Raw genomic sequence first — 72089 nt, 5'->3', positions numbered from 1 at the left:
CCCTTCTGTATATTATATATTATTAATAACACTGTAACACATCTGAAAAAAAACTAAACAAAAGTCTTATAACAACGCAGATGAATTCATCATTGCCTTATATTACTGTCATATCCCAGAAGCTATTTTGTCCACCCATATTATCCCATCATTGTGTCCTCAAGGTTTTTCTTGGCAGGCAGTTTGGCGCTCCAGTGAAGAGCTAAAGGCTTTAGTGCTGTTGCTCTGCACCTGTGTCCCTCTCCAAAGTGACCTCACCTCTAAGCATGTAATTTCCCAGGTTGCAGTCTTTCTTTAGATGTATTTCAGGCCTCTTACGTCATGGCCATTGAACCCCTTGCCACTCAAGAACAACACATTTTGATTATCAGAAGGCAATAAGTGCTTTTTCAATGTCAGAGGTCAGAGGTTAAGCCTTTAAGGGTCACCAGGGTCAAGATACTTGTGTGGACAAAACACATGTGATGTATTCCATCATTTCCCCTTCGAGGTTGTTATCTACAGTCATCGGAAGGTAAAGTCTAGAGGTCATCGCTGAAAAAAAGCTTTTCAGTTCATGAGTTCAATATATTGTGTTCTTCATGTGCAAACCTTTTAAGGCTTAACCTTGTCCTCGAAAAAGAAAAGCGTGCTGCCTTAACGGTTATATTAACAAATGAGAATGCTCGCCAAGTATTATACATCAGATTCACAGTGGGTTGCTTGGTTGAATTTGTTTCAAAATACATGAGGTTTAGTCTGCTCAGTATGTTCTTTGGCTTTGCTAAGTAACATTTTACATAAACATGAACGTTTATTTTTAAGTCTATACGCATCTATAACATCTTCAATGTTTTCAGTATGTTCAGCAAAAGGAAAGTGAGCAATATGTTATATTGCTTTGAGTCCAAAATCTACTTCTGCCTTCCATCTTTGAAGGCCAAAACAATGAATTACATGGCATGTTACTCTAGATGAAGTTTATTTGAAACTCTACAGCCAGAGCTTTCATCTGTTTTGATGTTTGTTAACGTTTGTATCAGTTTAGATTGAGCTGTTTTTCTTTCTGGTTTTCAGGCTTCTGCAGATCTGGCTTCACCGGCAGACATCAGTTCACACGTTGATCCAGTACTGAAGTCTTCTAGCCATAGTAGAGATCTTCTACCTCAATTTTAAGAAGTGACATATATGTAAACTATGTAGTAGGCATCATAATGGACATGTTTTGCTTCATTATAGTTTTTAATAAATGAAATGACTGAAAGTTTGATTGTAGCACTTTAGTTACGTTTGGTTTGGTTATACACCATGTTCGGGTCACCGACATAGGAGGCGGGCGCACTAACAAGGAGGCTAAAGACTGCAGCCTCTACCATCAGTTGTTAATGTGCCTCTTGAGATCAGGGGAGTGAGGTTTTATCAGCACAGCACCTACCAGCTTGCCTCCGTTATACTCACCACCATAAACCTCACTCCTGCCTGGGTCACGGCACCAATGTCACAAACCGTGATCCTACTACTCACACCCACTCCGAGCGGGAAACGAACCTGGGTCACTGATAAAGGAGGCGGGTGCACTAACAATGGGGCCTCTAGAGCCCCTTTCACATTGCACGTCGGACCCGCAATATTCCCGTAACATTGCCTGGTCGCCTTCTGTGTGAAAGCAACCACGTCCCGGAATTGATTACCGAATTGAACCCGGGTCGGGCACCTAGTAACATTGCGGTAATCGATCAGGAACGAGCGCTGTGTGAACAAAAGCCAGATCTAATTCCGTATCGAAGTGACGACGCGCGCTATCGCGCGACTCTTTTACCGGCTGTTTTGAAGGAAGATCAACATTCGCGATGAAAACATATGTGCAAACTGTAATGAAGCAGAGATCAGTTAGTTCCTCACTTTCCGCGCTGACGCCGAGATCGTTTGCTTGCTTCAGTTAAAGTATAACGTGTCAAGCGTTGTCGACTCGTACATTACACGTCACGCGCTGATGTCACGTGTCGTTACGGGATCTTCTAGGGTTGTGTGTGAAAGCACGCACATATACCGGGTCATCACTGGCAGTGTGAAAGTGCAAAAACTAGCGACCAGGGAACAATTACAGGAACACTTTACCCCTGTATTTGCCGGAATGGCAGTGTGAAAGGGGCTTAGCATCCACAGGCTCTAGCGTCAGTCGCTAATGCACCTCTTGAGATCTTGTGAAGAGTTATGTGCACAGCACCTACCAGCTGGCCTCCGTTACACTTACACATGTAGCTCACTGTATTGGTGATGTTTTATATGTTTTTTCTTTATGGATAGTCATCGGTTTGGTAGTTGTATACACAGTGAGTAGCTGCTGGTATTTGTTTGTGAATGTAGATGAGGGAGGTGGGCATGTCGTAGTGGGTTGTAAAGAGGTCTGATCTAGGTGGTCATCATCCTTGGCCAACTGGTTTTGATAGTAATTGTGGTCGATGCTGTGGCAGCGGGGAGGCTCAGGAAACGTGCAGAGATGCCCCCCGTATCATTATTACTGCTTTACTGAAACTATGAGCACCACCACACTTTATAGTACACTTATTACAAAGACAATCCACTCAAGAGCAACCTGAGGTTAAGTACTTTACGCACAATGTAGCTTACAGGGATCAAACTAGCAACCTAACACACCTCTTACTAAGTGGAAAAATGCGTGTGCCATACAAGCACCAGAGAGTGATGTTATTGGAGCATGTGCACTATATTGTTTGACCATACTACTGATAGGTTGAAGTTTATTTAATTTATTTGTTGTTTTAAGCAATTATTTATGCATTTATTTCATTAGTTTATTTAAATTAAACATTTATTTGTGCATTTGTTTATGCATTCATTTAAAAATTGTGTTTGTTTATTCACTTATTGTGTAGGGTCATGTGGCCTAGTGGTTAGAGGGTTCGAGTCCTAACCCTTGGGTTGTGGGTTTGAGTCTTGGCCTGACAATACCATGACTTAGGTGCCCTTTAGCAAGGCACCGAACCCCCAACTGCTCCCCGGGCGCCGCAGCATAAATGGCTGCCCACTGCTCTGGGTGTGTGTTCACGTTTTATGTGTGTGTGTGTTCACGGGTTGTGTGTGCACTTTGGATGGGTTAAATGCAGAGCATGAATTCTGAGTATGGGTCACCATACTTGGCTGTATGTCACTTTCACTTATTTATTTTATGTATATATTTGTGCATTTGTCTATTTATGCTTCTTTTATACTTCTTTTTAAATTTCAATTTATTTGTAATTGTTTTCTTGTGATAGTGATCAGGCCCCTTTTAACCTCTCTGTCTTTCGGATATTTTCTATATAGCCATTTCTTATCACTTTAATCAGACATCAGGTACACTACATGCCACTTTATATTCCCTACACAAGCAGCACATGCAAAATGACACAAGTGTGCACAGCTCACATTCCCTAATGCACATAGATTTATAAACAAGCATTCACATCATACTAGCACCTCTAGACCTCATTAATATTTATAAAAAAAAGATTGAATTACCCATTATAGCACCAGGTTGCCCTTGGTGAAGTGAAACTGAAATGGCTCTTCTTACTTGCAGCCAATCAAAGACTGCGCCTGACAAGTGACCTTGTTTCTGAGCAGCTGATTGGCCATGTCAGAACTGTCAATCTTTTCAAGACCCTGACAGGATAAACAGAGCAGAGATATGCACATAGTCACAAACAAAAGGGATGCGGGAGGAATTCAAGAGAATGGAAACAGAGAGAGAAGGTGCTTAAGCATTCAATCAGGGTCGCATTAATTAATTTTTTATTTATTTTTGTTATTTATTTACCGATTCTTTATTTCTTTATATATATATATATATATATATATATATATATATATATATATATAAACCTCAAAATGTAAAAACAGCAAATAGTAATTGTATGCTAAACTAGATAATATTACAATAAAGAAATGAGTCTGTCTAGCATAATTAGTAATTTGTGGCCTCTGCTTTTGTCCTCAAGTGTAAATGTATCTTTATCCCATAAGGATCATTTTACAGAACTTGATGGCGATGGATATCCAGTGCCCTCCACTGATACTGGCACCCTTGGTAAATATGAGCAAAGGTGGCTGTGAAAATAAATCTGCATCATTTATCCTTTTGATCTTTCATTTTTTTTTAAATCACAAAACTCTAACCTATCATTGAAGTAAAACAATGCAAAGCGGGGGGAAATCTCATTATGAAATAAATGCTTTTCTCTAGTTCACATTGTGACACATAAATAGATTACTTGTATACTCAAATGCTTTGTATGTATGCTAATACTTGTATGTTATAACACCCTGCAGCATTTGTTGACATTTCTGTGGCATCTTTGTGTCTTCATGTATCCTTAATTCACTTGTTTGTCACATTTGTCTTTGTGTCTTTGTATTTCTTTTGCAGTGTATGTATGTTTAGCAGTGGACAGGAAGTAAAGCACAGTACGTCTGCACTCTTTTCTCAGGCCTCGCTCTATACTTGTATAGGAGCTATAGTTTATTCCGGTTCATACCCATCACACAGGAAGCAGAGCACATGGAAGCAGGAAGTGCTTCCAGCTAAAAGTGTCACAGCATGAGTCAACCACAAACACGCACACACACACTCGCACACGCACACGCACACACACACACAACATTAATTAATTTTATAGGGATCATTATTTGTTTCATTTAGTTCAATAATTTTAAGTTTTTTCTTTTAATTCAGTAAGTTACATTTATTTTGTTTTTATATGGTGAGCTTTTCTGTTTTGGATTATTTTACTGAAAACTATTTACTTGAGAGAGAAAAAAAGATGAATTACAAAAGCTGTTTATTCGATCCTCGGGTATTTGTAATGTCGTATGGGACCTCTGTGTCTCAGGCTCAGATTAAACATTGACTCTTTCACGTCCTCCTCGCACCCGCTGACCTCTGCTGATGTCATCTCAACCCCTTACCTTACCCCCGTTTTCCTCTTTTCTAATTTTAGATGCAAGACAATACTTGCATTTCAGTCTAAGAGCACTTAATAAATTATTCCCCCTTTTTGTTCTCTTTTCAGTCTCCGGCCTTTTCTTTTCTTTTCTTTTCCCAGTCTTGAATATTGCTTTTGAGACTTCAGGTATTTTAAAAGGCTTTATGGGAAATATATGTGCAGATGTTCAGGAGCAACAGAGTGGACGGTCCATAAAGGAACTGCCATTTCAGTCACTCATTGTGAGCGGCGAAACACGTCAATACCAGAACTGAAAAGGCCTGCCTACTTAATCCCAGAGCTTTCATGAAAAATTCTCATAAATTACAGGCTGCCACTAGCATTAAGGAAAGTAATTTTCCCCTGTTTTTTTATTCTTCTCCTTTTCTCTTTTCCTGACACACATAAAAAAGTCCTGTGACCTCTCCCGCAAAATAACTGGCAGACAACGAAAAGATGTTATTCTTCTTTCATTGCGCAAAATAAAAGAACACCTAACCTTTATTTAACTTGTTATTTATGCGGCCTTTGGATGAATGTGTTGTGTTAACCATCAGTTTTAATTTAGTTTTTTAACATAACATAATTCCAAAATGATTTCTGTCTTCGCTGATTTATATTTATGTACTTGGTACATGTCTTCATACTGATGTAAATTAAAAAAAAAAAAAAAGATTGCAAATTGCATAATATTTTCTTAATTTCCAGATCCCTGATTTACATTATTTTATATTTCACATCCATTTTACATTCATCACACATTTTCGAAGTTGTAAATAAAACATAGATTATTGTACATGATACGATGATACTGTTTCAGTTTTTCTACTTCAAATTTTAACCTTTAATTCAATGTGATACTTGACATTTCTTTGTAATTGTTTCTGAAATCTATTAGCAATTTCTGCAAACAATATAAAGCAATTTATATTCTCCGCTCCAGTTGTACAGTATATTTCCATATACTGGAAATATACTGTACAACTGTATATTGTATATTGTTCTGGCCTTGGAATTCATAATCAGAGTGACAGTGCTGCTGTTTTGGTTCTCACGTGCGAGAAGAGCTTGGATGAATGGGGGTGGGAGGTAAGCGATGACAGAGGACCGATGGGTTGGTGAACATAAGAACAGAGATGAAGGAGATTTGCAGTGCATTGCAAAACAGCAAAGAGCAGCGGCAGTGACACAGGGGTTATAAATAGATCTCCATATATAGAGCCAGAGGCTACCTGGCTGGCAGGGGGCGAGCGATCGCTACCGTAATCACACATGATTTATACCTGGTCCGGTGAGCTGCTGAGGTTCTGCACCTGACTTCTGCCACACCTGGTGTCAATTATGTGATTAAAGATCAGACGGTGGCTGTGTTTACATGGTGGTAATATGACCACAGACAATATTCTGGTTATGAAAATTGGTGTAATAAGGCATGGGGAACATTTTTTGGAATTGTGTCATTTTATTTAAGACATTTAGACACTTTAAATGGGCTATAACTCTCTATTTAGTTTGTGAGCGACTGGCAGCATATGCTAGTCAAAACACTTCACGGCACGTGCTTTACATTCCTCATATACAGTCATTAATCAGACCAAAGCATGAGCCAAAATGGGAAATCTGAATGAAACAGTTGTGTAAACAATTCACAACCTGTGTAAACAGCTTATTCAGTGTATCGTCATATTCACAGTAAACACAGAATACGCAAACAGCGAGTTGTGAGTCTAAACGGAGACATTTATTAGAAAATAGTGCCGCTGAACCTGTGAAACATTTTTATAATAATACTAACAATAATAATAATTTGACTTGTCAAAATTTATATTAAGGCAATTTTCCAACAGACTAACGGCTGTAGTTAAACCAAAAGGCTCACACACACTCCTGTATATACATATGATGTAAATGCTGCAGGTCTCAGTATAATGACCCCTTGTGTATACACATCTGGACGTACATACACACACTTAGCTTCCTCTGTACATACTAATATTCAGGCTCCCCTGCTTGTGCTGCAAAAACAAGCAGCTCCCGTCAGAGGCCTGGAATAATGGTTCCATTTTTCTCTCTTACTCTCCCTCTGACACAGGCCATTCTTTACATCCTATGAATACTGCATAAAGCTAGCCACGCGCCTACTAGTCCTCCGGGGCCTTCCCCAGACACAGGCGGGCAGGCCAAGGCCCGCTCAAAGAGCTCACTCGCCTTTATTCTTGTGTAAAGCGTTCACACACAGCCTACGGACTGCTCAGAGTCTAAACCGGCAGAGCTGAGTTCACAACATACAGCAGGACAGGTTTGGCCAATTCTGTGTAGGTTTGTCTGAAGGCCACACATACATATTTATGCCTCCACAGTGCACATGAATGAAAACGGACTTATATATATTGAAGCTACTAAACTGCTTACATTATCATCTAAATCTTCTGCATGAAAACACTGCATATGGTCAATTGAAATCCACAGAAAAATAGTACAACACTGTCGCTGGGGCCGTGCTCTGAGGTAAAAAAGCTAAAAGGTATATCCTTGTAGAATATTTGCACCTAAATAGTACATATCAGTATCATGAAGATACGTGTTCGTACTTTAATGCAAATTACAGACATCCCACCTCTCCTGGAAGGTCAGAGATTCTCCTGAACATTGAAAGCGGCTGATGGTACCATCTCCTGGAAATGGGTGGGATGTCTGAAAATATTACTTAAAATGTAGATATTAGTACCCTTGGAATATACAGTAAAAGGTAAATATGACTTTTTATCTCACAGTTTGGGCTTTATTTCTTGGAATTCTGAGGGACAAAGAAAAAATCATAAATGTGAGATATAAACATGCAAGAATCCCCCCCCCCCCCCCCACACCTAACCAGATTTGTGATATATGAACACAGAATTCTGACTTGTTTTCTTTCTGTCCTAGTTTATAATCTTGCTTCCAGATCCAGATTTTTTTTTCTCGGATTGTAAAGAAAACATAAATGTGAGAAACTCATCTTTACATCATAATTCTGTTTTTTGTTTATAAAAAAAAAAGATAATCGTACTAATTTTTTTTTTTTTTAATCTCACTATTGCCACTTTGTTTCTCACATTTCTGAGAAGAAAAAAAGTCACAATTGCGAGGTATGAACTGAGAATTCTGCCCTGTTTCTTGGAATTCTGAGTTTGCATTTTCTGGTTCTGTTTTTTGTTTCTGACATGGAATAAATAATAAAAAAAAAAAACGAAAAAAAAAAAAATATATATATACGTATCAAAAGTGATTTTTTTTTTTCAACTGGTGCAACATTCTTGTAAAATTTAGTTCTCACCAGATAAACTACATTTGTGTAAAGAGTCGCAGTTTGCAGTCCATGCTTTGAATGAGCAGGTCTTTTTTGATTCAGAGAGGTCTGGTAGCACTTTGACATGAAACCCATTTTAATTCAGAATTCACAAAGTGATAAATACCTTAGTCTGTATCACTATGCATCTTGCTTCAGTTTGCTTTTATTTCTGTTTCACTCTTAAATAAAACAAAATATTGATTGAAGCGTTTCAATGGTTCTTTTCAGCAACTAACAAGAAAAGCCTGCTGAATATGGTTTTTCACTTCACTATTACTGAGACTTCAATAATGTATTTGGACACTTTTATAATGAATGTCTCAATTTCATTAACTAACTTCACTTTTCTGAAACATTTTTCTGACTTTTCACTCATGGTGTAGAGGAAATACTGTAATGAAGTCACTTAGGACACAGGTGTCTGAATACATTTTATCTGCATTTTGAGCAGTCTATCTATTGTTTTAAAATTTCAAACCTAGCATTAATTCCCCAAATATTTTAGGAGCCACTGTATATAGTTCTTTGGAGAACAACATTGATAATAATAATAAATGTTTTAAAATATTGCAGTTTTTACTGTATTTTTGAACAGTAGTATTTATGTATCAACACAATGTCATTGCAATTTCTAACATCTATATATAAATGAAATATATGAATATATATATATATATATATATATATATATATATATATATATATATATATATATATATATAATATATATGATTTTTTTTTTTTTTACTAATAGATATGAATTCAAACAATGTTATTCAGATCTGCTTACACTTACACTTATTTTTAGGATAACCATCATGCTTACTCTTTTGCTAAAAATTGGAAGTTTTTGTTCACACTGTGCAAATTCATATAATATTGCCACCTCTTAAAATAGTTAAATTTCCCTGTCAGGATATATATAATATATTCCCATATATATATATATATATATATATATATATATATATATATATATATATATATATATATACAGTGTGTGTGTGTGTGTGTGTGTGTGTCTGTGTGCATGTGTGTGTCTGTGTGTGTGTGTCTGTGTATTAAAATATACACTCATTACTTATTCATATATACCTTCCCATGTGTTTTTTTCCCTTCTGAACTGAAACTCTTAAGTAGGGATGAAAAAAAAAACCTTGGACTCTATAAGCAAAAGCTACAGCCTCCCACATCAAGGTAAACATTGAACTATTGTAAGAACTCCTGCTGAGTGAATGATTGGAAACATGAACCGCAGCTACATTACAAGGTAAATCATATTGTAAACTATATACACACATGCATGTATTTCTTTGCGATTCTTTCATGTCATCTGTATTTATTTTGACTGTTTGAACAGACAGCATTTGTTTCCAGATAGAGAGAGGCAGAGAGCACCCAGATGTAGCACGTCAGTGAGGAGCAGATTTGATTGTGTCTGATGGCCCTGAGGTTGTGAGATGCTTCAGTATAGAGAGGCGTGTGTCACAGATACATGAGGTCATCAATTTAACAGACAGACTTTATTTTGTCTGTTCCTTTTTCTTCCCTCTCTCAGTTTTTGCCCACGCACATAAACACACGACACAAACACCTCATCAGTGCTTTCTTTCTCTTTCCTTTATTTGACTGTGCATGTGGATAGCTATGTGTTCATTCCATTTACTGTAAATAATGAACAGACTTCTCAGATTCAATCATGGTGTTAGCAACGCCACTGTCATGGGTTCGTTATTTTAAATTGTAATAGTATTTCCAAATATAACTATTTTTGATGTATTATTGATTAAATAAATTCAGCCTTTTATAAGAGATTTGAACACAAGTGAACATTTTACAAACTTAAACTTTAGAACAGTATTTAATTTTTAGATTTAGCGATATATATATATATATATATATATATATATATATATATAAATTGCAATATATTATTATTTTACTAATAAGTAATTTAATATAAGTCAGTATTTTAAATTTTACTCTTTTTAATTTAATTGTTATGCTCCATGGGACTTAAACCTGCATTAAAAAACAAAAGGCAATAATTTCAGCTTTATTTCTTATAATTGTGACTTTCATATCTTATTATATTAAACTATAAATTTATAGTTACCTGTTTAATTTTTCACTCCTAAAGGTGAAACAAGTTTCAGTTCTTTTCCATTAACTTACTCATTTTTCTTTTTGTGATCACTTTATTGTTTTTATCTCATAAAATGTTAATTCATTTTCACCTTCCATCTATAGTCTTTTGTAATATTCATTTAATAGTGCTATAGTGACATCAGCCTTCAGGAAGTGACATCATTTTGGTTCAAAAACCACACAAATATAAGTGTTTGCGATGAATGGGATGTTTTCTTTGTTGTTGTTTTTTTTTTGGTATTTGATATTTTGTATGTTGATATATATATATGTGGATATAATATATATATAAATTAAGGATATCAAAATCAAGTTGACATCTTTATGTAAGCTAATGTCAGTCCCTCATTTATCATTGCCTAACTTTAGCACTTTATTTCAGTCCTCGTAGACATTTATTCATTTTCTTGCTATTGTGTAAGTAATAAATTTATAAAAAAACTAAACAAAAAAAAGTCCCTTAAGTCTGAATACTCTTATTAGAAACACATACTTAAAATACAAACATATTCAGTTTTTACACTTCAAAAGATGCATAGCAAAGTGCATAGCAGGAATGACCCAGGAATGCTTTTTTGAAAGTGGTACAAACAGCCTTCTAGCTGCAAAAGATGACAGACAGAGTGAGAAAGAGAAAGAGAGATGAATTGGAAGCAGGCAGAGAGGGGCGGGGAACAGCTCTTTCATTTTCTGCAGTGGGGACTTGACTAAAACATGGTAAATCACGGCCACGGGACAGAAACTAGGAATGCCATCGACAGGATATAAAACACTGCATATACTCGGATGGCTCTCACTCATTCCTCACACGCACACACAATCACGCTGTCTGTGCTCCACATAATGAAGAGACCATCTACCATCTCCTCTCGAGATGGAATAGAGAGTTAAATGGAAGTGGGCAGAGAGGAAGGATGGGGGAAGGGAAGAAGAGATGGAGACAGATGGAGCGATTGGTAAATGGACTCATACACGAAGCAGAGGTAGGGTGAGTATCCCACGGAGGAAGTAGTTCTGTTCTGCATTCTACAACCCAATAAACTCTGAAACATTCAGGTAATGGAAACAATGTTACGATTAAATCCACATTGAGTGTGAACAACCAAACTAAACAAAAATATTTTAGATTTTGTAATGACAACAGTATTTAAATGCAGGAGTGAATTATATTATCATTCTGTGCGGAATGACCATACATTTTTGGCGTCTCACAACTATAGACAAGACACATGGATGTTAAAGGGATACTCCATCCCAAAATGAAAAGTTTGTCATTGATCACTTACCCACATAGCGTTCCAAACCGTAAAAGCTTTGTTCGTCTTCAGAACACATTTTAAGATATTTTGGATGAAAACCAGGAGGCTTATGACTGTCCCATTGACTGCCTAGTAAATTACACTGTAAAGGCCCAGAAAAGTATGAAAAGTATCGTCAGAATAGTCCATCTGCCATCAGTGGTTCAACCATAATGCTATGAAGTGATAAGAATACTTTCTGTACACCAAGAAAACAAAAATAATGACTTTATTCAACAATTGGTCTCTCCACATCACCGTAGAGCCATTTAGAAGATTATCCACTGAACGCAAAGTGCGTACGCTATTCTGTGTCAGCCACGACACAAGGATACATTTTCTATGAGTATTTACTCTTTAATCGAAAACAGCGCATCCGTGCAGAACATGTTCCGAAGACGAACAAAGCTTTATGGGTTTGGAACGACATGGGGGTAAGTGATTAATGACAAAACTTTCATTTTGGAGTGGAGTATCCCTTTAACAGTTTAATCTATTTGGAAAAAATTTCAAATAAATATTATATATATAAAATACATACATATACACACATAAACATACATATATATATATATATATATATATATATATATATATATATATATATATATATATATATATATTTGCATAATAAATGTTTTTACTGTTATTTTTGATTAATTTAATGATTCCATTCGGAATAAATTAAATTGCTTTAAAAGTAATTTAATTTTGAATGGTATTATTTTAAATATAAATTATTTTGCAATAAAGTAATATATTTTTTTATTGTGCATTGCAATTTTCTACTAATAATTGTAAAGTCAATTTTATATTGTGCAGTTTCTGATTTGATTATGACCTGCTTTATGAGACAAGTATACATCAGTCACTTATAATTTTATATTTTGTTTCAAATCAGAGATCACACATGTTTTTTATGCACAAATGAGTTTTAGTTTATGGATTATGGTTGGGTCATGGTTTGGTATAGTGTGAAAAATAGTGTGGTAACAGTTAAAATGACTTATTAGCAGCAGTTTCATTCAATAATAGGAAGTTGTGGCCTAATGGTCGAAGGGTTGTGAGTTTGAGTCTCGGGCCGGACGGAATTGTGGGTGGGGTGAGTGCATGTACAGTGCTCTCTCCACCTTCAATACCACGACTTAGGTGCCCTTGAGCAAGGCATCGAACCCCGCCGCAGCATAAATGGCTGCCCACTGCTCCAGGTGTGTGTTCACAGTGTGTGTGTGTGTTGGTGTTCACTGCTGTGTGTGTGTACTTTGGATGGGTTAAATGCAGAGCACGAATTCTGAGTATGGGTCACCATACTTGGCTGAATGTCACGTCACTTCACTTCACTTCACTTCTAATTTTAAATGTAAAATGAGAAAAAAGGTACAAAACTGTCACTGTGGTGATGCTCATACTTATATGCACACTTTATGTACTTTAGGTGTATTTTCATGCTAAACATATAGTTTCAAAAAAATTAGTTGGATGTATGAGATATTTGAAAAGTATTTCCGTGCCAAATGTTTAGACCACAAAATCAGCAGTCTCCAAAGAAGTGTGTTTTTAGCTGTGAGGGAAAGCTAACCTAAGTCAATAAAGTTTTTGTTGCTGTTTTATGTCGATGTCACCTCTTTGCTCTTTAGCTCCACTCACGGCATGTCTCCAGGAGCTCGACTGTTTTCGGAGAGAAGTGGTACAGCTGTGTCTGTCTTTTATAAATCTGATAAAACTAAAGACTCTTCGGAGATATGAAGATCGCAATACTAGGTACTCAAGATTAACATGAGATCGGCAGAGACCGTGTGTGTTATGTCCCATTTAAGGTACTAATACATACCATATATAAATGTCAAATATATAAATACGGTACTAAGATTTACCTTTTAGTTTTTGTACCTTAGAGTACTGTCCCAGTGACAGCTTTGTACCTTGTTTTCAGTGAGTATAGTCATTATTTATATTGAAATTAATAATAGAAATGGTAATGTAAAATGTTTTTTTCTTGCTTGAATAAAATCTGTTCATTTCAATGTTTCCACACAAAGCACATTGTTTTACGTTACATGACACAACATTCATAATTTAGGGGATTCTGTCCAGTTATCACTGCCAAACCTTGGCAACGCAGTGTGCATTTGGCCAAATACTTCTAACATGCATCCAAACAACCAAGAGCTCTGAGCTTTCAAGAAATTAAACAGTGCGGTTTGTTTGCTTTCATTCCAAATGAGTCTGAAATTTCATTAGAACCGAGAGCCTGAGAATATCATGCCTCTCAATAGGCTTAACGACACTCATGATTTCTCTTTTCCTGTTGAATATGGAGAGACTTTAAAAATGTAATCAATACATTCTTAATCAAATTGGTTTTCATATTTGTTCCTTTCAAAATATAATGTGCAATAATGGAGTGCATAGGCCTGCAGTCAGATTTCTTCGATTATTGGGGACAAAGAAGACGTAAGCCTTGTGTTTCATTGCAGGTCTGTTGAGTGATCGAGCGGGATGAGAATGAATGTTTGACAAAGAGTGAAATAAAGAAACTACAGAGACAAACATCACCTGCCACACACATACAAATGCACACAATTCTCAAAGCAAACCACCATCAACGACCTCAGCAGGGTGGAAAGAAATGAAATTGTGATATCGTTTGAGACGAGTGCAAGCACTAATGCACAGACTTCATGGTCCAGATATATCACACACTTCTTAAAGCTAAACAATATATACATATATTCATGATTCACATGCATTATTCACATGAGAGACCGTTTCATGTGGTATATGTGAAGCCATAAAGTCTAAACGCATTATTGCAGCGTATATATGACCATCATGTAGTAAAAGCGCAATTGGTTCACCGCTGACTAAAATGAATGTTTACACCCAGATGCCAGCATGATTATACATAAGCTTTTATCCAAATTTGTCAAGAACACTTATATTTCATGCCAAAATAAAAAAAAAGTTATTTTGCATAAAGAAAATTGTATAAAATTAAAAGTCTATTTTAAGACTACTAAGATATTTAATATTCTTCTTCTTCCTCTTCTTCTTTTAATTATATATTAATGTATTAGCTACTTGTCATTATATTACAAATAATATTTATTTTTACAATTTATAAATATAATTTAATATAAATATATGACACACACACACACGTTTGTTTTTGTGAAAAGTGGGGACATCCCATAGGCGTAATGGTTTTTATACTGTACAAACTGTATATTCTATCGCCCTTCACCAACCCTACACCTAACTCTAACCCTCACAGGAAACTTTGTGCATTTTTACTTTCTCAAAAAAAAACTCATTCACAGAGTGCTGTATCCAAGCATGTTAACAGAAAGTTGAGTGGAACAAAAAAGTGTGGAAGAAAAAGATGCACAACCAACCGAGAGAACCGCAGCCTTATGAGGATTGTCAAGAAAAATCGATTCAAGAATTTGAGTGAACTTCACAAGGAATGGACTGAGGCAGTGGTCAAGGCATAGAGACATGTCAAGGAATTTGGCTACAGTTGTCATATTCCTCTTGTTAAGCCACTCCTGTACCACAGACAACGTAAGAGGAGTCTTACCTGGGCTAAGGTGAAGAAGAACTGGACTGTTGCCCATTGGTCCAAAGTCGTCTTTTCAGATGAGAGCAAGTTTTGTATTTCATTTGGAAACCAAGGTCCTAGAGTCTGAAGGAAGGGTGAAGAAGATCATAGCCCAGGTTGCTTGAAGTCCAGTGTTAAATTTCCACAGTCTGTGATGATTTGGGATGCAATGTCATCTGCTGGTGTTGGTCCATTGTGTTTTTTGAAAACCAAAGTCACTGCACCAATTTACCAAGAAATTTTGGAGCACTTCATGCTTCCTTCTGCTGACCAGCTTTTTGAAGATGCTGATTTCATTTTCCAGCAGGATTTGGCACCTGCCCACAGTGCCAAAAGCACTAAAGGTTGGTTAAATGACCATGGTGTTGGTGTGCTTGACTGGCCAGCAAACTCACCAGACCTGAACCCCAGAGAGCATCTATGAGGTATTGTCAAGAGGAAAATGAGAAACCAGAGACCAAACAATGAAGATGAGCTGAAGGCCACTGTCAAAGAAACCTGGGCTTCTAACCACCTCAGCAGTGCCACAAACTGATCACCTCCATGCCACGCTGAATTGAGACAGTAATTAAAGCAAAAGGAGCCCCTACCAAGTATTGAGAGCATGTACAGTAAATTAACATACTTTCCAGAAGGAAATTTCATTTCATTTAAAATGTTTTTTATTATTGGTTTTATGAAGTTTTCTAATTTGTTGAGAGTGAACTGGTGGGTTTTGTTAAATGTGAGCCACATCACAATTAAAAGTACTAAAGACCTTAACTATTTCAGTATATGTGCAATTAATTTATTTAATAAACGAGTTTCACAATTTGAGTTGAATTACTAAAATACTTTTTTTCTCGACATTCTAATTTATTGAGAAGCACCTGTATATGTACCATGCTATTTTCATAACAATTAAACAAAGTATTGTAATACAAAGATAAAAAAGTGTCATTACATTTATTATTTTTTAAATATTATATATATAAAATCTATAACATTTTTATTACACTCTCTCTCTCTCTCTCACACACACACACACACATATATATATATATGTAAAATTTGAAGTCTTATGCAGCCCAAACTTCCTCTTGCTACGCTGCCATGTGACCCTCACAAACACATTGAGCAGTCGTTGTTTCACACTGCAGTTGCTGTCCCATCTCTACAATAAAGTTTTCTGTTCTTCCTTCTTTTATTGTCACACTTTCAGAGCTGGAGGGAGACAGAGGGAAGAGTGATTAATCCATCCCTGTTTTTTAGTTTTAGTGGAGGAAAGAGAAGGGATTGAGAGTTCAGTCTCTCTGAAGAGAATCAAATTCATTCTGGATTCTGAATTCTCAAACAGACACTTTACAAGTAAGAGGTGAGGAGAGGGTCAACACGAACTTTCTTATTTTTTATAGATACATTATATCTATCTATCTATCTATCTATCTATCTATCTATCTATCTATCTATCTATCTATCTATCCTTCTGTCATTTGATTGTGTGTATTGGATGAGGTGTTCTGGTCGAATGGCAGTTGCACCTTAGCTGTCTCTCAGCAGATGATTTAGCTGTCTCTATGAGATGTGCTGTTAAAGAACAACAGACCTTTCTAAACCCTGTCAAAACATGACAAGAGACCGTTCCACATTTTGTAGAAGCAGCATTGTGGCGCAGTGAGTTCTCACCCGGATCAGTGCTCCAGTTCTCCATGACTTCCGAAAGGTTATACGTGTAGCGCACACGCTTGGACCCACAGGCGCAGAGCTGTCAAAGTGACAATAAACAAAACAATGGGTTAAACGTTACAAATGCAAGCTGATATGTTACAGATGCACTCTACTGCTCAAAAGTTTTGAAAGAAGTCTTATGTTCACCAAGGCTGCATTTATGTGATCAAAATACAGTAAAAACAGTAAAACGTTAGTAAGACATTAAAAATGTCAAGGTGTGAATTTGGGCCGTAAAATTGGACGGATATCAGACGGGTTCAGCATCTGGTTGCTTAGAATGGTCAGTCAGCCTCTGCTACTTTGTTTCTCTATCGACAGCCGTTCAAGATTAGATGCGTTTTCTGAAGAAGTAGTTTTTTTGCAAGCCACATAAACATTGCAAATATTTTGCTATGTTAAAGTAGATGTTTGCACGGCTGTTTTTGAAGGTTTTTAAAAATGTTACATATATTTTTCGCTTTAGGCAGGCTTCGACGTCACATCTTATGATAGTCACTATTGACACTATTTGTGTGCATTCTGACATCAGTCAATCGGTATCATCATGATGTCATTTTTGAGGTGATTGACTTAACAAAAAATTTTGCATGACCAAAGATGCACGGTTGTGTATTTTAATGGCCATAGTGATGAATAGGAATGTTCTTCGACCACTCTTTTCCCAGGAATTACAGACCTACTTGTTTAAAATTATTTATAAAATAAATTATTTTAATATTAATCCAGTATGTCTTGCAATGCAATATTATCTGAAATCCAATTATATTTTTCTCTTCTACTCTAAATCCCTCTAGTCTTGATTTCCTAATCCAAAGGGTGACAATATATGCAATCAACATAAATCTGTGTGTGTGCTTCTATCTATCTGAGAGCCCTTTGTGCCCCTGCTGCCAGATTTGGGTTAAGTGAAAATCACCCACCACTCGTCACAGAATCTATCCCAACCTCCCGGTTAATATGGCTTTTATTCCAGTTCCATTTTCATAGAGTCATTTTGCCCCTCTTTTATAGAAGGTCATAAAATATATAGTGAATTTTTTAAGCATTCTGCATAACATTTACATTTTCTATTGTATAGATGTGATCGGGGGAAGAAGACTGAATAAAACATTCATGTCAGAGGCCATTCCTTCAGTGACATTTGAAGCTGTATCCATCATCGCTCGCTCTCTCTCTCGCAAGCACAGGCAGGGGGACAAATGATGGTGTGGTGTTTAACGGCGGCCTCTGTGAAGAAAATTCCTCCTCTGCCTTCACATTATTGCCTGATGGCTAGTCGATGAAAACACATTTTCCAGAGATAAGAGAAAAGTCAAATAGATATGTCGCTCCGTTGTGTGTGGTTTGAGTGTATTTGTGTGTGTGGGTTTCAGTAAATTGAAACATGTCAGTGAAAAATCCACTTTTCAACGATTCACCTTCTTGCTTGCAACACGTAACCAATGCACAGCAGATACAGTCCATTGCTGCCATTGCAAAAAGCAAGGATTTCAGTGGTAAAAATGTACACCTTTCAATTAGCCCATGCAGTCATGAATTTTACAGCTTAGTAGAAGTCACAACGTTTATGATCCATATATTGTATAAGGCATTCAGATCTGAATTTAACATCTGCCACAATACTTGACATGAATACTGATTTGATTGGCTTGAGTAAGCACTGTACTGGGGCAGGGCAAATCATTTTCATAGGCTGAATGGGAAAAGCATAAAATCAATAAATGTCATGCTAATTGCAACAAATGTTCAATTATAAGGTTTATATATTTACAAAACACTGCACTGAAATGCTAATTGCATCAAAGCATAAATAATAATGCCATTAAATCCATTCCTTGTCATGCTAATTGCAACAAATGCCAACTGTAAGTTTAAACATTTAAAACACTATAAAACGCCTAAAAAGTAAAGCATCACGAATGCCATTTTTCAAAATAGTCCCATATATAAAGACAAAATAAGTCACATAAAAATGGGCCAATGATTTTAAATTTTATGTTCCTTTCTCTTTAAAAAAAACCTCTTTGATTAAAATAATGTAATTAGAAGCTATATGTCATATGTACAGTATACTGTAAGAATGCATTATTCATAAATACATATATATGTATATTATAACATTACACTTGTGTTTATTTGGTTATCAATTTCTGAATCGGCACAACTGCATATAAAATTACAATTAACAGCTGTTTATGTTCTTTAGAGCTCTACACTAATTTGTTTCTCTCTCTTACACACACATCTATACACACTATGGTTCAGATGAGTTTTAGTAGGAAGAGTTGCTTTTTATTATTATATTTGTTGTATATTTTTTTATTTTGACACCCGCATGTGAAACACAGCAAGTCTGAACTGAACCTATCGCACATACATTTTGAAACATTTAACTGGAATGTCAAAATGCATTTCTTATAACGGCATCATACAACATTAAATCAGCAATAGTTGAATACAATAACAACAGCATTTGATTTTGTTGTATATTTTCTGTTTGATTTTACCATGAAACACAGTAGCTGGGAGTCCTGATATTGTAATAGCTCTTGTTTTTGGTCACATATTTTAACATAAAATGATAGAAGAAACCTGACTTAACACACAAAGACCAGTGTGGAAATTTCAGCTTTGAGATTCACCAAAAAGTGGTCCATTTTACCTGCTTTTAACCTATGAAATGAACGCAGAACCTTTCCACTCAGTCCTACATGGAAAAACTTTGTACATCATTGTGTCTCCTTGAAAATGTAAGCTAAAGATGCACTTCCTCAAGGTACTTAAGGTCCTCTCAGGTTTGATTAAATCAATGCTATAAAATGTAAACCCCAAAAACAAAGGACAATGCAGAGAGCCTCAGAAGAGAGTCTCTCCTCTCCACGTGTGAACGCATATCATGGCAGACTCTTCTGATAGAGGGGAGGAGTAACCACACACACACACTCTCGCTCCGCCATGCTAGTACGGAGGCTATGCTCTCGTCGCTGCTCTCTGACCCCAGTGGCAGTACTTTCTTCCTCTGCCGCGGTCTAGACTCGCTCCCCCTCACCGCCAGTCAGAGCGAGGCTCGCCGCCTGCCTGCGCCGCTTCTCCCGCGTCTCGCCGCCAGCTCGCCGGAGGGTCTCCCAGGGTCGAGGGTCCTGCCCCTGCCCGGCTCCGAGTGCCACCTCCTCGGCTACCGACATCTGCATTCCCCGGCGTGTATGGAGCAACATCTTTAAAGGTGGGCGAGAGAGAAAGAGGGTCGTTCAGCCTCTTCTGCTGTGTTATGCAGCCTGGAAATGTACGCTTAGACAGGGAGCGAGAGAAAAAAAAAACACACAAAAGGGTTAGAGGTGGCTTGTCATTGAGCGGCGGTGTCAGCGCGGCCACTCACCCGGGGAACGATCACCCTTCGCGGCGGGCGCGTTGGACACACTTACGCGCGACTTTACGTGTTTTTAACCCGAAATCTCGGGGATATTTTAGTCGGGGGTGATGTAGGTTCAAGTTGATCTCTTTTGCGTTCTCTGAAGAGTGGAGTCCGCACTTGAAACATGATTTGCAGCCTTTATTTTGATCGTTCCCTCGCATTGTTCAGCCGGAAGCAGTCGAGTTGAGCGCAAATAAACATCACGCGGTTATATATTTAACGCAATGGCAGGTTTTGGTTTTAACCCAGCTAAGCTAGTGGTTGCTAGCTAGAAAAGGTGAGGAAAGCGATTTTTTTTTGCAGAATACGCGCAGTAATAAAGATGAATATTGTTTTATGCAATAAAGTGAATTTTCAAAAAAACTTTGATTTACAAACTAGCACTTCACCTGTAGCGTTATTCGTAATTTACTGGAAAAGTTTAAAATCAAAAGATAACTTAATGACAAATACGTGTAGCCTATTTCGTTTTTAAAAACTGTAGTGAGTTTACACCATATACGCATGACACTTTTAGATTAAATGAAAATGATTTTAGTTATAATTATGGTTGTTATTTCTGTCATTTGTAATACCATACTTTTGCAAAATTGCATGGTATGAAGTAAAGCTACAAAAATATTGAACAGGAGCTATTAAAAAAAACAAGACTCATAAATAATTCATCATTTTAAAAAAACAACAACAACAACATTTAATTGATTGACAGAATACTACTGACTAATGCTTGCATGTCTAACACTACAGAACAAAATTCAACAACTCAGAATTAATTTGCATCACATTTTAAATGCCTTCAGCCTCATATAAAGTAAACTTGTGTTGAAAATTTGGATTTTTACACACTACTACAGTAGATAACATGGAGAGAGCAGTGCCACACTTCACTTATTCTTTTTTTAGGATGTGCGATAATGAGTTGCCTCATTAAATGATATCTAAAATCTAGTAGTGTGATTAACTTTGTGTGCTGCATTCATGTAAACAGTAAATAGTGGTCAATGTGATTGTTTTCCCATATAATTATTATTTTGTTTTATTGCTTGTATTATATTTATATATCTTTCAAAGAGTAAAGTGTAAACTGATGGCAACATGCGATACAATATTTACACTAAATATGTTATAACATCTTTTAAAGTAAGTGGGTGAAAGTTGTTTTGAGAGGGTTTGGATGAAGTAGTTAAGTGTTCGGTCATTAGGCCTTTTTGAATCATGTTTATTTTTGTCAACACTCTTGCTTAGATTTTGTTTTCAGCTTTCTAAATCAGATTAAGGTTTGGATCATGGTACTGTTATATTGTTCAGTCTTTGATCTGTCATTATTTTTGGTTAAATTATTAGATGTTTGCCAGAATTTTTTTTTATATTTAAGCAGATGTATTTGAGAAAATAAAATTGATATGCACTGTAAAAAATGTAACTTAAGTTTGAATCTAAATTAACAGTTGTTGTTTTTTTCTCTTCAACTCAAAAATATACTTCAATATGACTAAATACACCTTTAAAAAACATGCAAAAGTCATTTTGGGTAGTAATGGGTAGAAGGGTAAAGACTTTCTACAAAGAACATATATTATGCATAAGATATATTTTTTAGCAATACAACTTTAGTTATTTAGCCATTTCCATGTTTTACCATCTATTTTATTATTATTATTATTATTCTGTATTACTCTTACGGTCATTTTATGCAATTGATTTCACATCATAATCTTTCTTCACAGATAGTATCTCATCCTCCATCACGGCACTGTCAGGGGTTCTTTTCTGTGTTTAAGTGGAGGTTCTGAAGGATGCTGACTACGTGGGTCGCTCCAGGGTCCTGGTGAAGTGTCTCATGTGTCACGTGGACAAAGAATGGCCCACAGAATGCCGTCACAAGGCAAAGTGACCATCTCGGTGGACGAGTACAGCTCCAACCCCACGCAGGCCTTCACCCACTACAACATTAACCAGAGCCGCTTTCAACCGCCACACGTGCATATGTGAGTAACAAGGGACAATGCACAGAAATACAGTTCAGGTTCGGTTTAGTTTTTAGCTGTTCTGTTTTGTGCGCTCTTTGAAATTAAGAAATGCATCAATTCATACGTTTTTTTTTCCTGGTCTGTCAGGCTCGCAGTATCTCAAAGCCTTATATGTCTAACATGGTGTTTGTTCCTAAATAAGCAAACTTTGTAATAGCTTTGGACTGCATCCTAAACAAGATACCTTTAATAGCATAATGATCTATGCAGGTCAGACAGAAATAGATAGTTACTATCACGTTTTTCAAGCATTTGGTTTTTATATCAACCTCAGCTGTGGCACAATATTACATATTTCAGGTGAAACATACACCAGCCTTTTTGTCAAATAAATTTTCATGCACTGCATTATGTGCAATTCAAAACCGGATCGTTCACTCTACGTGGAGTGGTTTGTGGTTTGGAGGAAAAAAGTCTTTGCAGCAGACATGCTGTTTTTGAGCATTATTCATTTTTGGTCTTCCAGACTGTTCAATATGATGAAAAAATTGCTATTGTAGCATGCCGGTGTCATTACGAAAGCTTTTACATCATTCCAATTCTTATAGGCCGTTTTTTTTAGGCTGATAATTTTTTGCACAAAAGTATAAACTGATCCGTCTTTTGAACTGTAATATGAGGAAGATTAAAAAGGCTGCATCATTATATTAAAAGTCATTGGTGTGTGCATCGTCGCGAGGCCTCTGATTCCTCTCTAGTTACAGCCCTGCTTCATCCACTGCTTTCTCCCTAATCACCTCCTTGCTTATAGAGCAGTGTGTTCTGGGAAAGCAAAGGCTTGTTTAGATTGGGGAAATAATGATTGTGTTTACCAGAGGCTAGCGTTGCTGGACATAAACACACACAACTCGACATTCGCGTGAAGAAACGGGGGACCTTTATTTTTGGTTTTGGTTTCTTGTCAGCATGCACTGGGATTTGCTTTACTTCAAAGCTGCATCTGTCTGATCTGGTCCTAAGTAAGCCTGAACAAAAATGAAATAAAATACAAAATAAATAAAATAATGAAAAATACAAATAAAAAGACAGCAGCTGTGGTTGCCTGAACTTTACTGTAAAAGTTAATGTGGTGGCAGTATTCGCTGATTGAAATACAATTTGCGGTAAACGTATATTTCATTAAGTGAAATAATGTTAATATATACCAAATTTCTAAAATCTGTTTTTACCTTTATAATAAAGTGACAACCACCTTCAAAGATTTAACGTAAAACCCTTATGCACATGACTAATAAGGAAAAACAAAGAAAACATAATTTAATTGAAAACCCATCAAACGTGAGTGTGTGCATATGTTATTTTTACTGTAAATTTTAAGATGACTTGTTCTTTTGCTCTTTTAAAAATGGTACATTTAACAGTATTTTACAGTAAATTACATGAAATCACATTAGAGCTATTCCGATATTTCACAATACTGTAAGGGAACTTTTTATCGTTAAAATTATGATCATTTTGTTAATCCTAAAGGTTACATTTTTAGATTACCTGGAAAAATGTTTTTTTTTTTTTTTTTTTTTTACACACTGAACTGACATGCAAACCCTTTTTATATCAGTTACATATTTCTTTGTGTACGGATACAACAAGAAAAATATGTAGGATAGGATTTGTTTTTATCCACTGGGAGTTGGTCTTTGTGGCAGTTCCATACAAGAGTTTACAGTAACTTTTATAAGACTAGCTCCTGTAGTTGGTTGTTGTCAGCTAAAAAGGAAAGGTTTTTTAGAGAAAGATTATAAATATTTATTTTGCTTTGGAATCATGTGTATAGGCTAGATGAATTGTGCACCACACCAGGAACAAATCGGCTCAGTTTGGATTCCAACTTGACCTCATGCGTTCTTCATGTAGGTGGTTTAGCAGGGAATTTCGTTACACTACACAGTAGAGACGGTGTGTGTTCAGACGATCATGGCCATGACCCAGTTATGCACATGGCCCCTGTGCATCGACAGCAATTATCCTCGTTAAAGCTCACCGACATGACCTCAGGAGTCAGAGGAAGACTTAGGAAGAAAGGTTTTTCTCTTTAAGAACTAGCACATTTGTCAGTTTTGGTTCCCTCCACTTTTTTAGGCACCTATTTTATTTTATTTTTTTTCTGCTCTTGTTTGCATGAAGCAAATTCATAGCAACAGAAAGCATATGCTCCTCTTGTGCTAATCAGGTCATGTCAACTATTGAAGCTTGTGTGATATTTGGGAAGCTGATTTGTGGAACGGAAATGCTGAGCACATTGTTTAACAATATCTGAAGCTGATGTGATTTCTGTGTTGGGTTTTTCTTAATTTTTTACTGTGCTTAAAAGGCAGCACTTGGTTTAAACTCTTCTCATTCGCAAAGTTCTACTATATATATTTGTTTATCAAACTAGTATTACATTTTTGTGTAGATAATTTCAGCCTCAGATTTGCATTATTGGATAAATATAATATGTAAATTTTGAAAATGTTTGAGAATCTAATATACTGCATTGTAATTTGCTGTAAGTGCTGCTAGTCTGGTCTAGGTATTTCTTTACCTATTGTCTTCCCTACATCTTTTTTTATTTGTTCCCTCTCTTTCTATCTTTGTGATTGAAATCGGTTGTTCACCTGCTCCCTCATTACCCTTCCTCAGCACAGCCTCCTTCCACCTGAAATTGGTTGTTGCCTTTTTTCTTCTCAACCTGATCTAACAGAAATAACCGAGCATGGCCCAACAGCTCCTGTGCTTTTATTTCTACAGCCCTCTTTAATAAGAGTGTAATTGATCTTTGGCTCCATTGCCATGCTCTTTAATATGCATGTGTTCAGACCTGAATGAATGCCAGCCTAAAAATAATCGGCTGTTCAATACAAAGTAGATTGGTTATGGAATCACAAAGAGAACACTGAGAAAAAAATATATATATTCCTATTTTTCATAGATTCATCAGTGGGATAATGCTTTAAGTTGTGAATGTGAATTTGCAATCATTCAAAAAGAGTTAGCTGTTTGGAATCAGTGTGTCAAATTATTTACTTGCTTACTGAACTTCACATTATGATTAATTTTAATGTCTTTCTCAAACTGAAGCGGATTTAGTGTACTTTAGATTTGTGAATAAATTTAAAGTAAAGTGTGTAAATCACTATCATTACTAACTTGATTATCTTTATGGCAATTTGGGGTACACGATAAATATCGGCCGATAATTAATGCGCATTTCGTAAAGCCGGTTCTCTAATCAGTGGTAAATTCCATCAGGTGGAATTAACCGCTGATTAGAGAACCATCTTCACTGATGAGATGCGCATTAATTATCGGCCGATATTTATCATGCACCCCTAATGGCAATGTGTAGTTAAGGATAATTATTTGCAACAGATAATAAATATATAATTCATTACAAAATAGGATTCTGTAGGAAACATTACAATGTTGTGCACTACTTTGAATTATCCCTATCTTTTCCTCGCTCTCTTTCTTTTATATTTCATATTTTTTATGCGGCTATGATTGGCTTTCTTCAGCCTTGTTAATTTCTCAACCTTTGAATAATTAAAACGCTCATGAAAGTGTGAAGCATTTAAGAATTTCAACCCAATGTTCAATTCATCCCAGCCAGGGGGGAGAAGAGGGTGTACGTATCGAGCTAAACGAATGCAGCACACTTTCCTAGCACAAACAAACCACCGCACACAAAGACTTTTATGTTGTTTGAATTACGTCATGTATTTATCTTCTTGTTGGACAGAAGAAAGAAGAATACTGTTGCTTCATGAAGGCTGTTTCTCTTCTAATTTGAGAAAATCATTGTTTTTTGTGTTTTTTTTTGATGAATGGCTTGCAGAAAATTCTTCTTTTAAAAAAGGATATGGTGACTAGGCTGGTTTTTTTTTTTTGCATTGACGTGCTGTGTACAAGCAGGTTTCGCCACACCTGTCTTAATAGATTTATGTTAGGAACATTTACATTGTCTTTCTGAAGCACATGAATGACAAACGTCAGGAATTGAGGGCAGTACGTACGTTCGTGTGCGTATCCGTATGCGATGCGTGTAATCGAAGTGCATGAGATTGAAAATATTGGAACTAGCGAGGCTTTGCATGGACTGTAATTGCAGTAAGCAGCACTTTAGCTGGCCTCCGTAATGCAGATATCCTGAAGAACTAAATCAGAACTCTCTCTCACCCCATCGGTTCCTCCGAAAGGCCTGAACTCTTTCTTTCAGGGGGATCTGTTTTAGCTTATATGTGTGTGTGTGTGTGTGTGTGCGCGGGAGAGTCACACAGAACTTCCAGAGGCCTTTGAAATGAGAGAACCCTTGATTAAACTCACACAGCTTCTGTCCGCTGAGGCAGCCACTGCACAAGGTCATGGGGGTCAAGTGACAATTGACATTGGGCAGGTCTGGGAACTGTACGTTTGAAGATTTTTTTACATTTCAGCACAGGCAACCATGCACTTCCCTTCCAGACATAAAGCTCTGTGGCCGATACAAATGTGAAGATCCTGCTTAATCGATTGGCCAAAATGTTCCACTTGTGTCTCAGATAAAGGACGTCTGATTTGCTAGTTCTGAATAGATTATTCGTTAAGATTAGACTGGCCTCATACTCCGCTTTAGATGTCACGGTGGACTGCATTGCATGCTCTGTAACTTTTCCTTCAATTTACACATTAATTTTGTTTCCTTGTCAGTGTGAATTATAGTTTTTGGCAGAGGGCTGAAAATGATATCAAAACAGGAATCCTACTTGTTTAGGAGAGAGGTAATACAACAGATTTTTGAGTAAGAACACAAGGTGTGGAGATACAGAGTGGTTTCTAAAAGGGCTGCAAATCGTCAGTTGTTCTAATTGAAATGTTTGTTCATGAAGTGCTTCCTCATTCATCCTCATCCTCCTCCTTTTTTTTCATCCTCTCTCTCTCTCTCGTTTTTTGCTTTCTGTGTTGCTCTGCAGTTTATTGAATTAGCGCCGACAGCTGAGAAGCACAAGATAAGATAGAAACGCTGTGTCTCTCTGTCTGAAATGGATTGCATTGCTATGTATGAGGGAAGGTGCTTTACTGCACGTACAGCTTGATGTTTCTTCACCAAAGTAGTATAAGCAGACCTGCACAAGTGGAAAAGCCAGTAAATATGTGGCTCTTCTTGATGATTATCATTATCATTTTTATTCTTTGGCCCTGGTTCACAGAGCTTCCTGCTCCTGCTTGTCTTACACACACACACACACACACACACACACACACGTGGCCCTGAGTGAGGCAGATAAGCCTGAAAGTCCATTTCCTGCTGCAGATCAGTGCAGTGGCGGTGCTATCCGCATCAAAGGCTTGACTGCAGGGCACTCTTTTCACTGCCCTGTGCCCCACATCTACCAAACCTGGCCCTCGGAAATATTCATCCTGTACACAGAGAGTTCACTCTCTCACAACGGCTCTTTCTCTCCGTCACTCTCTCACCAAATTCCTACATTAAAGAAGGAATCTTTTTCCATGGGGGGAGAGAAATGCTAAATATTTCCTAGTAGTCTGTGCAGAGCTCTGATTTATCCTTCTATGAAGAAATTGCATGCCGTCTTTTAATGGCTGTAACTTAATTTTTTTTTTTTTTCAATATTCTGTAACTTAAAAAAAAAAAAAAAAATCTGTTTGTCCGGCTCTCTGTTTATCTGTCTATGATATTTGTGATGTTGTCATATTTGTTGAATTAAATCAATAAACACTATTGCAGTGAGTATTAATTAATAACATTAATATTAAGACTTCAAACCTAAGAAAGCAGATAATGGGCGTCTGATATTAATTAGCAGTCGGAGCACTGCCTTTAAACCCGCAGACCAGAGGTCGGGCTCTAAATTAACCGCCTATTGACCGGACAATCATTATGTCATAATGAGTGCTGGGGGGGGTGGAGGGGTGCTATGCTAAAGTAATCATTCCTTTCTTCTCATTGGACAGCAGGTGTCTCTGTGCTGTAAAGCACATTGATTAACAGTTCCTCTGTCAATTGCAAAGAAGAGTGGGTGGGATCACAATGTAAATCTGGCTATATGAATGTCGAAGGAAATAGTCGGGTTCAAAAAGCTTAATTCTGAGAGAAGTGGATTTTGAACCCATTTTGCTCTGATAATGGATGCAATGTTCACTTATAGGCTGTTGGAAAAAATCTGGAACACTGCCAATCAGAACATATTTGATGTTTAATATACTGTTATGCTCAGCAGGATTTGCAACCAATGAGAGTGTGCAGTGGGCGGAGCTACCCAGCACAGCATACAGAAATAGAAACCAAGCCACCAACAAAATGTCACTCATTTTTAGCTCTGATTGTGACTTGACTGACACGAAATCTCAGATTTGCATGGCAGATAAACCTTTTATCAGATATCTTTAATCACTTGTCACTTTATTTCTTCCCATGAGGACTGAGGGCACTATGTTAACAGTGCTGTAAAGGGAAAAAAAGTCTAAATAGAAACCATCTAATTGTTCCCTACCTCGGTTTTGACCTTACAATCAATTGTGGCTGCTATTTACAAATTTTAGGTTATTTCTTATAACAAAAGCCAAAGGAAGGAAGAGCGATCCACAAATAGCACGCGTGTTTTCGGCTCTCTGAAGTCGATGAACTGAGTCTGGTTTTGAAGTTTTGATACAGTTCAATCACTTGTTGTTCCTGAAGGTTAAAGAATCAAGTGAGCGCTGTCAAATAAAGTATCTTTGAACAAAAATCAAAACGCTTTCCTGTGCAATATGACACATGTATCAAGTAAAAGAGCCGGGTGTATCCGGAGTCTAAGCGTGTGTGTTTTATAAAGGTCTTTTCTTGACATGAGGAAGTGTGTTCTTCTCATAGCTAAGTGTTGTTTTTATCATACATTTACTGTGGATTTGAACAACGGTATCTTCATTCACTCAGTTTCCCATTCTTTCCAGATATATCTTGCCTTTTTCAGTGTCACTCTCTCTCTCTCTCAGACACACACACACACACACACACACCTTCTAGTTTTGCTCTAATGCAGTTTCAGTGGCTCTATAAGCCCTTGGTCCGAATAATCCTTTCTTCCCCCCCCCCCCCCCCACGTAATAAATATTTAAAAAGACTGTTTGAATATTTAAAACAATGAGCAAATATTCAAAAGGCTCGATCCGGTCATAGCTATATTTGTGGCTGTGGTGTTTTTTTTTTAATAGAGCGCACCTTGAACAAATGTTTTGTCAGGTAACCTGAAGAAATGTGCTTAGTGTTTAAACATCCAAATAAATTGCTTTCATTGTTAAAATGTCATTAATAATCAATTGAATCAATCAGTTTTTAAGGGTCAGGAATACAGTTCCTCCGGCATCACGCTTGCACCACCAAACTGTTTGGTTTCCAGGTAAAAGAAAGTTTTAAAACAATTTTACATTAAGATAGTACATGGTTTTCATTTTTCAATTTCCATTTTGGCGTTAAATTGTTGGTTTACTTGTGAAACAAATCCTGTGAGTTGCGTGTTCAGGTACCGACAGAAACGCAGCTCTGTAGAAAAACCTTGTTGACTCTAATAGATTCATGCGAGTGTGTGTGTGTGTGTGTGTGTAGCCCACAGAGTTCAGCACGCCAGCCACTGCCATTACTCTGTCGAGTCTTTTATATCTGTGGCTGGCCTGACCACCACAGACCTCATTTAATCAATAAGTGCGGGTGTGTGTCTCTCTCTCTGTGTGTGTGTGTGTGTGTGTGCGGACATGCTTTTATTTACTGCATTGTGATCAATAACAAATATTATTTTCTGTCTGTCTGTTTCTCTCGCTCCTGTTTAAAGTGTGAGGATTTTCTGTGCAGGTGGTTCAATTCAGATATGACTCGGTCATATGAATGTATTCACAGCTTAGACCAATACTGTTTTTCTTTTACTCATCCATTCATTTTCCTTTACTGTGTTTGTTCTTCCTTATGTGTATGTGTATTTCCTCCTTTTCTATCGGTCTTCTCCTTTTTGTTGTCATTCTGCACTATTTTCTTTTCTTTTATTTGAGTCTATTCTCTTTTATGTACAACTGCTTAACATACTTGTTTTCCTTAATGGAATTGTGTGTGTGTGTGTGTGTGTGTGTGAGTGAGTGTGTGTACTGTGCACAACCACCCACCTCCCTTCTTAAGGTCCTTTATATTTTTAGTCGAACAGGAGAGGTAAGTGTTAATTAGAGAGCCCAGGGCTTTTTGTCGACTGACAACCCTTTTAGTAATGAAATAATAGTGTGGGGAAAAAAGTGCGGCTTATTGCACGTTTCTGACTTCAATTACAGCCAAGATCCTTTTTTCATTCCTTTTGAGTTATAGAGGAGAATTTCTTCCACCCGCGTCCTCCCCCCAAACTATCTTTGGGAAAATAAATAAAAGGATGTTCAGACAAGAAGAGAGTGATTCTCTTAAATGGACATCAAATGCGAGAATTTCTGAAGGCTGCCTCCATTTTCAGAGCTTCTGCAACAAAAGATTTTGCTGTAGTTTTCACTTTTCCACAAAAGCTGTTCATGCAAATGTGAAAATGTTTCTGCAACAACAGTTTTTGCATTCCATTTCCAAAATATCTATCTGTCCATCTGTATGTCTGTCTATCCAACTATCCATCTATTCTTTGTTCTGTTTGTCTGTCTACAAAAAATAAAACGTCTGGAACAAATGTCTTTGAAACAAAAAAGCATGTTGAATTCCACTGACTGAAAAAATAAAGAATTGCATTAACAGTGCTTGCATTTTTATGCCTTGTATTTTCAAGGCTTGCATTTTAGGAGATGAAATTGAACATAGTTGTTTATTTAATTAAGCTCTCAGTATTTCCATTCAAAACAGTTATCACACATTTTCATAATTAAAAATTCAATAATTCATATTCACCTTCCAGAGTTCACTTCTGAAACATTCAATCTCTTTAAAAATAGGATGTATAATATTCGACAAGCATTTTTACTTAACAAATTCGCTTCCACTAATTCAGTGGCAGAAAATATTGCATTGCCGGGAACTGCAGGAATAGCAGTAGAGTACCGATGCATGATCTGCAATCTGGGTTAAGGCTAGATGACATACAGCAAAAAACTACTGGGCATGCACAAAACAATATAGCGTAATTTTTCTCACGCTGTACAATAATAATTACAGTAGGTTTAGGGGTAGATTTAGGGTTGGGGTTGGTGTAGGCATGAATAAAACACAATCTAAATTCAATTTATGTTTTTTTCTGTATCCCTTTGCTATATCTGCTGTTAGTCGCTCACCTGCAGGTGGCGCAAGCAGCTGTTGATGAAGACCTAAGCAACAGGTAGAGCAAGTCATTAATTCACAAAAACTGATTTATGGAAATGGAGCAAGCGGTAGAAGTTATGATTATCAGGGCCAGTATGTATTTGCGGAAAAGCTGATTAAGACTCAAAAGCTGTGTTTACATTTAATTCAGCATCTAAGCTGTTGCTTGTTTTCCCCATCAAGCCACATGTAAGCAGCTTTCTCTACCAAATGAGATTATAATGCTACTTTACTCTACACTCTTTTTTGTTTTTGTTGTTGTTGTGTGTGTATGGTATTGTATAATGTGTATTGATGTGAATTAATTTTGGACAGTAAACTCTATGGGATGCAAAACAATTTTTGCAAGAAATTTCAGCAATAAATAATTTAAATGCATAACATAAATGCAGCCTTGATGCACATAAGAAACTCCTTCAAAAGCATAAAAAAAGTCTTACCATCCCCAAACTTTAATGGTAGTGTATAATAAGAAATGTGGTTCAATTTCAATGTCACATAATGAATCCTGTCCGGTCACACATGATTCTGTTATAGATAAAACTTTTTCCACTTCAGTGATGCTTCATTCACATTTTTTGGGGGGGTTTGTTTTATCTTGTTACGTGCATGACATTGACAGACTGATTTAAACATGTCGCTAAGCTCATGTACTTATGCAACTAGCTTGCTAACAGTTGCGTACAGTTATTTCTGCTGATTTTCATGCTTCTAAAATAAGCTCCTTCTCTTTCTCTCCCTCCATCTGTTTCTCTGTCACTTATTCTCGCTCTCAGGGTGGACCCCATCTCATACGACGCTCCCAAGCCGAGTGGCCACACGCGTTTTGTGTGTGTGTCGGACACACACTCACGGACAGATGGCATCCAGATGCCCTACGGGGACGTGCTCCTGCACACGGGGGATTTCACCGAGCTGGGCCTGCCCTCGGAGGTCAAGAAGTTTAACGACTGGTTAGGTAAGGAGCCACGATTAACCACAGTTTAACCTCTTGCATCACAGCTGACCCTCACACACACGCAGCGTTTAGAGATGTGTGAAGTGGTGGTGACAGGTTTTAGTGACTGAAGCTAATGGTCAGGAGAGGCTGAGGTTCTCCATCCGTCACAATAACAGGAAGTGTTCAGTGAGCTGTGTGTGTCATTACTGAAAGGTTTTTTCTGTTCAGTGAGGAATTCTGGGTGCGATAACTCATTTCGTAAAGATCTTTTTGCTGTTTTGCTCAGAGTTTTAACTTTGTATTTTTAAGTTGGAAGTATTTCTCCTGTAAAAAAGAAAAAAGAAAAGAAAAAGGTGGTTATTTAGTCATTGTGCAGTACCTGTAAGTTTAGCTTTTTTATTTTTTTCAGGGATCGATTATTTTGTTCTTTTGTTCAGCAAGGATACATTAAAAGTTAGAGTAAAGATTTCACTAAAAAAAATTCAAATAGATGCTGTTTTTTTTTCTAATGAATTTTCTGTTGATCCAAAAATTACATTTAAATGTATTCATTTGGCAGATGCTTTTATCCAAAGTGACTTACAGTTGAGTTGAGTCAGCATTTAAAAGCATTTAAAGCTAGAACAGGAAGATATTAAGGGAAAACATGAAATAAATAGAACTAACCAAAGAAAACTGTAATAAAAAATTTTGTAAACAATATTACTGTTTTTACTGTATTTTTGAAATTGTATTTGTAAATTCAGCAGTGGTGAATGTAATTTACTTCTTAAACCCAAACTTTTGAAAGGTAGTGTATCTGTGCCACTGTAGCTCATATTGATAGATAAATACATTTTGATAAATCCAGAATCCTTTGATTTGATATTTACATTTATGTAATTTTTATTCTGTGTACAGTAGAAGTTTCCAGTATTGCATCAGTTTTTCAGACTGTTTAGCCACACTTAAGTCCATTGACAAACATTCTACATTTAATTTTATCAACTAAAGTTCAGAAATATTAAAATTAACATTTACTAGGTTGTTATGGAATTAAATACTTTAGACAAAATGTACAATTTACACATAACTGTATATACATATGATCGGAAACCAAACATTTAAATTAAAAAGCAAGAAACCTGCAAAATATAAATGTGGCTTTGATTTAACAGTAAGAAGTTGTTTAAATGCACAAATAAAACAAAATATATTTGTGTTTGTACATAAATTAAATTTATTTCATATGGACTAGGACAATAAAGTGGCAAGAGAATTTTGCTCAGTAGACAGCTCTGCTTATTATAATCTGTGAGATCTGTTTTTATCTGGTGTAGACGTGAGTATTTTCTACAAGACTTACTAATTACAGATTCATAGCAAAGAGCAATGGGTCCTTCATTAGCAACTAATTATGCCTATTTTTGTAAGGTTAAATTCATCATGGTTTTATGTGTAGGAACAATCCTCTGAGAAAAATATGTAGAATACAGAAAAGGCAAAAAAATGGTGAGACTGAAACATCAGTCCTGACTTCCATAACTCTTGTTAATATATCTGTTTGGAAGCCTTTGATGCATGACGTTATCTCATTAGTTTGAGCTGTAGTACAGTGTGTGTATAACACACACACACACACACACACACACACTCTGTCTGGAGTTTATAATTTGCATAAGTTTCAGCTTTTGTAATGCACTCTTGTTTAAACCAAATCTTATTGTATTCTTTGAAATTCTTCTTTAAACGTGTTTTCATTTCATTTCGAAAGTCATAAAGTTCTTGGTATTTGAACTGTGGGTTTTTGAGGGTTTTATATTTAGCTTTGATGGAAGTTTCTTTCATATAGTATTTTGTTCATTGATCATGACTGAAAGAAATAAATAAAAAATATATAAAACTTTACCACTCACAAAATACTCTGGTCTTACCTTGGTTCATGTCCAAACATTTTTGTTAGTGATGTTTTTTGGGTTGGTTTCTTTAAGAACTCTGTTCATAAAAATGGTGTTTAGGAAGTTTTTGTATTGTTTTTTTCACGTGTGTAGTAAATCCTGCACCACAAGTCCTTTTGGATCCTGTGCTTTGGTTGAGGTGTAGATCAAAACACTTGCGATTAAATCAAATAGTTGCCGGCTCTGACATCCAGAGTTCTGTTGGTGCAAGGGAGTCCAGGCCTGAGGGTTTGGGATGTTTGCACCTGACTCAGCCATAAAGAGATCACGTTGACCCATGAAGCCTCTCTCATCTCTGACCTTCAGATCAGTGAATCCGGTGTTTTATCAAACTGGATGTGTATTCATGTGTCCTCTATACATGAGCATGCGTCACAAGCAACATGCCGAGTTAGGAAGCAAATAAATACCAATAAATACCAGTAAAATGTACTACACTAAAATTGCAATGGTTTATCTGAGTTCTTCTTATTATAATTTACATCATAATAAAGTATATCTTTAATGAAATGCTAATCAACAAAGCCTTGCTTAGAATATAATGAAATATTGTGTGCCTTAATTATTCTGTTTAAAATTCTGCTATGAAGTGAATTTGGAGTTAAAACATGTTAAAAATTTTATTTTCACGTGCTCTCAGATGGAGCAGCATTTGTTACACACAGTCATAGTTCACTGAGAAGATACACAAACAGCTGTCATAATTGAGAACGATTTTGTCAATTTCATAGTCCTACAATTATATCATCTGCGATTACGAACGCGATTTTGCATAGCTTGTCAGAGAACTACAGCTCTGTGTAGTAAATGCTGTTTCACCTGAGATTTACTACTAATCACAGAACCGACTTTACTGACTAAATGCGACTGGCAATCACGATTAATCGCGTCCGATTAATCGTGCAGCCCTAATCACTCATATAGTGTTTGCAAAATGTAATGCCATTGTATTTTTCCACCCAAATATTTCCTAAAATACTGTTTGTCATTGTTTTCACTGCAGTTCTTAGGTTTTTATGTATTCAGATCCTCATTTTGAGCCCCCAAAACAATTACCGTATTTTTCGGACTATAAGTCGCACCTGAGTATAAGTCGCATCAGTCCAAAAATACGCCAAGATGAGGGAAAAAACATATATAAGTCGCACTGGACTATAAGTCGCATTTATTTAGAACCAAGCACCAAGAGAAAACATTACCATCTCCAGCCGCGAGAGGGCGCTTGATTTCTATTGGTTCATTTCGGTGGGTTCATGTCAAATTAATTTTGATAAATAAGTCGCACCTGACTATAAATCGAAGGACCAGCCAAACTATGAAAAAAAGTGTGACTTATAGTCCGGAAAATACGGTACTGCTCTTATTGGTTTTGTTTTTACAATTGTATAAGAAGTTTCTACAAGATACTGTCTATATAGACATCTTCAGTATAGTAAGATACTTGTGTCTGTAGTGTGTAGAATAGATAACAAATTTTTACTATAGTTTGGTCATTAAGATAATAAAAGTTGCAATTTCAAAGTAAAGCTTCTGTGACACTCGTATTCGCAGGAGCCTGATTTTTTGACATCACAGGCTCTTGGTTTGTCCTTCACGGCGTCATTCCATCCATGCATACTCCCGTGTCACACACGGATGAAAAAGTGCATTAGAAGAGAGGAAACTGAGAGAGCTGTCAGCAATCTTTCCATCCCTCCATCTATCAACATACCTGACGCCACCTGGCATGTGACACCTGGCAGCTTTTGAAGTGCCTGGTGGTCGGAGAATGCTTCGACTTTCTTATTATTCACGTCTCAAAGGAAACCTGACGATGAAATTATTTTTCACATCGTCGCTTTTTGTTGTAAACATTCAGCCGGGCGCTGATAGATAATCTCATAATGCCTGAAAGCTGTCTTATGTCAAAAACCATGTTTGGAGAGAAGAGTTTAGTCAGTTTAAAACAAATCGTGACATGATGATAGAGAAGTTTATATAAGCCTTTTGACAAACTCAAAGAAAGTTGTTCAGACGAGCCTGAAGTGGATCTTCGGGAAAAAGGATCTTTGTGTTTTCATTGTCTAAGCCAAAGCATTCCGGTTATACTTTCTGGAAAGTTCTGTAACATAAATGCTTGCGTTTCTTTCCAAGGTCGCTCCTTTGTTCTTTAGCAGTAGGGGCTAAATGATACAGGAGGGGAAAAAAAAACATAAAAGGCCTTTATAAATTAAACTTGCAAGGGGTAATTGGTGTTGGTTATTTTAGATTTTTTAAATACTGCCACTTTTGCCATTCCTCTCTCCCTCTCTTTAGCATTTTCCTCATTCAACATGCATTTTTGTGAAGCGTAGCTCACTTTTGTTGGTTTTTCTGCCACAGAAAGCCCAGCTGCTAATCGTTGTCATTGATCATGGTGTTTGTTGATACGTGGGATCGATTCTCAGGAATCTTTCGGGGGGAATGAGGTTTCTTTGCTAAAGTTTAGTTCTGCTCATTATCTTGCCTGTGAGATCTGACCTGTACTTCTCCGGATGCAAACATGGGTGTGTGCGCCTTAAATAAGGAGCTAGGTCTTGACTTTGTTTGTCTGAGTTCACTGCTTATTTCTTTGATCAGTGCAGGACATCCGATAGATCCAATGTCAAATAGACCAGCATTGCTTCTAAGTTTTACAATGTTGTAAGGATGGGAAAATAAAGTGTTCATGTTTGATAACAGTCAAAAATGAGATATAAGGATAGTTTGCTTTAAAATGACAGTTCTGTTATTGTTGACTCGCTCTCATGTCATTGCAAACCTGTATGACTTTTGTTCTTGTATGAAACAGGAAAGGTATATTTTTGAAGAATATCCTGCCTGCTCTTTACAATAGGCTTCCCAAAGCACACAAACGAATTATAAACTTTTTTAAATTAGTCCATATGATTCATGAAAATTGGTATAATTTGAGATCTTAATTGCTAAAAATCGTCCTCTCCAGTGACCTTATAAATGCAGTGACCTGAACCCTGAGTTGAACTCAAGAACAAAATCAGTCAGATTCATGAATTAATCATTTAGACAGGTATTGTGAACTAAATAGACTGATTCATTGAGAATATTTGAGAGATAAAAGAAAGTTTCATTCAAACCAAGTGTCGATATTTCTTGCTAGAGCAAATGTCAAGACTTTTAATAAATAACAACTTATATTTTGCTCTGTTCATCCTCACAAAACTATTGTATGGTTCCAGAAGACATAAAAGATTGTCGTGTGGACTACTTTAATGATACTTTTATGATGCTATTTTACCTTTTTTGGAGCTTGACAGCTCATTTCCTTTCATTATACCAAAAGAGTGACCAGGATATTCTTTAAAAATGAATCTTTTGTGTTAAAATGAAAGAAGACGTCATACTAATTTGAAAAGCATTATGAAGAGTAAATAATGAGTTTTTATTTTAGGGTGAACTCTTGCTTTAATTTATGATTGAACGTTTGGTGATTTGTGCTGTTGGGTTTTCTGGTGCCATGTGCTCTTTGTTTTAATTCAATTCATCAAATCCCATGTTTTCTTTTTTTTTTTTTGCGCAGCGGTCCGAAAAACTTGACAAATGTGATTGCGCCGCTCTGTTTTCAACAAAATACACATGTTCCCTACCAGCCATCCTTTAGTTTCAGATGTTTACGGTGTGTAGTTTATTTTCACTAATTTGATTTGCATTCATTACGCACAGCGATTGCCGAACTGTTCCCTGCGCCATTCCTCTGATGTAGATCAGACTGATGCTAAACCCAAATCCCTTTGCCAAACGCCACATACCTTCCCATATGTTCCTCCGTAGCTTCTTCAAAGTAATAAACAGACTTAATATCTGCAGTCCTTTTCGAAAAATACATTTTGATGGCAATAAAATGTTGTAAAAATCCCTGCGGGGACACAGAAGATGCAGTCTGTGGGGAGGTAATTGCATTCAAGGCCTTTTTCCGCCATGGAGCGGCTGGCATGAAGCTCGTCCGCCGGGGGTTCGTGATTTGGTTTTGTGCGATGGGAAAGCTCCATGTAAATGGATCCGTGATGATGTTTGGCTGACTGTGGACCGTTGAGCTGAGAGATGGGCTCCTGGTATTAGATTAGACTGGGATTTATGATGTATCCCAGTCTACGTATATAGTGCCGGGCTCATGGAAGGAGCAAGAAAGTAAATTAAACTGCTGGGAAAGTGTTTACTTATAAATCAGGTTATCTTTAGATTTTCCTTATGATTTCGGTCAAGCGTTTTGCTCCTTTCTGATACCTTTACAGTTCAAGATTTAATTGGTTTGTATTGTTTTCCAAATAAGAAACACTTCGCATTCAAATTGTGAAAAGCCATTATTAAACTGGCTATTTCCTACTGTTCTCTTTTATAAAAGAGAACAAATAATGGGCTGCGAAGAACCCCTTCAGACATATTTTATGAAGCTTCTGATTTTGACTTTTATTATGTCTTTGCCTTTGCATTTTCAGTCCCATTTTGCTTTTGAAAAGTCCCTTGTTTCATCTGTGTTTTGGTAGGTGAAATATTGCCATTTGTTCTTAAACTCGCTCCGCATTTGAAGCTTTCCATATGTGTTACGCAATCCACTGACAGACGGTCTGTGTGTGTTTTCCTGACTGAGGATTTAGCATTTTAGAGATAGAGACATTCGTTTTTGTTTGAGTTCTGTGAAGAACAACTTCCCCTGTTGCATTATCCTGATGTACCAGCAAAAAAGAGCTTTGCTTTGACGATGGAGGCTGAAGTGAGGACAAAGAAAAGGAAAATGAGGCGGCTGTGACTTTAATAAATAGTGATGCAGTATCAAAATTGGACCCAATACTGCACTCCTGTACTTGTACTTGTTAAAATGCACCAATACAAAACAGCATGTGAACAGTGCTGTGTTCAGACAAAGATGTAGTGTGCGAATTGTGCGACCACACATGGCCTCATGCCTGCCCATCATTGTATGTGGCTTACGTCAAATTTTTTTATTACTGTTTTTCCACCCAGCAACGATAGAATACAGTTCCTCCTCTATCTCAACTATATAATCAAGACCACATGGAAAAGAAAATCTGAATTACTATTTTTCGAATTTCAATATTACGTAATAAGTAGCAGTTGTGAAAATGCAAATATTGTGACTACAATCATCAAAACCTACACTATCACTGAAGCAAGTACCAAAAATAAAAGTATCCGTATTTGCCAAGTTCTGTAAAAAGTGGAATTGTTGCAATGTGTGGTGCTGTTCAGGCTGCCTGTTGTATTTTAATGCACTTTCTGTAGATAGAATAAAAACCCAAAGTGGCCTGGAAGACACTGACAGTACCTTTTATGTTATGTTTCAGCTTTTGTTTTGTTTTTTCCCTAAAGGAAATTATCCAACCATACTTGTTACAGAGAAAGCAAACTTAACAATACATTTAATGTTGTATGAGAATAGACAGTAGCCTTAATAGAGAGGTAAAGAAAGATGCTTTGGTGTATGTTTTGTTGTAATAGCCTGTTTCTACTTGAAGGGTCCTGTTTTTCATTATTTGACTTTCCTCTGGATCATAGTAACCTCACATGAAATTCAACAGAGCATTTTTTTTTTTGTGGTAAATTCAAATGTGACCAAACGCGAATTCCACTGACAAGAAATCTGTCTATCAGTGGTGAATGCAAACAGTGTCCAGTCAGAAGATATTTGATGTTAAAGGGATATGAAGAGTTGATGTTTATCTTTATCTTTAGGGCTGTAGCTATCGAATATTTTAGTAATCGAGTATTCTACCAAAAATTCCATCGATTAATCGAGTAATCGGATAAAATGTGTTTTTGCTTAATTAAAGTGCAATATTAATTATGCAAGAGAAAATAAGACTCCTGGGTCTCTTAAAATGACCAACTAAGTTTCCTTTTTTAGAAACATTTTTTATTTTTATTTTTTAAATGCAGAGAATGCAGTGCATACATCAAAAATAAACATTTAATTATTACCCATTATTTCTCTGTCTGTAGGCAACTTTGTTTCTTCAGTAGAACACAAACAGAGATTTTTTTACCCAAACTGTTGCAGTCTATCAGTCATATAATGTAAGTAAATGGGAATCAAGGCTTTGAGAGTCCAAAAAAAACATACACAAACAAAACCAAATTAAACCCTGTGGCTCCTGATGATACATTGATGTGTAAAGAAACTGAACAGTATTTAAATAAGTTTTTACCTGTGATTTTCATGGCAATGTCCAAACTGTCATGAGCACATACTGAGCGCATTCACAATAGTGATGGCCGATTCGTGAACGAATCGTTCAATTTAACCGGTTCTTCTTAGTGAACCGGTTGAACCAGTTCACCAAATCGAACTGAATCGTTTGAAACGGTTCACGTCTCCAATAAGCATAAATCCACAAATTACTTAAGCTGTTAACTTTTTTAACGTGACTGACACTCCCTCTGAGTCAGAATAAACCAATATCCCGGGGTAATCCATTTACTCAAACAGTACACTGAATGAAATGCTGTGAAGACCGAACTGAAGATGAACACCGAGCCGAGCCAGATAATGAACAAACACGCCCACTGCTGGAGCAGTTCTCGTTCTCGAGTCAAGAACCGGTTGCTTCGGTGTTCGGATCACCAGTACACTCAACCGAGAATCGTTTCTGTCGGACGCGTCCGATTTGAGAACCGATGAGCTGATTCTCGTTCTCGAGTCAAGAACCGGTTGCTTCGGTTTTCGGATCACCAGTACACTCAACCGAGAATCGTTTCTGTCGGACGCGTCCGAATTGAGAACCGATGAACTGATGATACTGCGCATGCGTGTAATTTTGTAAGTATTTTGTTAAACATCGGAAAGTGTGATAAAGTAACTATATTTTATTTTGATTTTTTTTTAATTATTTTTTTTAGATTAATGTTTCCAATCTGTATATTGTATATGTATAGGTCAAATGGGTTTTCAGGGAAGTTGTACAATAATTAAGACTCTAAAGACTCTTATGTTTAATAGGAATAAGGGATGATTTATGAGATATCTGTACTGTATTTATAGTTAATGATGACATTCACAAATTGAGTTTGTAGTAAACAGAACATGAACACGAGTAGAGCAGCTGATGACACTGAACTGCAGCACGTGCCGGTTAGAGCGATTCTCGTTCTCGAGTCAAGAACCGGTTGCATCGGTTTTCGGATCATCAGTACACTCAACCGAGAATCGTTTCTGTCGGACGCGTCCGAATTGAGAACCGATGAACTGATGATACTGCGCATGCGCGATTCAGCGTGAAGCCAACTGACTCACAGCATATCTGAACCGAAGGGATTCTTTTGGTGATTGATTCTGATTCTGTACTAGTAGTTATGAGCGGGTGTTTTGAGGGCTTGGAGGAAGGGCAATCTGGCGAAACGTAAGTTAATTTAATAACAAATACATCGCAATGGATTATGTTTAGTAAGTGGATCATGGTTTCTGCACTGATGACACCTAATTTATTTACTTTATATCTTCAAGACTTAAATCCTCATATGCACATTATTGCTGTTACTGTATTTAGGTGTTGTTGCAAAACTCAAATGTAAACTTTTCATGATTATGAAGTTTTAACTGACTAAAGTTATGATTACTGACTTTATATATTTGAATGTTTGATAGATGCCATTACGTGACGCCATTACGTCATCGCCAATGACGTCATTACGTCGAGCGTGAAAGAACCGATGAACCGGTTTTTTCAACCGGTTTATTGAATCGAACCGTCCGAAAGAACCGGTTCGCGGAAAAGAATCGAACTTCCCATCACTAATTCACAACAGCCGACAACTGACGCATCTTCCTCTTCTTCTTGCTTTACGGCGGACATATAAGTGCATTACTGCCACCTGTCTCTCAAATGGACCTTTGACACTCTATCTACAGTCTCAGTTAGGAGTGTCAATGGTCTTTTATCATGGTGTGAAATATCTCTTCTGAATAATTTAGTTGCCAAAATTAGTTTTGTGTTAAATATGAAAATTAATTATGGGGAAAGGGATAATGTTCTGTTTTAACATGTTTGTTTTTTTATGGTGTTGCAGGTGGATTACCGTATGAGTTTAAAGTGGTGATCGCGGGGAATCATGAGCTGACCTTCGACAAGGATTTCATGGCGGAGCTGGTCAAGCAGGATTACTATCGCTTTCCCTCTGTGTCGAAGTTGAAACCCGAGGACTTTGACAGTGTTCAGTCTCTCCTGACAAACTGTGTTTACCTGCAGGACTCGGACATCACCGTCAAGGGCTTTCGAATATATGGTGCGCCATGGTAAGTTCCTCATGCATTTCTTGTGTTTTTACTTTTACAGTAAATACATTTTAAGAACAATTACTTTAATCAAAATCGCAAATTGTTGGCAGTCATTCGATGGTCAGAATTCTCTTTCCTTTGGTTTCTTCTGTATTAGTGTTGGGCGATATGGTCATTATTCAATGAAATGCGGTGCTGAAGTGAAATAGCTGGACAGTTTGATAGCCGAATTATAATAGGTCGCCCAATAAAAATAAAAATTATTATTATTATTAAAATTTAATTAATTTAATACATTAATAGGATCATGAGCCTAATGTCGTCTTGACTATCGACAGAGACATCTGCCATCGTCTATCTCTGACTATTGGCGGTACACGATACTATCGTCTATCGGCACAACCCTATTCTGTATATATCATCATCATTTTGTACTCTGTTATTAAAGATTTATGTTTTCTCAACACCTTTAACTTCTGTAACATGACCTATTTCTCAGTGGGCAGCAATAATTATAATAATTTATTTGAAATATAAATATTTTGTAACATTACAAATGTCTTTACGGTTACAGTTTCAGGAATTCTTTAGAAATTCCATTGACGTACTAAGAAAGTTAATAGTTAAAGTAATGTAAATATGACATTTTGAATTCATTTAAACTTCAAAAGCTCTTGTGAGGTTATTTCTGTGATGGTGCCACTCTGGTAAACAAGCAGCCTGAGAAAGCACCTCGGTGTCATTCCCATACGTGTGTTTGAATTTCCTCGGATGCTCTGATCCTCTCGGAACCTGTTTGTTTTTCAAGCGCTGCTTTGGGAATCGCTCATCTCTATTGACCAGCCCATTTAGCTGTACCTCTACCCTACTTCCTGTTTTCTTAGCATCCATCTAAAACGATAAAATGTCCCTGAACTATAATTACCTTTAATGCTTCCTGGCATTTTCTATTTTTACGTCATGCCCCTCAGACTTTGTTTTCCTGTGTGTTTTTTTCTCTCTTAAGAGCCATTGTGATATTCACCTCTTGCGCTGTCTTGTTTTTCTCTATAATTAGCCGTGAAATGAAGTTAAAAAGGGTGTTGTACAGGGCATCCCTGCAAAATGTAGTGAAACAGACAGTGGGGAAGCGGAAAACAGAGGGAGGAAGTGGAGAAGGAAGGAAGGAAAAAAGCCCCCCGTGGCCCTTTAGCGTGAAAGCTGCTAAATGTCTGTTGTGACAGCGTGGGGTCTTGTGGGAAATGGGGAGGAGGGGGCCATCGGGTGGATACTGATAACTCTCACACACACACACAGATGGCCGTGAGGTGGTCAGTCGGACCGGCTGCGTTAGGTCTCTCTATGAAAGTGTTTGGGTGGCCCTGGTGCAGCATGTGCCTCATCTGCCCGAGAAATTTGAGAAGCCGGCTAATTTGTATTACCATATTGTCACACCATCGAATGTGCAACATAAGTCAGATGGTCACTGAATATCATGACGGAAGACCAGCCGTTCACCTCGATCACTGCTGACTCATTCCCAAGAGTGAAAACCGAGAGTAACAGGTCTAAAAGAAAAGAGAGATATCCATTAAGCTATCTTGATGGACAGATGGAGACAGTAATGGCATAGTTTGAGACACTGAGACAAACGGTGATAGAGGAAGGACCGGAAAGAGGACAGGTGTCAGAAAAAAGTGGAGAAATGCATAAAGAATTCATAAAGTACTGATGCAGAGACATTGCGGTGGCTGTACTGATGGAAACACATCATGCACGCCGGGAATCTAATATGTCTGTAGATCAGGATCTTTTTCTTGAAATTGTCGCCGAGATGAAGAAAAAAAGAAGATTTTATATTGATTTTATAGATTTTATAGTTTTGTATGAACTGAGTCCGTTGATCATAACGTGAAAATCAGATGTTAAATATCTTTTCCTCTTGTTTATTTAATAGAAGTGCATTGTTTATTTTTATTAAAGTAATACCACTTAGTAATTTCGCATTAAGTTTAAATGAATATTTCACCTGGAACAAATAATGTAATCAACTTTTTCCTGGAATTTTTATTTTATTTTGACCATGGTGTTTTTAGTGAATCGGTTTTGTTTTAGTGTTACTTAAATGTATATTTAAATATGGTATTAAATTATATGAAATAGCTTTACTTTTTACATTTTAAGATCTTATTTTAATTTTATTAAGTAGTATTAGAAATTTTTTGAATTTTTTATTATTTGTTAATATATCTCTATATAGATTGAATACATTTTTATTCCGATTTTAGTCATTTTTACTGTAACTAAATCTTATAATATACAATAGAATACATTGAATCTACTGTTTGCATAGTGACAGAGAACCCAGACATCTTTCAGGAAGTGGCCTCATGTTCAGGAACATCCTGGTGCTTTTGTCTGCTCTGTGAGATCAAACTCTGGCCGGACCTCAGTGAGCCACTTCCACAAATAAACCCTTTAAATTTAAAGGACAAGACAATATGAACTGAGATCAAAGCAATAGTCAAATTATACATGCACTTTGATAGACTTAAGATCCTTATGTTAAACCTAGCAAACTAGTCCTTTTCAGAACAAACATTCCGCTGGTGTTCTTTTGGATATTTTTGGAGGTTGAAGGATTGATGAATGCCTTGAGATGCAGCACACTGAGTGAAAGCTGTATGAGGGGTGTCGTGGTACACAGGTTTGGGTATTAAGGAGAATGGTGGGGTGTCTGTCTGTCTTTTTAAAGCTGCATGCTCGCAGTAATCTCCCTGAAGGCCTGACCCGTCTGCCAGTGTGGTGGCTGTAATGCTCACGTGATGCAGTTCATATGGGGTGAGTCCTTCTGCTAGTCAATCTGGGCGTAAGACCAGCGCCACTCCCCAGGGGTTAAGACTACTCTTATATTCTCTGATGAGATTCAATCCCTTTGAACTTCAGAAGAATATTTCAAGCATGCTTTCATGGGCACAATAAATATTTGCCTTAAAAGATGCCAAGCTATGACTCATTTTGCAATTGAAAAAGAAACAAAAACAGGATTTAAAACAATGTTAGTGGCTTTTTCTATATATATCATCATTACCTATGAAAATTTGAAGAACATTTTCAGTACTTTCCTTAGTTAATTCAAAATCATAATGGTAATTGGCAAGTTGACTTTTTTAAATATTATAGAAATACTATATTTGAAACATATACACACCCGCATGTATATGCATAATTTATTATTTATATAATAATAACACTTCTCTATAATATTATAATTCTTTATTTATTTATATACAGCAAGAGAGTGAAATTGCAAGTTGAAATATCTTAAATTTAGGGTATGTCAAAATAATTTTTAATGCATGTTCATATTTTAGAAAGTTATCTTTTTATTTTAAAGTTTAGATATTAATTTATTTACTTATTTGTAAATTATAGACAATTAATATGACTTACAATAATGACTTAAAATTAACATTTTCCCTAGTTAATTGACATCCTGTTTTTGTTTTATTGTTGTGTATAAAATTAGATAAACTTTTATTAAAAATTAAATCTTATAGATTTTACAGACACACACACACACACACACACACACACACACACACACACACATATATATATATATATATATATATATATATATATATATAATTGACATGGCAAGTTCTATCCAAATATTTTTAATGTCTGATCACATTTTCAAGTTTTCTTTTTTTTTTTGTATCTAGTTTATTCACTTATTTATAATTTTGTAGACAAATATTATGACTGAATGTTTGAAAAATACTGAAACTTTATTAATGAAGCCAACATAATTAGAAGTGCGGCAATACCAAGTTTCCAAAATAAATAAAAAAGATCCAGATCTTGAATGGTTTTGCTGGAGTGTGTTCAGTGCTCGTCTGGATGCTGTGAGAGTTTGGCTGTGTGGGTAAATGTTTCTCTGTGGCTCAAACAGGCTGGTGGTGCAGGCGCCAGGCTCTTCTCTCGTTTGTGTTGGCCCAGCGCCCTCAGCCCACGTCCAGTTCTGTACGATAATGTGAAAATCCCCCTCCGTCCACAGGCACTTGCTCCGGCGCTCTCTGGTACACGCACACAAGGACGCTTATCCTCTTACTCTGTTCTTATATGCTGTGAGAGTAATCCTGAGCCGTATAATATCTGTCTCCCTCAGTCCTTATCTGAGCACAGAGTGATTGATAGTGTGTGGAAAAAGACCTCACAGAACCAGAGAGAGAAACGATCGCTTCTCACTACCACCTCCAGATTATTGCATACATATGATAACTGCTGGGAAATACTGAATTCGAGACATCCAGTCCCATTATTTTAAGCACTGACATTCCATGCATTTTGTAGCTTCATCGTAATTTCACAAACTGACAGTTGAGCAGGCCCTTAACCCTTCTAAGAATTTATCATGATAACGTTCCACCAGAATCACCATACACTCTTAAAAATGAAGGTTCTTTTCTGGCTTCTATGGTTCCATGTTCTGTGTGTTAAAGGGTTAGTTTCGCCCAAAAATGAAATTATGTCATTAATAACTCACCCTTATGCTGTTCCAAACATTTAAAACCTCCTTTTATCTTCGGAACACAGTTTAAGATATTTTAGATTTAGTCCGAGAGCTCTCAGTACCTCCATTGAAGCTGTGTGTACGGTCTACTGTCCATGTCCAGAAAGGTAAGAAAAACATCATCAAAGTAGTCCATGTGACATCAGAGGGTCCGTTATTTGAAGCATTGAAAATATATTTTGGTCCAAAAATTGCAAAAACTACGACTTTATTCAGCATTGTCTTCTCTTCTGTGTCTGTGTGAGAGAGAGTTCAAATCAAAACAGTCTGGATATCCGGTTCGCGAACGAATCATTCAGTTCACCGAATCGAACTGAACTGAACTGAATCGTTTTAAACAGTTCGCATCTCAAATACGCATTAATCCACAAATGACTTAAGATGTTACATTTTTTTAATGTGGCTGACACTCCCTCTGAGTTCAAACAAATCAATATCCCGGAGTAATTCATTTACTCAAACAGTACACTGACTGAACTGCTGAGATTAGAGATTAGAGATGCGAACCGTTTAAAACGATTCAGCTCTCGGACTAAATCTAAAATATCTTAAACTGTGTTCCGAAGAGTTATTAATGACATAATTTTCATTTTTGGGCGAACTAACCCTTTAAGTAATTAAGAAAGGCTTTTATTATTATTGTCATTTTAAAGGTACTATAAAATAAAATAAAATAATAATAATAATATTTATCATTTAATTTTTAATTTTATGAATATAAAAAAACTAATTCTGAGAGCACTTAATCCCAATATACACACATACACAGAATTACAGTATTTCAGAATATCTTTCTTGGCTAGTATTCACGCAAACATAATCTGTTATGTCTTAATTGAACATTTGGTGAACTGTTGAGGAAAAATATCTGATGTGTAATATTATATTAGATCTGTGGATTACATTAGGCTGTCTGTCTCACTAATGTTAATCTAACAATAGAATAAAACAGAGCATAACTCTGAATACAGTGATTTTTACTTTAGCCTATTTGTTTTTCTTGCTAGAATGCTTCTGTTCAGATGTAAGATGAAAATATTTGGTCTACTGTTTAATTGCATCTTTGTTCTAATATTTTAAAGCAAAGATAAAATAAAAAAATGGCTATATTGTGATTATTATTAAGAAAAGAAGTGTAGGGAAAGCTGCAACATTGCTAGGTAAGTTTACTTCAGAACCTTCAGAAAACTTGAACTCGGTTTTTCTATATATTGGATATTTAATGGAGATTGTGAAAATAAAAATAACTCAAAATTTGCTAATTGCCACTCATTTTGCCAGCACAGGTCCCAATTGTTATTTTTATCTGAAAAGTCACAATTCGATTGCCCCCTAGAGCAGGTTGACTGGCTTTGTGTTCAGATTTTGACTCATACTGAGAGACCTGTTCAACTGAGAAGGTGTGAGTGTTATGTGTCCCTAGTGACTTGGTCATTTTAGTTTGGGGAACTTTGAAATGGTGGCACCAGGTGTTGGACTTACAGTCCCAGCGCTCTGCAATTCCCTGAGTGAGCCGCGGGCTTAAAGCGGGGCTCATAATATAGTCAGGTTACTGATACTGGGGGGATTTAAGCAGTCAGACTTCATACAGACTTTATGGAGCCTACAGGCTGAGGGGGAGGGTTTCTATATCTGTGTGTGTGTGTGTGTGTGTGTGTGTGTGTGTGTGTGTGTGTGTGTGTGTGTGTGTGTGTGTGTGTGTGTGTGAGAGAATGGCTTTCCCAGGCCGAGTCGCTCGGTTGACTGAGTGAGTTTTAAATGGCGCATTTGTCATCACCTTTGCCCCACGGAGTGTGACGGGACGCAGAGCTCCTCCTCAAAAACCTCCCGTAGCCCTTCTCACGTATACACTCACATACTCCGTCCTTCCATCACTGGCTCATCATCTGACCCCCACTGCTCTCCACGGTTACTCCTCCGTCACATTCTCTCCGTCAGGCGAAGGGTCAGAGACAGCAGCTACTGTTTGAGATCCTCCCGACACATGCAACACACACATACACACATTTAGACTAGAGTTTAATAGAAAGCTAATTGTATAATGACAAAATAGGTTTTCAAAAAGTATAGGTGATTATAGTCCCACACAAACAGTGCGAATAGAAAAGCATCACCCCCTTTAAAATAATCACATTTTGTTGCTTTTCAGCCTGAAATGAAGACGGACACAGATTTATCCAGCTGTATTTACTCAGTGCAGGCTTTAGTCTGTTGGGATGTGATAACTGCAATGTTTGCCCACTCTTCTTAGCAGAACAGCTCAAGTTCAGTTCAGTCTGATGGTGAGTGTTTGTGGACTGCAGTCTTCAAGTCAGTTTAGGTCTGGGCTTTGACTATAACATGCAAAGACTTTCACCTTTTTATCCTTCAACCACTCTGTGGTCAGTTTTGCTGTGTGCTTTGGGTCATTGTCATGTTGGAACGTAAACTTTCTTCCCATTGACAACTTTCTGGCAGAGGGCAGCAGATTTTGCTCAAGAATTTGACTATTTTGTCCCATCTATTTTTTCTTCCATCCTGATAAGTGCTATCTATCTATCCCTGCTGCAGAGAAACTCCCTCATAACAGGATCTTTCCTCCTCCATGCTTTACTGGAGGAATGCCGTTATTTGTATTGTGTGCAGTATCGGATTTCCACCAGATATATGATTTGGTGCCTAGAACAAATAATTATAAATCTAAAAACTAAAGTTTTAGTCTGATCTGCCTCAGAATCTTCAATGTGTGTTTTGGTAAAGCTCAGTCTGGCTGCATGAGATCTTTATCGAGGAGTGACTTTTTTCTAACAACCCTCCCATACCCTATTGGTCGCTTCTGTGATCAGTTTCCTGATCAAGGGAGGGTCTGTGTTGAGCCAGATCCTTTATCGTCATTCTGGTTTTTAATTTAATTAAATTTTTTTATTTAGTGTTCAGTTGGTAGAGCATTGCGCTATCAAGTGCAAGGTTGGGGGTTCGATTCCCCGGGAACACATGATAGGTTAAAATTGATAGCCTGAATGCACTGTAAGTCGCTTTGGATAAAAGCGTCTGCTAAATGCATACATTTAAATTTAATTTAATTTTTACATTTAATTTAATTGTACTTTTTTTTTCAGACATGTTGGTGTTATATCTTTCATTTGGATGTTATAAGTTGCACTGAGTAAATACAGCTGGATGAAACATCCTTTTCTGTACCCACTGATAAACCACAAACAACAGGGAAAGTTTGAGGAAACGTTTGTTTTTCCTCACGCATTAATTATTTAGCCTTCAGTAAATGGGTCTCAGTGTTTGGTTTTCTTCATGGTTAATAAGAATTTGATAGAAATGTGCTTACTTGAGGTTTTTTTTTGAGACAAATTATAATCTTTATTAATTCTGTGTTGGGTTGGTTGTTTTCCATTGGGTCTCCCGCTCTCTCACTCCCTTTAAACGTTTGCAAACGTTTGTTTCTTTTCATAAATTAATTTTCACATGTATCACAACAAGCCTGTTTTATATTTATTTCATAGAGATTGATTGATTGATTGAGATAGATAGATAGATAGATAGATAGATAGATAGATCATTAATATGTAGAAATATTTCAAATTAATATATTCATATAGATGTATAGAAAGAGATTTAATGGTCAGTTGTGTAATGAAAAAAAATCTTATCTAAATGGTGCATCATGTAAAAGTAATAAATTTCATGTAGTATATAAATGTAATATAATTCTATGTTTACGCAATAATTGTGTGTGTGTGTGTAAGTGTGTGTGTGTACATGTAGCGTATAGTGCATGAATGGAATTGAGTCTGCTTTGCTTGTTAAAGATGCAGAGTGAAAGAACAGAAACACTTTGCCCTCTTTTGAATGAGGAGGTGGGGGCCGTTATGGGGGTTGAAATCACTGCTAGTGCTGGAGGAGGGGGGAGGAGCAGCACAACAGGAGAGGGAGGGTCGGATGAGGTCGTCTGGGAACCTTTGTGTCGTCTTTCCAGGGGCAGACACTACCTGCACTTGTCAGTGATTGCAAGGTGACCCTTGACCGGGAGGAGTGGCAGCTTGTCAACATTAATTAGCAGCCCATGTCTGGGTATGTTGCACAGACCCTCGGCCATGACCGTCAGACAGACAGATCCACAGCGCCAGGCGGGGTGACAGAGGGGTAGCAGCCCCCTCTCGGCTTTGAATGACTCTTTTCTCCTTTCGTGTCAGAGGTCATCGTGTAGCCGTGCACTGCTAATTTTGCTTAAAAACATGTTTCTTCGTCTCCTGCCATCTTTTTTCGAGTTTAAACCGCATAGACATTGCAAAAAACTGCTTAGGATCATTCTGAAAAGGTAAAGGGAAACATAAGGCAGACATCGATGATCTGATTAGAAAGACAGAGGTCTGTGCTGACAGGACGTCAAATGGAGCCGGTGTTTGTTTACGTGTACGCACATGTGTTAAGCGCTAACCTTCCCCGCACCGGGCCACGAGTTACATACCACACCGCGGCCCACTCAATCCATCTTGGAACCAAGCAGCCAGAGAAAGAGAGAGAAAGAGAAAGAGAGCTATAATGAGAACTAGGACAGTTGCATGAATCTAATTACCCATGAAATGAGCAACATTGAGGTTCTTCTATTGGCCAGGCCTGCGTTTGTCATACATGCCAGGGGTTTTACAAGCACAATGCAAACACAAGGCGCCATGCACTGTCATGACCTGATGTGACTCCACCATTCATTACATTTATTAGATTTCAGTGGCGTTTATTTAAATGACAAAGGTCCTGAGTTTAGTTCATGGATTTAGGTATTTCATGGCATGACCTTAAGGTAGATGCATAATAATAATAATATACTGTTTACTAAGTAAAAAGTCCATATGTGTTTTGTTTTTTTTGTTTTTTTCCTTTTGGCATAATTAATCTTACTTACATTCTCTCATGATATTACGTTCTCCTGTGTGGAACAAAACCACATTTGCATGAATAAAAACATCCTGACAAATTTACCAGGAATGAGACAATAAAGTACGTTCTGTTCTATTCTATTCTATAGATATACATTGCATTAGATAGATAGATAGATAGATAGATAGATAGATAGATAGATAGACAGATAGATAGATAGATAGATAGATAGATAGATAGATAGATAGATAGATAATATTGTATTTATGTATTATAATTTAAAAAAAAAAAGTGTATAAAAGGAAATGGAAGTATTTCTTTGTTTCTGTCTTTTTCTTTTTTCTTTTTTTTTTTTTTATTGATAGCAAAGCATTTCAGACATGTTGATAGCAAAAGTCTTTTGAGACCTGGAGCAATAGTAATTAATTGTGTTTAAAGTCACAAACGTGTACAACTTAAAACTGTAAATCAATTTATGTTTTCCAGCCTTACTCACAAAGTGAAAAAACAAAAATGTTTATATATATATATATATATATATATATATATATATATATATATATATATATAATATGCTTTTGTTTCACTTATTGTTGCTCTTATTCCTCTTGTTCATACCCATGAGACTTGGGGGGTGGGGGGGGTGGTTCTAACAACTGGCCGTTCATATGACATCCTGTCCATTGTAAGTGCCTATTCACTCTGACCCTGGCAACACCCAATACAGAAAGGTTAAGACAATAGCCTTTATCACCCTTGCTCTCTTTCTCACTCACATGGGCATTTATTCACTTACCCCTTTTTCTGTTGAGTACTAAAACCTTTGCCCTAGACTCCTTACAAGCAATAATAAGGTGCACGGCTCAGTGGATAGTAGTGTCGCCCGCCCTCCTCCCAGACTGCGATTCTAATCTCTTCCCTCCCAGCAGCCACTTCTTCTGGCAAACTGAATGGAGACCTGTGTGAATAATGTTGCTTTCCTTCAAGTTCCTACTTACCAGTTCAGGAGTGATTTTTGTTAGAAAAAAAAATAGCAATTTTGTATTTCTTTCTTTCTTTCTCTTTTTCACTTCCTGACAGGAAGCTTTTAGCGCTAGCTTTTAGTGGTAGCACTAATACAACAGAATGAAGAGCAAAAGATGCTCATTAGGCTTTTAATTGACACTTTTTTTGTTGGCGTGTTCAAGTCATGTAGGAATAATCGTTGAGTGCACATCAACATCGCTGTGAAGAAACTTTAATAGGAAACTTTCTTTAAGCCAGACTTTCCAAAGAGCATGCGTATCAATTAAAGAATCACAGAGGAAGCAGATTTATTGATCATAATAAGTAGTTGTGAATGTTGACCATTTAGTTTATATGCATTTTGTGTACTTTTGATAAAGAAATGATAAATAATAAATGACTCATTTAGCTGATCTATTACCAGACAGACTTGTACAATGAAACTACATTTCCCATCATTCCCTGTGAAAGCATAATAATGAAAAAGCACATAGATATGACATCAGTTACACAGCTAATGCACATCTTTCATCCAGTGAGTCTGTTTTACTCCAAACAAAATTATATTAGGATAAATATAGTTATGTTTCCGCCATGAATTTCCCTTTTGCCACAAAAGTCTACAGTTTTCTTTTTGTTTTAAAGACACTCATGCATATATTACATACCTTGCATGCAACAGAATTTTTTTATAAAAAAAAAAAAATTAATATTAATATTTACAATACCATAAAAAAGTTGTGGTCTGTAAGGCTTTTGTTTTTTAAAAAGCTTTCTTATGCTTACCAAGCTGCATTTATTTGATCAGAAATACCATAAAAACAGTAGTGACTGACCGATAATTGGTTTTACCGATATTTTGCTGATATTTAAACATTTTTTCATAATCTATTATAATATATAGTTAGAATACTAACTTTCAACACCTTTTTGTTTTTAAAATGACTGAGAGATGACTGAAAATTTTATAAATCTGTTACAAAAACTGTTGGTATCGGTTATTAAAAACGCAATATCGGTCAATCTCTCTGTAATATATTCATGTGATGACATGTTGTGAAAACCATGATGCGGTTTTATTTAATTTTTTCAGGATTTGTTTGCATACATTTTAAACTTTTGTAACATTATAAGTGTCTTTACTGTCATCCTTGATGTGTTCTTTCTGAATAAAAGTATTAATTACTCTTTCTCTCTTTGAGCTGTAATGCTCTTTGTAAGCATTATAAATAGCATTACATTTCCATTATAACAGCAGTTGCATTTAAGCTAGTTGAACAAACATGGCCTCTTTTGTCTTTTCTCTCTTGTTCTCTCAGTCTTTGATTTGACACTCTGAACTTTCTTAGAAAAATATATTACTTTCTATGCTGTTTTTCAGCGGTGTAGGTTTGTTCGCTTCTCATTTGTGTGTTTCTGAATCTGCTCTGAATAGTAACTCGCGCTGGTATAGTGAAGGAGGTAGAGTACACAAGCTCAGGTCGATAAAGGGAAGCAGATGCCAAAATGCTAATTGGTACAGCCTGTGAGTTGCTCTCTTTCTCATCTTCCTCTATAATCTTTTTTTCATCCGCCTCTTTTTGATCTTTGGCTTACAGTAGGAGAATGAAAATAGGGAGTTTTATTGGCCTCTTTCCTAAGTCTTCCTGAAACATTTCCATGATTGGAACAATGCATTCAGAGACCTTGTCTGCTTCTGAAGATTTATGTTAACGTCAGATTTAAGTTGTTCGATAAAACATCAATATTTTATAACCGAGCCTGATCCTTTTGGGTGGGTTCCAGTGTTGCACATCTTTATTACATATCTCTTTTCTCTTTGAAGGACAAGTGTATGTTTTTCTTTCGAATATTTGAAATAGGTACATAGAAAAAAAAATCACTGTGAAAAGCATCACGCTTAAGCTTCACTCTGGAAAGAATCAGACAGTAGTTATGGTTTCTTTCATGCTGTTGATTTAACATCTACAGTCTATAAAATGTTATGGCCTGGGGTTGCAAGTTTCAACCCTGCAACCAATGAAACACCAATGTGCTACTGACCCGTACAACATTTAGCAAAGTAACCGCAGTTTCCGTACCGTAGCTCTGTTAGTACACATGCACAGAACAGGCGTCTGTTCAATGTACGTGTAACGGAAAAAATGTCGGAAAATATTTGCAATATGCCTCTTAAAACATTCCCTGTTGAATGTTAGAACAACATTCAGCAAATGTTTTTGTGACATTTATAAATGTAAGTTAATTAGGGTTGCATTGTGTACTACTATATTAAAAGGTACTGAAAGTACATTACACTTATTCAGTTTCTTTATTTCAGAATTTATGTACAGGTTAGAGGACATGATTATTATATTTTGTATAAAATTATTTGTATTAAATTATGCACTTCAAAAGTTTGTGTTTAGATTTTAATTGTTCTTTAGAAATGTGGCTTATGCTCACAAAGACTGCATTAAAAAAATTACATTAAAAACAGTAATATATTGAAATATTTTTTTTCAATTTTAAATGTTTTCTATTTAAATGAATTTTAAAATTGAATTCATTCCTGTGATTTAAAGCTGAATATTCAGTATCATTACTCCAGTCTTCAGTGTCACAGGATCCTTCAGAAGTCAATGTATTATGCTGATTTGGTGCTCAGGAAACATTTCTTATTACCATCGATGTAGAAAACAGTTGTGTTTTTTGCATTATTTATTTATTTGACAGTCCGATTTAGAAAGCAGAGCTGTTCAGATCATGTGTTATTTAAAAGACATTATGGGATGTGATACATTTTTTGTAAAAGGAGCATGACACTTCACCCCAGAGTGCTCCAGGGTGTGTGTCCTTGTATTGTAAGTATACTGTAAGTTGCTCAGATAAAAGGTACACATAGTAAGCTAACCGTGATCAACATCAAGATTGTAAAAACCTCCAGATCTCCACCTTTTTCTGTGGATCATGTGTGGTGGGTCAGGTAACCTTACCGCACCTCTGGCCCTCCTTTAGTTAAACAGAGCGTAGTCCGGGCTCTCTGTGGCTCTTTTGTGTGTGTGAAAGGGCTTTAGTGTGTGAATAGGGTTGAGGTGGGTGAATGGGGCTAGCTGTGTCTCTCCATCTGTCTATCAGAGAGGGCTCTCATTACTCTTTAGCTTCCTGAAATGATCCATATTTCAAAGTCACGTCATCCTGCGTTGATGTGTGAATGCACAGGTCTTCATTTTCTTTTCCGCGAGGCTTTTTATACCTGCCAAGAGGGAAGAAAAGGAGCGAGAGGGAAGCGTACAGGCTTGGAAAGAGCACACTTGCTCTTTGTTATGTGACCCGAAAAACATACAGTCTGTGTATTCACACGCACACACACATGTTCTCTCTGGCACGTTTAGACATTTATCTACCCGTGTGCTCTTGAACTGTCCTTTATATTGCACTGCACAATATGTTTCGCTCCTTGTATAAAAATTGGTTACTCGAATTTAGTTAAGGCACATTTTCCTCTCAAATTGTCATTACCTTAATAAAAAAGAAATGGTGGTATTTCATGAACTGCCTCTAAATGATGCTGATTCAAAAAGAAATTAAAGAAAGTTAATATAATAAGTAATAAGTGAGATTTTTATGGCTTTCATGTAAAAATATATACATTTTTAAATTATTATTTTATATTTTAAATAAAATGTTCTTATGGTTATGGGAATTTAGGTGGAAAATATTTTTTAGATATTTGTCAGTGCAAATAATATAAATGGCCTAAATTGGAGCTTCGTTTCTATATATAATTCCCTGTTTTCTCTCATAGTAAATCAAATAGAGAAATATATAAAAATATATATACATCTATGTTGATTGCAAAACTTTATTGCAAAAACTTTACACACAAAATAAAAAATGGCATTTCATTGATATTGGAAAAACAAGTAATTTGCTAAATATTGCAGCCTACTGGAGTGTGCTGGACCTTTTTGGCCATGGTTTTGTTTTTAATATTTTTGAAATGTGACATTTCATGAGCTTCACTTAGAAATTATTCACTGCAGGTTTTTGAGCTGTTTTTATTTATTTATCTTTTATTTTATGCTCAGCAAAGACTGTTTTCCCTCCTGAATGATCATTAATTACTCCAATAACTCTGCTGTAGATCGTACACCTTTTTATCTCATGAGCTTTTTCTCTTTTTTTTTGCATCTCTCACTTCAGCTGTGGAGTTCATATGTGTAGTGTGAAGTCATTGCCAGCGCTGTTGAGCTAGTTAAATATTTAATATGTGCCTGACACTTTCTCTGTACAGGGTTCAGGTACTGAATCCCTCAGCTTTGACGTTTGTGTGCGTGTTCAATACACACATGCACCGGAGCTCCCACTTCCCACAGAGACTGCTGAATATTTCACTGGTGCACTGTGCCCTTTGATGCCTGCTTTAATCCTTCATGGCGCTCTGCAGGAGGAGCTCTCGGGGGACGTGTGTGTGTGTGTGTGTGTGTGTGTGCACACACGTGTATGTGTCGGATGTGTTTTAATGAGCCATATTTTTTTTTTTTTATGAAAACTACAGTTGGGTCATGTCTGATGTTGTTTTTTCTTTCACCTCTCCCGAATACCCACAACCGGTATTTTTAGAGTAAAAAATGTATATGTTTTTTCTTGTTCAGTTCCTGTATTGTTCACTTGTTCAGTTTCCTTTCTTTTGTAAGAGTGATTGTACCTTTCATCACCTCAGTTTCTGAAATGTTAAGACATGTAGTTGACACTGTAAAACACTGAATTTGGAGATCATGTTACAAAGACTGTGATTGCACCTGGTATTTACGTCTGTCTTACGTCATCCGATTTTATTTTTATGTATACATACATATATACATTGTTTGTCGTTAATTACGTCAAATTTTTTAACGCATTTCACGCATGCGCAGTGTGACAAATTATTCAGGTCAGGAAAGTCTCGTCGATCTCTGAATTCTCAAGAGAGTAAAAAACAGCGGCGAGCGCCGCGACGAAAACACCAAAGAAGCTTAAGGTTTTACCCCATTTACTCTCAAATACATTCATGCCAAGCTCGATAAACAGAGACGACTTTGGTAGTTGATACGCTGGAGCTTCTTCCTGTTATAGCGTCCTGTGTTTCACACTGCGCATGCGCAGAGCGCCTACATGCAATGCAGCGGAAATTACAGCTGTTTGGAAAAGCATATGCACTTTTACTTGGTTTTACTGGCACTTGAAGCCTTCAGAACGTGAAAATATCGATCCTAAAGTATTGTGGCAGAGCAAATGAACACCTCCCAAAAACAAGAGTGCCCGGAGTGCAGAGGGCACATGTTTGTGTTTCTGAGTTCATTCTTTCGAGTTTCTCTATGCATAATTTCATAGATATGTGGCTATATTTAACCACTGGTTCACCTAAAACTCTTACACTATCTGTAGTTAAATGGCATGGTTTGATATAGTGCTCAGGTAAATTTGATCTAAGTAAATGTTAAACTTTTGAAATTCAGAAAAAAAGAACCACATATTGATGAATCAATACATGAAAATTATGTATCTGTGTCCTGTTAATTATCTTTTGGTATGCATTTCAGAAAAAAAAAATGGTTAGGATTCAGGTGTAATTGCAAATAGTGATTAATCATGATTAATCCACTGAAAATTCTGATTAATTTGATTAAAATTTTTAATCATTTGACAGCCCTAATTTTTACATTTTGTTAAATGTAAATTTTCAGTGTGTATATATATATATATATATATATATATATATATATATATATATATATATATATATATATATATATATATATATATATATATATATATATTTTATAAACAACAAAATATAATATAATATACATGTATAAACCGTAAATAAATAAAAAATATTTTAAGTCTTATTGAAATATTTTTAGATCTTAAAAGTAACAATATCAAATGTAAAAATTATATATAAATATTAACACTTTTCTTTTTTACTTTAAGTTTTATAATATAGTAGTATTTTGTATTATTTTTATTGTCACCTTTTGTCTTTTATATTTATTTATATTCATGCAATCATTTTAATATGATGAGTGGTTAAGTGGTTTTAAGTGGTTTTAATTTGGATTTAAGTTTAGCTTGTCACTCCACTGTTTAAACTGAGCAACCATTTTATAACTCTAAAGCAAACAATTGTATCTAAAAATTTGAAATCAGGTTTATTTTATTTTGTTTTCCATATTTAAATTAAGTATAATTTTATTTATATAAAAACTCATTTCTGTCATCTTTAGACATTGTTTTTTATAGACCCCCTAGGAAATTGCTGTTTTAATTTTATTGTAAACAAAATAGCAATTTAATTTATGTTTAGGGTTTATTATTTAGTGTCCCGCTCTCTCCCTGAGGACTGCGACGTCTTAGTGCCCCACGGTTAAACATCTATCCCTCTGCACTCCTGTTGTCCTCCAGGACTTCTATAAACGCTGTCGTTCCCTCGCCCTCTGCCCGCATCCATCCATTACAGTCCTACACAGGTCGTTATCAGCATCCCAAACAGAGAAAGACCCCACTATTAGTGCCCCACGTCTCCTCCCCTAGGTTAACCTGCGAGTGGCCTTGGGCCGAGGGGTCATTTATCAGGGTGCGGTGCATTGGGTATCATTACAGTGGGACTCTGGGTGCTTGATAAAATAAAGATGAGTGCTTTGAAACAGGGCATTACACGTGTGTGGGGATAGATACATATACTGTCCAGTCGGGTCGCCCCCCCTCGGGACAAATAAAACCCCTATTAACATCCAACCCTTCATTGCGTTTGACAGCAGAATCATTAGTTGAGCTGTGTGCTGCAGTGACAGTGAGGTGAGGGAGCAGATGAATGGAGCTCTCTCTGGAGACTGCTCTGTGCTGGATCACTGTCACATGACCCGTCTTTCACTTCCTCACACTTCCTGCAGCTGCTCTCATGCTTTCCCACCTTTTGCTTTTCCTTCCTTCCTTTCTTCCCATTTCCTCTCCCCCTTTTTCCTCTGCTTCTCTATTGATGCCGTACCCCTTTTATGATTTCTGTTCCCTCCTTCATTCCTTCCTCTTTCTTTTTTTTTCCCTTTCTGTAATTTTTTCATTTTTGGTTTTTGGTTTTCTATCCTATGTTCATCCTTTCGTCCTTTACTTCCTTTTAAATTTTTTTCTTTTTTAATTGATTGCTCCAGTATCGCTTTCTTTCTTTCTTCTGTCCTTCCTCTCCTTCTATCTTCTTTCTTTTCATTTTTTTATTCCTGTTCCTGACACTTTTTTCCGCCTTCTCTTTGTTTTTCTTCTCCCTCTCTTTTCCTCCTTTTCATCCTTTTACTTTCGCACCTTTCCTATCACCTTTTTTTCGACCCCACTATCTTCCTTCTTTCCTTATTTTCTCCCTTCCTTTGTCCCTTCCTTTTTCATTCTTTTCTTCTTTCTCTTGGTCCTTCCATCCTTCCTTACTACTTCTTCTTCCTTACTTTCTGCTTTCCTTTCTCTCTTCCGTCTTTCTTGTTTTTGTTTTCCTCCTTGTTCATTCTTCCTCCTCCCTTCTTCTGTTCTTTCTCTTCCTCTTTTTTCCTTTGCTCCTTTTCGACATACTCTTCCTCTTTCCTTTCTTTCTCCAACTCTTTTCATGCTCTCACCCTTTTTTCTTTTATCATTCTTCCTACTTTCATTCCATTATTAATCTACCTCTTCTTCTCTTAATCATTTCTTCCTTGCTTCCTTCTTGCTCTAGTCATCTCTTCCCTTTTGTCGACCTCTGTTACTCCATCTCATCTTCCGCACACATTCCCCTTCTTTCTTTCTCTTCTTTCTTCTTTCTCTCCTGTCCAACACTACCACTGTTCTCTTCCCGAAGCTCTTCCATTGTTTGTCATCTGAAGCAGATTAATGGTGTGTCCGATGTATATCACACTTAGGTTTCTGATCTTAATGCAGTGCTCCACACGGCCGAACAAAAGCCACATGAACCTGCGTGCATCGTGTGAATACAAGCTCCCACATTCACCTCCGAGTCTATTAAACACAGATTCTCTGAATAACATCAGATTGTCTTACCAGAGGAAGGCAGATTTCTCCCCTGACCTGAACTCTACCCTTTCATAACACGCTGTAATCCATAACACGAGTGACCCACCCTGCAGGAATCAAAGCATTTGATTACCTTTAATTCACTGATGCACTCAGGAGAAACACACTTTTCCCATTCTGCCGGCAGTTTCTTAGGCCATGGCTGGGTCAGACCGCAAAGTCTGGTGCACTTTTTAACAGTGTAAACGGTTCAAGCAGGAGCTCTTGCTGAGTGTGGGTGGAAGGTTTGTGTTCATAAGCTCTATGGACTTTCCTTTGTAATGGTGGAGGAGGTAAACCTTCAGGAAGACGTGGTGCTGTGGCGTGGGTCAGAGGAGCGCTGTTTGTTTTGTCTGTTTTATTCGCAGGCCTCTGACCTTTGCATTGCTCGGTGTGTAATGTCCTGCTGCCCGACAGCTGGAGCTAGAATACTCCATCCGTTCCTCACACATGAACAGAGAGCAGTATATGAGGAGACAGAGAGGCTGTGTGTGATGATCGAACTCACTGGGGTTGACACAGAAGGCCATCTGAGGACAAACAATGATCAATATATATAATATTTAATGACAATAATATTTAATTTTTGAAGAACAGACTGAGGGTATTCACTTCTGTAAGCTATTGTGTAAACAGGGCAGTTTGAGAGTCACACCTGTTCCAGAAATGCTGTGTATTTATATTCTCTGTGTAAATGTAGCCTAAATGTCGTAAGTAATATTACATACTATAAGACCATTAGCGTAAATGAAGTTGGCATATAAATATTTTTTTGCACTACAAAATCATTTTATAGCATGCTAATGAATTCTACATACCACTCTGTACTGAACCTTGAAACGTTTAAAAGTTTTGAATTATAATTAATTTGTCATAGTACTAATAATTATTCTGTAGACTGTAGGACTGTGCAGGAACAGTTTATCCAGTACTTGCTTTTCTTTTCCTAATCATATTATATGGACCCTTATTATTAATTATTTGTATCAATTAAAAATTTATATTTTTTATCAGTATTCAACATTTCGAAGCGAGACCTGCTTGATCTTAATGCTATCATTTTAATATTATATTTATGCATTTTTTATAGATAATAAAAGCTCTTAAAAGAACAACAACTATTATTATTATTATTATTATTATTAGAAGCTTTAAAATAATAATAATTTTGTATTTATTTTGTATTATTTTAATCAATTAGATATTTTTATCAATTTTCAAAATGTTGTAGTAAGACCTATATTATATTATATCATCGAGTATAGTATATTGTATTAATTTGTATTTTTTTTTTGTATTTTAAATTGAAAGCTCTTAAAACCACACACACACACACACACACACACACACACACACATATATATATATATATATGGTTTTTTATATGGTTTTATAACAAAACAAATTATCCCGAGTACATAATCTTACTTCATAGTTATATGAGACTTTTCATAGTTGAAACTTCTCTCAATCTTAATTTCTTTTTTTTTTTTTTTGAAGAACTGGAATTATTATATGTGGACTTAATTTTCAATTTCAAAACTAAATTATATTTTGAGCACAGTGATGAAAAAACAATCATTGCAATCATTATTCATCTGTATGCATCAGAACTGTGCACATGGTTGTTTCTGACATTGTGCAGATGGTGGACCAGTGAGAGTACTATCTAATCTGGTGCGCCGGTGTAGCCGGATCACATCCCGTCCTCAGATCTCCCCCTCAAAACACACGCACATACTCGCACCTCTGTACAGTATAATAAGACCTATGTGCTTGGGTCCACTGAGGAAACAAGCATTCCTTTATATGACCGGGATGTCATTAATCTTTATGGAGGTTAACAAATGCACTCGCATGGAAGGTGTATTTCATTCACAGACACTAACAATAGGGCCATTGTGCAGTCTGGTCTTCCAGCGTCCACACCAAACACTACACAGTATGAATGAATGTTGTGTTTTCTGGACAATATATTTATTTGAGAAGATTATTTGAAATCCGTTCAGGTCATGAGATATAGGTTAGATTTACACTAAACTATCTTTGTTCCTCGCTGTGCCCTCATGGGTTTTTTTTAAGTCAATTTTACAGGATTTTTCCACGAAAGCTCCATTTTGCGCAGTGTCTGTGACAAATTGCTGCCGCAGCGCAGAATGGTCTGGTTCACTATGAGTTATGTCAAATTTTACTCCCCCCAAGGCACATTTCTGCTTGTTCTCACCACAGGGATGTAACGCAATACAGCCTTGTCAGCTTAACATACTCATTTTCCTACACATTTCTTGACAATTTTGTATAAATCTGTTCACTTTCTTGCAGAGTTTGGTTCCTTGTTAAAGAAACAACACCTTAAGACCTCTGTAAAATCCCTTTTTACTCGTCGAGATCGAGATTGAACGACTGCAGGAAGCGTTTTATATGTGTCAGGTCTCCCCTCCGCCCAACCGCTGTTCAATAATCATTCGTGGCTGTCACTGTGGCGGCCTCTGACTGTAACAAACCTTATCGATGTTTCACAGCCCGGTTAAATTCAATACAAAAAAAATGCTAGAGGTAAATTAGTCAAAAATAGCACCTACTACAACCTTCCTGCTTCTCTCTCTTTCTGTTTCACTCTATTATAAAATGTACAACTGTTTGGTAACAACTCTCTTAATTTTATCATCCTACTTATGGAAATTGTTTAATTAACATAAATTTACAGCATGCATCATGGGATAATATAATTTCTATTAATTAAAAAAAACTAATATATTAATTATATTGACATAGATAGATACTGTTATTGTGACATAAACTTGTACTTATTTTACTAGTTTACTAGTTTCCCAAACTGTAATGCCAGATTAAAATATGTGAAATCTGAATCAACATTGAAACATGAAATATAACTACTATTAGCACCCCTCCAACCATTAGTTTGCTATGAGCGAGAGACAGAAGCTCAAACATAAAACCATGCCCTCTATTCAATATTCCCCTTCAAATGGAAATACGTCACTACACTGAAATAAAGTCGGAAACAACTTCCGGTTCACGTGTACTTTAATATAAAAATATGACTGTGTAATTTTTCCCATAATCTTTATTTATTGCAGAACAACTACACAAAACTACAATTGCAATGTAAACATTAACAGAATTTTTACCACATTTTCCCGAGAAGTCTCTGGTGTAAAGGCATAACAGCAGTATACTTTGCGGAAAAGCGGAAGCTAGCTGACGTCATTGTGAAAAGGGTGTATTTTATTCACATTAGTAACTGTAATAAAATTACATTCATTTAAAATGTAACGCATTACTGCGTTATCAGGAAAAGTACCGTATGCAAAAATACATCATGATGAGGAAAAAAACATATATAAGTCACACTGGACTATAAGTCGCATTTATTTAGAACCAAGAACCAAGAGAAAACATTACCTTCTCCAGCCGCGAGAGGGCGCTCTATGTTTTCAGTGTAGGCTACAGGAGCACTGAGCAGCATAGAGCGCCCTCTGGCGGCTGGAGAAGGTAATGTTTTCTCTTGGTTCGTTTCTCTCGGTTAATGTCAAATTAATTTTGATAAATAAGTCGCACCTCACTGTAAGTCGCAGGACCAGCCAAACTATGAAAAGAAGTGTGACTTATAGTCCGGAAAATACGGTAATTAGAATACAGTTATGTGTTACTGTGTCATGCATTATACCCAACTCTTGATTATAATATGTTTTCATTGCATATATGAATATTTTACATTTGTTTATATAAATACGATTTATTTTCAGTAAAATATTTCTCACATTGCTCCATGTTTTTTTTTTCTATCATGTAAATAACATGAAACTGCTTAATATTACAGCACCTGCACAAATAGATCTATTATGGTAAAAAAAAAAAAAAAAAAAAAAACACTGCACAATCTCTATCCGTTTACTTATATCCATCATCATACTGCAAGCCCAAATATGTAGCGCTGTTGGGCTTTGCTAAAAGCTTTTCATCATGCAACATGTCCTGCGCTGTCTGTAATTTTCTATAAAGAGTGCTAGACTTCCTTTTCTGATGATTTCCACAGACAGTGATTAGTGTTTTTCACCAGACCTGGGACAAATGGACGCTCAATTTATCATCGCTATCAGACCCTCAGCTTGACACAAACATATAGATGTATAAATACGTACACGTACAAGCACGGGCTCATTTTTCACATTATTTCATTTGGGCGCCTTACCTACATTAACCCCGTTGCTTTATTTGAGCTATCGATCCATAGCAGTCATGGGAGAGGGGGCTGTTTGCTCTCTACGGCTGCATCTCCCGTAGAATTTGCATTTATTATGTCAGCCTGCAGTGAAGCCCTTCTTATTTCACACTTTGAAGCCTCCTCCAGGGATGGATGGAGGAAAGAAGCTCACTTTGACAGGTTAAGATTGTTTCTCCACATCTGCCGTCAGCTGTCATTTTAAACGGCGCGTGTACGTCTCTGTCCCGCCACATGGACGGATGCATGTGCAGTGCTTATAAATGTGTTTTTCTGTGTCTCCCCGCAGGACGCCATGGTTTAATGGCTGGGGTTTTAACCTGCCCAGGGGACAGTCCCTGCTCGATAAGTGGAACCTCATCCCAGAGGGCATCGATATTCTCATGACCCATGGGCCGCCCCTCGGTGAGTTCAATTAACCAATCCTAATGGAGTTCCATCCAATTATTCAAATGCTTGAGAAAACATTAAATGGCTTTTGCATGAAGCTTGATGTCATGCTTGTCAAGAAACCCGTCAAATGTAGTTATAGGAAAAGGAAAGAGTGACAATTTTTACATAAAGTAATATCTATCATCAGAGCATTTTATTAACACTTTAACCATAAAAACACATTTTTCATTACTTAAAATAAGCATTACCTGAAATAAAATAAAACATTAAAAGGCATATTTTATTTCAGGTATTTTTCAAAGCAATATTTTTTTTTTTCTGTAGTATTAGTTGCTCAAATGTAAACTTAAAAAAAAAAACTGTTTAAACAAGCAAAGAAAAATTAAATAAAAAAATGACAAAACGATACAACAAAATTACCAAAACTTTAACTTAAGTCTGTCCTCAGAGCAGGGTTATTATTTTCAATTTAAACAAAAACAAAAAAAAACATAACCATAAAAAACAAAACATTTAATTAGTTGAAATTTTTATAATTATTATTATTATTATTCGCTTAAAGTACAAACTTTAAAACTTAATAAAAACATATTTAAAAGAAAACAAATAAAAAGAGAACCACCAACAAAATGACTACAGTTTTAACTCAAAACAATAACAGAAAATATGAAAATATAATTTCATTCAAAATATTAACTAAAACAATAAAATATATAAAACAATTAAATAAAAAAATTTGTGTCAAGCAACACCTTAGAGTTGTTTTCTAACTGATTGACTTATTTTTTAAGCTTTAGGTTAAAAGCGCAAATGACTGGACATGAGTCACAATCTGAGCTGTTTTTCCTCTGAGATTAGAAACTGATTTAGTGTGTGTGTGTGTGTGTGTGTGTGTGTGTGTGTGTGTGTGTGTGTGTGTGTGTGTGTAGGTTTTAGGGACTGGGTACCGAAGGAGCTGCAAAGAGTTGGGTGTGTTGAGCTGTTAAACACAGTCCAGAGGAGAGTCCGGCCCAAACTCCACGTCTTCGGAGGAATTCATGAAGGTCAGTAACCACAAAAACACATAGCCACTGCTATATATAAATAAATAAAAAACATGAGTCATCATGCACTCCTGTGATTTCCATGGTTGAAGGATGTCACAATAAAGACTACAGAAAGGAGGCTAGAAATATTGCAGTGTGGCTTTGATGTAACAGTTACACAGGTCACTTTTGGTTACCAATATCCCTATATTTTATCTTTTTGAGCCGACCAGTATCCCTGCATGATAAGCTAGAGCACAGCTGATGAATCTTTGAAAATGATATCTAATGCAGGCTTAAAATATACTCTACTATTCAAAAGTTGTGATTTATGTAAATGTAATTTATTCCTGTGATGTAAAGCTGTATTTTCAGCATCATTGCTCCAGTCTTCAGTGTCACATGATCCTTCAGAAATCACTCTAATATGCTGATTTGCTGCTCAAGAAACATTTCTTATTAATAATAATGTGGAAAACAGTTGTGCTGCTTAATATTTTTGTGGAAACTGTGATACATTTTTTCAGGATTCTTTAAATAGAAAGTTAAGAAGAATTATCTGGAACCAAAATCTTTTGAGAAATAGTACTGTAGTACAGTATATTATGTTGTATGTTTGTAACAGAAATTATTTGATCTTTCCTTTTAGAGATTCAGAGTCTCAGAACAGCATTATCTGCATCGGCACAAACATAAACCCCATAAGCAGTATAGGATATAAATGTATATGGATATGAGTTGCATTTTAACACCAGATTTGGCTACAAGTTCAACCCAGTACTGAGGGAAAAGGAGATCTGCCTTTGGGTTCATCTTCAGACTGTTGCACAAACGTATTAAACAGCACAACTGTTTTCAACATGGATATTAATAAGAAATGATACTTGAGCAGCAATTCAGCATTTTATTATGATTTCTGAAGGATCATGTGACACTGAACACTGGAGCATGCTGAAAATACAGTTTTACATCTCACAAATAACATATAATATATTAACAGAGAAAGCAGCTACTTTTAAACCGTAATAAAGTTTCACAATAGTGGTGCTTTTACTGTAGTTTAGTGTAGTTCTGGTGAGTTTAATAGCCTTAAAAATCTTTAAAAAAGAGAAGTCATGAGTTTGAAACGGTTTCATTTTTGGATTAATTTTTCCTTTAAAGAGATAGTTCACCCAAAAATAAAAATGACCCCATGATTTACTCACCCTCAAGCTATCCTAGTTGTATATGTCTTTCTTATTTCAGACGAATGCAATCGGAGTAATATTAAAAAATGTCTTGGTGCTTCCAAACTTTATAATGACAGTGAATGGATGTTGAGATTTGGAAGCAAAATAAAGTGCCTCAATCCATCATAAAAAGTGCTCCACATGGCACTGGGGGATTAATAAAAGCCTTCTGAAGCGAAGTGATACGTTTGTGTAAAATTTAATTAACCCTAATCTCTATCTTCCTTTTAAACCGAAGAGGAGAGAGCGAAACAAAACACCAATCATTAGAAATGCAAAACGAGGACATGTAAAGAAGAAAGTTGGAGGATTTCATATCGATATACGCCAAGAGGAGACTGGTTTTTCCATTGCTGTAAACAAAACTTCTAGTAGATTTTACACTATGCCTATGTCACCGGCTGGGACACCACTTTCTCGTGAACACATGTACGATGTTTAGTGAAAGCTAGAAATTACGGTCCTGACCCCCATTCACTGCCATTATAATGCTTAGAAGAGCCAGGATGTTTTTTTTATATAACTCTGATTGCATTCGTCATTCATCTACATGTAGGATGCCTTGAGGTAGAGTAAATCAAGGGGTAATTTTCCCTTTTGGGTGAACTATCTCTAAGTTTGGCATATGAATGTTGACTCCTCCGTCTCTCATTTCCTGTAGGTTACGGCATTATGACAGACGGGTACACGACATTCATCAACGCCTCGACCTGTACCGTCAGCTTTCAACCCACCAACCCTCCCATCGTGTTCGACCTCCCGAACCCCCCCAGCTCTTGAGACGCCCGCAAGCATCACCATATTCTCCTTTTCTCCTTACGTTTTCTAACAATACTTTGGAAAAAAAAAATAGTTGAATGTTTCTTTTAGAATCGCCAGTCTTTTGCTAAAAGATTCAGTGGAAGATTTCTGATGACGGACGGGATAATGCCGGTGTCGCGTACAGATGTGCTGAACAATCTTATGAATAGATCTGATTAAATCTGTATGATAATAAGCTTTGTGAATTTGTAAAATTGTCACTCTTTTTTTGGTCAATATTCAAAGTTGGTATGGGATGCCATTGTTCATTTTGTATATTCTTTTTCAGGATAATTAAGCTTTCTTTTAGCTGACAGGGATAATGCCTTAAACTAGCTTTAAGTTCCCCCAGCTGGAGCCCCTTCTTTCTGCTAGCGAAGAGAAAGCGTCATATTTATTGTTTTTATCCAAAACTAACGGGATTTCTATTTTTTTTTTTTTTTTTTTGCATTCGAAGAACACTTTCTTACAAGTGCAGAGAAGACATGGATGCATTTTAACTCATGTGTATTCTGGAGCGCCTCATTCTGCATAGAAATTGGAAAATGTCTTAAAATATGAGTATATCTATATGTATGTGTGTAAGCTGTAAAATCTCTAAGTATAATTGTCTTTGTTCTAAGCCTCTTGAAGAATATAATTTTGCCTGTAAGTGATGATTTAAAGTGTGTAAAGCGCACACATGCTCTTTTCTGTTTTCATGAAATGTTCCTCTGAAGCTCATTCAGTGTTGCCTACTTCGTACAGCGTATTGTTCCATACAGTGAACGAGTACTCGAGTTGAAATTATTTTCATGTACAATCTCAAAGGTTGTTTTTTTATTTATATATATTTTTTCTTTCATTGAACCTGCCAAAATCAGATTTAGTTGTCCTTTGATATCTGCATATGATAGTTTTTGTTTCCCTTTTTTTTGCACTGTGTAATGCAGTCTTGCTAGCACAAAAAAAAAAAAAAATGTTGCCAATAGTTGTTTTAACTCTTGCCATTGTAAATGCTTCTCAGCTTTTCTTTCAGCTTCAGTCTCATTCCTGAGAAAGTTTTTTTTCTTTCTTTTTTTTTTCTCCAGATTTCATTGTGATATATTTAGCTGCCTTTATATGCAAATAAAATTGCAAGATTTTTACTTCTAAAGGTTTTGTTTGGTTCATTGTGTTCCCAAGTCAAACATTGCACAGTCAAAATCTTCAGGTAGTTCAAATGCAACCAAAGTTATGCATTGTTAGTCACAAAAAATATAGATATCCACAAGTGAAATGTGTATTCATTAGTAGTAGTAGTATTAGTAGTATATTTATATATATTTAATTGGTCATACAGTCTCTCCCTGCCTCCGTGGGCAAATATGTAGAACAGACTTTATTACAATAGCCAAAAATGCAGTTAAACAGGGTTGTTTTTATTTGATTTATATCCTAAAAGAGTAAATTGGATTGATTTCTTGTAAACTATACATATCATCTAGATCAGAATTTATATATTTCAATCTAAATGGATGCAACTGAAAGAATTTTAATGTCCCTTTAATGCATTTTGTATTTTCATCTCTTTGATTTGTCTTTTTTCCTTTCTCACCCCTACGAACTGCCCTCTGCATCTTTTTTCAACTGAGGTCAGGAGTTAATGTCATCTGATGTCTCCAAGATATCATTCAACCACATTCTTCAATACGAAACCTCAAAAGATCTTTTACTTCCTCCAAGCAGTCAAGTGATCGAAAGTTTTCACACCCACAGAAACCTCATTCACATTTATCTCTTTGTAATCCAATTTGAGATACACATGAGCCAGCGGTATGCTGTAAGAGAAAGAAAGCCAGCATTACTCTGGCCTTGGAGTCAAAGTGGGATCTCTTTTCATCAATCTGAATCCCTCCAAGGCCACAACAGAAACATACTTCTCCACAGTCTCACATTCACCCTCCCCCATCCGGCTTAACAGCAGTCACATCAAACGCTCCAAACCAATTAACACTTCCCCCAAACGAGAGCATGAAATATAGCCCCGGACCAACTCGTTGGCATAATCCACATAATCATATTAGTGTAACCCTGTGAGCTGGCAATGATTCTTTTGTTTTATCAAATCCCATTTATAGAAGCATCTACACTTTCTGTGCTTTAAATTAACGATTCTAATATACTACTTTTTACATTATTTTACATTATTATCATGACACATGCCAGAGTGTTGCTATCAGATTGCAAAGGTGTTCAGAATGATTTTTTTGCATTTTATGTCATGCAGTTGCTGAAGTCTTCTGAGAGGATTTTGGTATATATTGTTACTAAAACACCTACTTAAAACTATAGAATTATTGGCATATGAGATTAAATAATCAAATAAATGCCCTCAAACATAGCCTGGGGGTAAATTAACTAAAACTAGTGATTTTTTTAGTAGTGTGATAGTAGATTAGCTATATTTAAAGTAGTAGCCTTTACAGAATTACTATTTTTTCCTAGCCATGATGGTGACAAGCAAAGACTACATGTGCATCCCAAATTGTGTACTATTCTATGACATTTTGTAGTATAATACTTTAATACTCATATGATGCACTTAAATAACCAAAATCAGTGTGGAAGTATGGACACTTCATGCACTCAACTTTTCCAGCTTTAATTACCTAGTGAGTGACACTGATGACACATGACATTGGCATTTTGTATGCGCCGCTAAGAAGTGACGAACGCGGAAGTGCAGAGGAAAGATCAAATAACAAAAAAACGGTCACAATTTAGAAGTACAAAACGAGGATTTGTAAAGAATAATGTAAGAGGATTTCAATATTAGCCAAGAGGAGACTGGTTTTCCTTTACTAAAGTAAGGAAACTTGGCTTCCTTTGAGCCATGTGAGGCACTTTTTATTATGGATGGATGCACTTTATTTCACTTTTTTTCCGACTGATGAACTGAAACACCCACTGGCTGCCATTAAAAAGCTTGGAAGATCATAGTCAATTTTAAATATAACTCTGATTGGATACATCTGAAAT

The 72089-nt window shown here is 36.4% G+C and overlaps 1 protein-coding gene across 1 annotated transcript; it reads left to right on the top strand.

Annotated features, from left to right (window-relative positions):
- Nucleotides 1-20133: 20133 nt before the first annotated feature.
- On the top strand, nucleotides 20134-69285 carry LOC128017318 (metallophosphoesterase MPPED2). Its single transcript, XM_052602648.1, has 7 exons — nucleotides 20134-20275; nucleotides 22192-22452; nucleotides 32542-32723; nucleotides 42701-42926; nucleotides 65931-66046; nucleotides 66964-67077; nucleotides 68950-69285. The coding sequence occupies exons 2-7, from the start codon at nucleotides 22325-22327 to the stop codon at nucleotides 69066-69068; spliced, it is 885 nt and encodes a 294-aa protein (XP_052458608.1). The 5' UTR covers nucleotides 20134-20275; nucleotides 22192-22324; the 3' UTR covers nucleotides 69069-69285.
- Nucleotides 69286-72089: the final 2804 nt, after the last annotated feature.

Source organism: Carassius gibelio, chromosome A7 (assembly GCF_023724105.1).
Source record: "Carassius gibelio isolate Cgi1373 ecotype wild population from Czech Republic chromosome A7, carGib1.2-hapl.c, whole genome shotgun sequence".
In the NCBI taxonomy this organism is placed as follows: Eukaryota; Metazoa; Chordata; class Actinopteri; order Cypriniformes; family Cyprinidae; genus Carassius; species Carassius gibelio.
Note: the sequence above shows the minus strand (reverse complement) of the source record. Positions and strands in the feature narration are given on the sequence as shown.

Excerpts from the sequence above, each read along its gene's own strand:
- LOC128017318 (XM_052602648.1), top strand. The coding sequence starts at position 22,325 with ATGGCCCACAGAATGCCGTCACAAGGCAAAGTGACCATCTCGGTGGAC. Across the intron at positions 22,453-32,541 it reads CAACCGCCACACGTGCATAT|GGTGGACCCCATCTCATACG; the intron begins GTGAGTAACAAG and ends TCTCGCTCTCAG. Across the intron at positions 42,927-65,930 it reads CGAATATATGGTGCGCCATG|GACGCCATGGTTTAATGGCT; the intron begins GTAAGTTCCTCA and ends GTCTCCCCGCAG.